At 47.7% G+C, this 70,822-nt stretch overlaps 5 protein-coding genes, 1 long non-coding RNA gene and 1 other non-coding gene across 7 annotated transcripts in view; 4 read left to right on the top strand and 3 right to left on the bottom strand.

Annotated features, from left to right (window-relative positions):
* Positions 1–18,649: 18,649 nt before the first annotated feature.
* Positions 18,650–41,249, bottom strand: LOC149125974 (uncharacterized). The gene is made up of 3 exons (XR_016235016.1): positions 40,664–41,249; positions 27,394–27,511; positions 18,650–19,287 (listed from the first exon to the last, which is right to left on the bottom strand). It is a non-coding gene; the product is annotated as an uncharacterized LOC149125974 (long non-coding RNA).
* Positions 21,540–23,075, top strand: LOC100354157 (olfactory receptor 2V1-like). The gene has a single exon (XM_002723750.6). It carries the CDS (start codon positions 21,783–21,785, stop codon positions 22,749–22,751), a length of 969 nt encoding a protein of 322 aa, XP_002723796.5. The 5' UTR covers positions 21,540–21,782; the 3' UTR covers positions 22,752–23,075.
* LOC149125975 (olfactory receptor 2L2-like) lies at positions 35,051–36,407 on the top strand. Its single transcript, XM_089335075.1, has one exon. The coding sequence runs from the start codon at positions 35,412–35,414 to the stop codon at positions 36,405–36,407; it is 996 nt and encodes a 331-aa protein (XP_089191201.1). The 5' UTR covers positions 35,051–35,411.
* A 757-nt stretch (positions 41,250–42,006) lies between the features above and the next one.
* On the top strand, positions 42,007–45,581 carry LOC149125973 (olfactory receptor 2M4-like). Its single transcript, XM_089334767.1, has 2 exons — positions 42,007–42,306; positions 42,861–45,581. The coding sequence occupies exons 1-2, from the start codon at positions 42,259–42,261 to the stop codon at positions 43,740–43,742; spliced, it is 930 nt and encodes a 309-aa protein (XP_089190893.1). The 5' UTR covers positions 42,007–42,258; the 3' UTR covers positions 43,743–45,581.
* A 6,696-nt stretch (positions 45,582–52,277) lies between these two features.
* LOC100343881 (olfactory receptor 2AG2) overlaps positions 52,278–70,822 on the bottom strand; it is a 22,003-nt gene continuing 3,458 nt past the window's right edge. The window contains exons 2-3 of the mRNA XM_070075966.2: positions 54,675–54,828; positions 52,278–53,673 (exon numbers count right to left, since the gene is read on the bottom strand). Of these exons, the coding sequence (XP_069932067.1) occupies positions 52,708–53,646 (939 nt within the window). The 5' untranslated portion in view covers positions 53,647–53,673; positions 54,675–54,828 and the 3' untranslated portion in view covers positions 52,278–52,707. The remainder of the gene's footprint in view (positions 53,674–54,674; positions 54,829–70,822) is intronic.
* LOC149125972 (U6 spliceosomal RNA) lies at positions 65,702–65,804 on the bottom strand. The gene has a single exon (XR_016236679.1). It is a non-coding gene; the product is annotated as a U6 spliceosomal RNA (small nuclear RNA).
* Positions 68,743–69,681, top strand: LOC127485500 (olfactory receptor 2T27). The gene has a single exon (XM_089335827.1). It carries the CDS (start codon positions 68,743–68,745, stop codon positions 69,679–69,681), a length of 939 nt encoding a protein of 312 aa, XP_089191953.1.

Genomic DNA, 70,822 nt, shown 5'->3' with positions numbered 1-70,822 from the left:
TTTCTGCAAATGCCCGCCGTGTCCACGGTTCTGAACACTCGGAAGAGGGGAGGCTGGTGTGTATTTCAGCTGAGCTCTGCCCGGCAGAGCTGTAATTTGTCATCAGGTCTGGGGCTGAGACCTTCACAGGGAACAGCCCCGGGAGCAGAGTCCCCAGACTCCAATTAACTTGGATCTCAGACCAAAACAATGAACCTCAGAAATTAGGAAAAACGGTGTGAAACAGATTTTCCTCACCATGGAAAATATTCCAGTGCTTCCAGCCCCACAGTGAATGCAAGGCAGCATGAGGACAGGTGGGGCCCGGGCACTGTGGACTTCACGTGAGGAGGGTCGGCTTGCACTATCCTCACCCTCTCTCTCACACTCTGAGAACTCCCCCGTATGTCTTATAACGTAGTTCTTTCTGAAGCAGCTGGAGAATCCCATAGCTTCTTTTCAGTGTATAAATAATATTAATACTGGGGATCAAACAAATCTAAATGAAAAGACCATGTCTCCCACTTGGTGACTATCATTTGTTCAGATAACTTGATTATCTGAGCATTATATATGGTATCTGTAATGGCCTCACCAGGGTACGTCTCTTATAATTCTATAAGATGTGCTGTACCTCGGCTGGCGCCGTCTCTCTCTAGGCTAATCCTCCACCTGCTGCGCTGGCACCCCAGGTTCTAGTCCCAGTTGAGGCACCAGATTCTGTCCTGGTTGCTCCTCTTCAAGTCCAGCTCTCTGCTGTGTCCCGGGAAGGCAGTGGAGGGTGGCCCAGGTGTTTGGGCCCTGCACCTGCATGGGAGACCAGGAGGAGCACCTCCTCCTGGCTTCGGATCAGTGCAGCACTGGCCATAGCAGCCATTTAGGGGGTGAACCAACGGAAGGAAGACCTTTCTCTCTTTCTCTCTAACTCTCCCTGTCAAAATAATAAAAGACATGCTGTACCGTCCTCTAGAATGTTCCCCAGCCAGTGAGCGTGACGAACATCGCAGCCACCCACAGCCGGGTCTCTTCTCCCCACCTGAGGTCCCACACATCCTCTGAAGTCCCAAAACTTCCTTTCTCTAGGAACAGTCTGAGGGCCTGGGACTCATTCAGACATAGGCACAAGAAAAACAACAACAAAAAATTATTGGGTGGGGCTGGTGCCATGGCACAGTAGGTTAATCCTCTACCTGTGGTGCCAGCAACCATCTGGGCACCGGTTCTCCTCCCAGCTGCCCCTATTTCAATCCAGCTCTCTGCTATGACCTGGAAAAGTAGTGGAAGATGGCCCAAGTCCTTCAGCCCCCGGACCTATGTGGGAGACTCAGATGAAGCTCCTGGCTCCTGGCTTTGGATGTGTGCAGCTCAAGCCATTGTGGCCATTTGGGGAGTGAACCAATGGACAGAAGACCTTGCTTTCTCTGTCTCTCCCTCTCACTGTCTGTAACTCTAGCTCTCAAATAAATAAACAAAATATTTTTTAAAAATTATTGGAAAATAATCAGTAAACACACATATCCACTGAATTCCTTTGGCACCAACGGGGAATTGTCAGCTCAAAGTGAATGGAGAGAAAGGGAGGCAAACAGGTGTTTTCCATGAGCTGGAGACAAAAGCATCAGAGTGAAACTTGTATCTCCACGTGTTAGAAAGGTCCACACCTGCAGCTGTCAGGAGGCTTCTAAGGACCAGGACAACTTCCCTGGGCTGTGCAGTAGAGCACTAGACAAACCGCTGTTTAGGCTGAATGTGGACGTTATCAAATACATGAAGTTTATATACCTTAAATAAAAGGTGTCTAGGTTAAAAAAATTAAAAAGAATATAGCTCCTTAAGGACAAAGACAACACTGATTTATTTGCTTGTTTTTGCGTTAATTATACATAATTATCTTTATATATTTATGTATGCATGTATGTATATCACATCTGATTTATCTTTATATCACCTGCACTAGTGGCTAGCAAAATACTACCAAATCCGGCTGGCTGCCTGTTTTGGGCTGGCCTGTGAGGTAAGAAATTTATGGAAGGGGCCAGCATTGTGGCATAACGGGTAAAACTGTAGCCTATGATATAGGCATCCCATGTGGGCACCAGTTCATGTTCTGGCTGCTCCACTCCCAGTCTAGCTCCCTGCTACAGACCTGGGAAAAGCAGCAGCAGATGGTCTAAGAACTTGGGCCCTGCCACCCAGATGGGAGACCCAGATGAAGCTCCTGGCTCCTGGCTTCAGCCTGGCCCAGCCTTGGCTTTTGCGGACATCTGGGGTTTGAACCAGCAGGTGGAAGATCTCCTTCCCTGTCTCTCCCTCACTCTCTGCAGCTCTGACTTTCAAATAAATAAATCTTTTTTTAAAAAAAGAAAATCATGTACGATTCCAATTTCAGGGCCTCTAAACACAGTTTATTGGAATATGTCAGGCTCATTCTGGCACACACTGGCCGCAGCAGTGTCCACACCTGCAGAGCTGAGAGCTGTGACAAAGCCTGGACCATTTACCATCTGCTCTTTACAAAGGTGTGTCAGCCTGTGGCTTCCACTACCTCTCTGCTTTGTGGACATCATGAGGGGATGATACCGCCTTCAGTGGAGTCGCCTTTCAGAGAGAGGAGTTGATACCGTATGCATACGATGGTGGATGAGGGGACACCGTTAATTCTCGTTCATTACAGATGAAACAAACCTGCACTTGACAGCATCCTCTTTTTATGATAAAAGGGATGCTATGGTGCTTAACGCAACCTACTTTTCAGGGAAAATCTACAAGAGCTCAGTGATAGCCCCTGTGTGCTGTTGGTCTAAAGCTGGTATCTTTTCTACGAGAAATAACCACAGCACCTAGGACTGGTATGTCTCCATGACTGCTGTGAAAGTCTTCTGTAAACTCATCAATGAAAGCATCACACACTGTTCCCTCTATGTGGGAAGTCCAGGCTTAACTCAGAGGTGCTGCAGGTCTGGTTCCAGACCACTGGGATAAGTAAACACCACAACAGACTCACAGACCTCCTGGCTTCCTGGCCCGTGTAACAGCTGTGTCTGTGCAACGCTGTAGTCTGTGAAGTACAGGGTTGCATTACGTACACACCGTCATGGGCACAGGAGCACAGGGAATTCTAACAGTCCTCAGCCCAGTAGGTCAATTACGGTTGACAACAGTTAATTCATTTTTCAAAACAAGTAGGACAGAGAATTTTGAGTGTTCCCAAATTGAAGACATTCTGCAAGTTTGAGGTGCTGGATACCAAGTTACCCTTATCTGGTCATTACGCACTCTGTATGTGTGTTGACATGACACACTTTACCCCTGTACTGTCATGTGTTGATGAAAAATTACACCTGTGTTTTAAAACACACTTTATTGCCTTAAAAATGCTAATGATCACCTAAGCCTTGAGCAATGCCTAACCTCTGCTGGTGCAGGGTCCCACCTTGAGGATGGCTAGGAATGGTAGGGGCATGGCAGTCTCCCAACGTAAGACATCCATGGGGTTTGCCTCATCAGCTCTGTCCCTGTAGCACACCATGCTGGAAAAGATGATGGCATTTTATGCCCCAGGTTCTTTCAGATTTGGGCTCAGTCCCCTCGAACGGTGCCACCGGCTGCCCGCTGAGTTTCCATCATTTTCTAGATGCTGTGGTGTCACTGCAGCCATGGGCACAGCCTCTTCACCTCGATGGGTTCTCCCTTCAGCACCTGCTCCTGCGCACCAGCTCCACCTCGGGTAATGCTGAATCCTGAGACCGCGTCACCTCCAGCCCTGGCTCTCACTGCTTACACCACATCTGCACTCACCTCCTCCCCTGAGCCCTTGCAGTCACCTGTGGGGATCGCAGTGGACGTCTTCCAGACTCCTGCACGTGCAGGAAAGTTCTCCATGAGCGATAATGGGGCATTGCTTCCAGAACCTTCCAATTCATTGTGCCCACCTCCAACAGAGGAATCATCGTCAATGGGGTGGAAGCCATGCAAAAAGCAAGTCTGAACGCGACTGCAGGGTCAAAATCTCTCCTCAGCTCATGGGATGCAGAATGGACACTGGTTAGCAGGCAGGGAGCTCTCACGAGAATACGGTTTTCTAGGATAAATTTTATTGTGTGCATATTTAAAATATACAGAAGATATTATAGAGAATGATGTTATGAGATATATAGAGAGAGACAGAGACAAAGAGAGTACAATGATCACTCTAGTGAAGCAAATCCACACACACACACACACACACACACACACACATCTCATACAGCTGCCTGTTTCCCCCACGCGGCAAGAGCAGCGGTACTGTATGCCTTTAGCAGAAGTCCTGAACACGACGCACTGGGACGATGCTTCCCGCCCACCTGAGCAGACCCCACGGCCAGGCGAGGGTCCTGGGCCTGTGTGCGCTTCCCCGTGGTGATGCTTCCCGGAGGACTTGCTAAGGGACAACTCTCCCAGCATCTGGGGTAAAGCTCTCCCTGCAGCCACACCCAAGTCGCTCCAGTCTGTGCAGCCACCTGGGCATGCGGGGCCTCTCATGCAGAGTTATCGAGAATTCAAGAAAGCAACAGGAGCATGAAACCAGGCCTGCGCCCTTCTCCCCTTCTCCTCGGAGCTGTGCCTGGCTGAGAGACAGCTGTGGTCAGGGCGTGGTCCACGCCACTCCCCGGCCAGCTGAGCGCAGCACCACTGCTTGGTCAGCGTTCAGATACTCAGCAAGTTTGTCGCTACTTCCCTGGCTGAGTTTTAAGGAATCTTTTTGCACAAAAATACGAGTTTTCTTCCTGACAGCTTGCACTGCCATCCTCACACATTTGCCTTCCCAGTTCCCATCCATTTGAGACCAACTCCCTCCAGCACAGCCTTCATAAATCCTCACCATCATCTAACTTCTTGAACCCATGACAGCATTCTTCTTGTTTTCCCCCAAATAAACCATTTATTTAAGGAACACAAACTTCATGCATTTCAGAAATACAACTTTAGGAACACAGTGATTCTTCCCACCGTACCTGCCCTCCCACTCACTCTCACCCCTCCCCTTCCCTCTCCCATTCCCAGGCTTATTTCTACTAAGATCTATTTTCAACTAACTTTATACACAGAAAATTAACTCTACACTAGCTAAAGAGTTCAACAAATTGTATGAAAAAAAAACTTCCTCAACAGTCAAGACAAGGGCTGTTCAAAGTTACTGCATCTTGAAGTTAATTTCACTTTTTTAAGCATTTTTTGAGAAAGTTAATTAGCTTTAAAGAACCCAAGAATGATACATTATTTTGTGAGCACTTAGACATAACTGTAACTTAGAGACATAAGAATATCCTCCACTTAATACATAAAATGAAGTAAATCTTTGAGAACAAGTTTTACTGTTAACTCTCATAACACAACTCTTTGAGGACAGAGGTCCTGTATGGGAAGTTCGTGCACAGTGACTCCTGTTGTTAATTTAACAATTAACACTTTTATGTATGATGTCAGTGATCACCTGAGGCTCTTGACATGAGCTGTCTGGGCTACGGAAACCTTTTGAATCCATGATGTCCTTCTGTATTTAGACAAGGCCATAAGCAAAGTGGAAGTTCTTTCCTCATTTCAGAGAAAAGTACCTCCTTCTCGCTCTCTCCACTGGGGTCTTACCCACCGAGGTCCTTCATGTAGGACATACTTTGCCACAGTGTCTTGGCTTTCCATGCCTGAAATGCTCTCATGGGCTTTTCAGCCAGACCAGGAAGCCTTCAGGGCTGATTCTGAGGTCAGAGTGTCAGCAATCTTCTGAAGCCTTCCCCAAACCCTCTCTGTTTTCTGTCAAACCAAAAAGGGATTTATCCTTTCTCTGAATTCTTTTTTTTTTATTTGACAGATAGAGTTAGGTAGTGAGAGAGAGAGACAGAGAGAAAGATCTTCCTCCCGTTGGTTCACCCCACAAATGGCTGCTGAGGTCTCCCATGTGGGTGCAGGGGCCCAAGCACCTGGGCCATCCTCCACTGCACTCCCGGGCCACAGCAGAGAGCTGGACTGGAAGAGAAGCAACCGGGACAGAATCAGTGCCCATATGGGATGCCGGCGCCGCAGGCGGAGGATGACCCAAGTGAGCCACACAGACAGCGCACGTTGCTCCGGCCTGCCACAGCACATGGGATTTTACCTCCTCCCTTAAGGACTTCATTCCCCTTGAACTGCAACTCCTGCAGGCAGCTTTGAAACACTGACTCAAGTTTCTCTCCCCACGCTCACTTAGTACAGCACTATCAGGCAGTAGTAGTGAGTGCATTAGAAGGTGCTGGAATGTAGACATCTCAGTATTATGTCCCTGCTGTTCTTTGCTTTTGTGAACACAATGTGTCACTGTGAAACATTTCTTCACTTCAACTTTCAGGGACACGCTGTGATGCTGTCACAGCTAATCCAAGCCTGCAGTTAAATAACGCTAACGAGAGACAAAGGTGAAGGCTTCACGACGCTGTGAGGGAGACGTTGCAATCTCCACTTCTCAGATTAGGAAGCTGATGCTGAAAATCCTCGACTTGGCGGAGTTTTCACACCTGTATAACAAGCCCGGGTCCCACTCCACGCCAGGCTCAGCACACAGGGAATGGGGACATCGATGCCCACTGTCAGCTGACCTCAGGACTCACGTGCCACTCCACTGTGAGAGGCAGCAGGGTGGGGCGTGCACTGGGTGTCTCTCCTGAGTCTTGGGAGCTTTCATTCTGAACAGACTCCTACTGTGACAAGAAGCAGCAGGGATATTTGCAAAGGGGATTGATTCCACCCAGAGGAGAGACTGAATGTGATGTGCAGGTGGATGATTACTGTCCCAGCCATCACACATCCCTGCCACTACCCCCGAGCCCCTCTCAGCCAACTGCACCCAAGATTGGAATCTCACGCATCACAGAGTGATTAGATTCCAGGAAAAGCACAAACCTCGCATGGTGGGTCCAGCAAGGCGCCCATCACCGCTCAGTGTCATTCAAGCTCAGACAAGTTCTTTTCCTGCAAATGCCTGTTTTCAGAGCTCGGTGACTGTTCTCACAAGATCAGCAACTGCCTGCAAGGAATGGCATGCTTGGATCTAGTGCGACATTGACCGGGTTTGTCGGCCAGGCCCTGGGGCCGGCACATCACCACAATAATCGGAGAGTTAAATATGAGCGAGTGAGATATGTCATTAAAGGAGGAGAGCCTGCTCGTGCCAGCAGCTTTGGTGGTGACTCCGGAGCTCATCTGCATGCCCTGTGGGAACTCTTACTTGAACTACGGGATCTCCCTCTTGTCTGAACTTCCTGGATGTCCTCTGAGGAGCCTGGAAAGGAAAACAGCCACTTCCTCCCCAGGGCAGTGCCAGAGGCCAACCATTCAGCCTCCCTGGGGTTCTGAGCCTGTAGTCATCTTGGAGATTTCTCTGGGGTCTAGTTCCCTGTTGATGAGCGGAGGTCTGTGAATTCTTAGCACACCATGAAAATAACTGTGTGAAAAACGGACAGCCTCTCCTGATAAAATCATTGGTCAGTATGATGGACGTGGACACCACAACTGTGCACCAAGAATGAAGCTGAGTACTGAGGTGCTCCGGGGAAGACAGAACAGTGACTCTGAAATCTAATTTTCCAGGAAAGATTTGGCGTCTATATGCAAAAACTACCGAAAGCTGCATTTGGAAAACATGTCAGTGCTAACTCCAATGGGTTCAAAGCCAAGCTAATGGCCCCTCTCTTTAAACTTGCTCCTCTGTTTACACTTGCATCTGTGACCACTCTCAGAGTAGCTGTTCAAAAACTCCAACTGGAAGTCAGCGCTGCTGCAAGTCTCATCCCCATGACTGTCACAATGTGTGGGCCAGCAAAGTGTGTCCCAGGCACTGCTTGTCCTCTGGTGTGGGCGCCAGGCTCCCCACCTCCACCCCGCTGCTTCCTTCCAGCCCACCTGTGGTCCCTGTCTATAACTACAGACCTACAGACCAGACTCCAGACCACAAGATTTGAAATACACACTGCTCCTCTTACTCTGTGTACTCTGTTCCGTGAGTCTGCTTCATAGGTTCCATGGTGTATCTCTGATTTGTGACTTCCCTTCCTTTGGGTACACGCGCAGTATGGGGTAGCTGGATCTTACTGTAGTTTGATTTCAGTTTCTGCTCTCCACACAGCTGTACTAATCAACATCCTCACCAGCAGTGTGTCAGGGTCTGTTTCTCTCCGTATCCTTGCGGCATTTGTGACTTGCCTTTGTGACGGTGGGGGCAGTGTGATACCTCATCCCCGACGATGAGTGACGCTAGGCGTGTTTTATAGACCTGATGGCCATTTGTGTGTCTTCTTTTGCAAAATGTCTGTTCATACCATTTGCCCATTTTTAGGTCACGGTGTTCGTTTTCTTGCTGTGGAGTTGCTGGGTTTCCTGCGTATCCTGGGTGTTGATCCCTCACAGATGAAGAGTTTACGCATTTTCCTCCTTTGATTTGGGTTGTCTTTGCACCCTATGGATTGTTCCCTTTGCTGTGCAGATGTTCCTTCCTTTGATGCAATCACATTTATCTAGTTTTGCTTCTGCTGCTTCTACTCTTGGGGCATTAGCCAAAGGAATCATTGCCTATGCTGAAGTCCTGAAGTGGTCCCCATGTTTTCTTCTAGTGGTGTCACAGTGTTGGGTCGTACTGAGTTGGGTTTTGTGTATGATGTGAGGCAGGGGGCTGGTTTCAGTCTTGGTGCATGGGCTTTTCAAGTGTGACTTATTGAAGAGACTGTCTCCTATGAGGTGTTGATCCTTCTTTCTGGGATCCCGGCTATATTCCCCTGGCCGCTGAGTCTGGCTTTCTGACAGTGCCACACTGTGTGTCGATGACTCTGGTGTATTTTGAAGTCAGGTAATGTCATGCCTCCAGCGTTGTTCTTTTTGCTCAGGACAGAATTGTCTGTTCAGAGTCTTTTATCATTCCATATGAATTTTAGGATTTTTTTCAGTTTCTGTGAAGAATGTCACTGACATTTTGATGAGAACTGCAATGAATCTGTGCATCACTTTAGCTAGTATGGACATTTTCACAATGTTGTTTCATCCAATCCAGGAACATGGAATGTCTTTCCAGTTTTTTTTTTTTCTGTTCTATTCCATTTGATTTATCAGTGTTTTGTAACTTTCACTATATAGATCAATTACTTCCTTGATGAAATTTCTAGAATTTTATGGTTTTTTAAAATATTTATTTGTTTGAAAGTGTGACAAAGACAGGAATGGAGTGGGGGCAGAGAGAGAGATCAATCTTCCATCTGCAAGTCCAGGGCCCAAATGGCCACAACACCCAGGACTGCCACGTGGGTGGCAGGGGCCCAAGCACTTGGGCCATCATCCACTGCCTTCCCAGGTGCTTTAGAGGAAGTTGGATCAGAAGCAGTGCAGCAAGCACTTGAATCGGTGCTGCGACATGGGGTGCTGGCATCACAAGTGTTGGCTTAACCCAAAGCTCCGTAACAGCAGACCAAGAATTTTGGTTGTTTACAGCTATTATGATGGGGTTGCTTCCTCGGTTTCCTTCTCCACAAGTTCATTATTGGTGGATAAAAAATGCTACTGATTTTTATGCATTGATTTTGCAGTTTGCTGAGTTAGTTTATCAGCCCTGATGGTTTTTGGGAGGATTAGGAAGGTTACTATACTGAGAATCATCTCATCTACAAGCAGGGTGACTTTACTTCCTCCTTCCCTACGCAGAGACCTCTTATTTCTTTCTCTTGCTTAGTGGCTCCAGCTAGCACTTCCAGTGTTATATTAAAAAAGACCAGTGAGAGTGGACAACTCTGTCTTGTTCTGGATCTTAGAGGAAATTATTTCAACTTTATTCATTGATTTTAGCTATGGGTATACAATATACTTCAAAAAGTTCATAGAAAATGGAATTAAGAGATAAGTTTGGTAGAAAAACAACTTAAAAACTATGCAAACAAGGATCTTCAAAAATTAATGGGTATATATTATTTTTAAATATATCTCTTTTCATTTTTTGCACAAATAATCAACTTATACTTTAATTCCATGTTTTTCATGAATTTCTGAAGTGCTTTCATACACAACAGTGAGTGACACATGGGACCCCATCTAAGACACAGTCTGGCGCCTGAACAGGGACCCTTGGCACAATGCGCAAGGGACAACTCACCATGCCGCAAGGGTTACAGACGCATCATTTCATCTCTTCAAGAGCCTGGTGAGTGATCAGCATGAGGAAGTTCCTGTCCCCGGCACAACGGAAACATAAGGCGGAACTGCTTTATCTCCTTAAGAAAGTAGGACAGTCTTTATCAGAAAAGGCAATTGGATGCTTGCTGCAAAAAATTAATAGTTGCTGCCCTTGGTACCTTGATGAAGGCACTTTTCAGGAAAAGAGTTCCTGTGTCCTGTCTCTCCTTTTGCTTATGTACCCCAACTGTGCAGAACTGTAATGTTCTGTAACTAAGAGAAGACCTAGGCTACAGTCATCAAAACACACAGACACTATCATAGCTGGCAAATAGTCATCGAATGCGTAAGTACACATTTATCATACATTGTGTACTATACATTAGCATTATACATCTTATTATATAAATAGGTAGTTTTGCACTCTTAAAACAATAAATTATAATACTTGAACACAAAGGAATCTCTACATGCAAAGGGAAAATGTTAAACATGCAGCCTTATGGAAAGCCAAGACACTGGCAAAATATGTCCTTCATGGAGGATCTCGAAGGGTGAGACCCCAGTGGAAAGAAGTGCTCATCAAAGAAGGAGGTACTTTTCTCTGAAGGGAGGAGAAAATGTCCACTTTGCTTATGGCCTTGTCTAAATACCGATGGAGTTTGTGGATTCAAAAGGCTTCCATAGCCTTGGCAACTCATATCAAGAGCCTCAGGTGATCACTGACATCATACATAAAAGTGTTAATTGCTAAATTAAAAACAGGAGACACTGTGCACTAACTTCCCATGCACAACCTCTGTTTTCAAAGAGTTGTATTATGTCTAAGTGCTCGCAAAAGATGTATCATGTTTGGGTGCTTCTTTAAAGTTAATTAAGTTTCTAAAAAAAAAGAAGTGAAATTAACTTCAAGATGAAATGACTTTGAACTCAACTGCTGAGGAGCAGTTTTTTGTGTGTGCAAATTGTTGAACTCTTTACTTAGTATAGAGTTGGTCTTCTGTGTATAAAGTTCATTGAAAATGGATCTTAGTGGAGAATGGGACTGGGAATGGGAGAGGGAGGAAGACGTGTGGTGGGAGGGAGGGCATGGTGGGAAGAATCACCATATTCCTAAAGTTGTACTTATGAAATGTGTACTCATTAAATAAAAGGTTTCTTTGGGGAAAAAAAACATGCAGCCTTGTAAACAATGGATTACTTATGTCCACAACATAAAGCAATAAGCTTGGCCTGTATTATGTTTTACTGAATTGTTTTGTTGAGCTGATTAGCAGTTTTGACACTGAGAAGATAAAAGGAGTTCAGTGACTCACAGGCTCACTCAGAGAGTTACACTTCTGAAGAAACCAAAATCAGAAGTCGTCATTGACCTAAAACATGTGTGCAATTCTCCCCATTCAAAATAAAGCTTTTAATTTGTTGCAATATGATTAAGAGACAAGGATTGTGTCAATGTTGATTTCCTGGTTGCAACTTGGAAAATTGTGATATATTTATGACATCACTCCACTATTTCCCATAACTACTTGTGAGTTCACGATTGATTCAGAATCAGAATTAAAAGGGAGTTGAGGCAGTACAGGCCAGGTTTTTCCAGGGGTGAGTGAGTGAGTGTGTGTGTGTGTGTGTGTGAAAGAGAGAGAGAGAGAGAGAGAGAGAGAGAGAGAGAGAAGGGGGCAGGGAGGGAGGGAGGGAAGAAGAGAGGAGGAGAAGAAAGAATGAGAGGAAAGAGGGAAGAGGGAAGGAGGGGGAGAGAGCAGCGCGCTGTCCAGATTCCATGCAGTCTATGTGGCTATCTTACCCTTAAGAAGAGCTCAACCCTGCTCCCCTTGACTGGGGCTGCACTCACTGTCTTGCCCCCAAGCAGCAGGATATAGGATAAGGGATAAGGGAGAAAATGAGCTTTCTGGTAGAGAACGCTGGCAAGTGCTGCCTGAGGCAAGTGGCCAGGGGGAACACCATAGGCAGTAAGTCAGGGGTACCCTTGATACCCCTCAGAAGTCAGCTTCCGCCCCTGCATCTTCTACCCCAACACCTACAGCTCTGGCTAAAAAGAAAATGTCAAACACACACAAATCAAGGGATATTCTGTAACGCACCTGACCAGTACTCCTCCAACTGACAAAGCCATTAATAGCAAAACAGGACTGAGAAGCTCACAGCCCAGAGCCCAAGGAGACAAGGGAACGTATGTGGACCCTGAATGGGATCCTGGAAAAAGGGAGTAAGAGGAGACAGTGAAATCAGCAAGGGGCAGTGTTCATGTCACGGTTGACTCCGCGGTGACTTACGTGTTAACCACTTGGGAAACCAGGGGAGGGCGTTGGGAAATCTCTGCACTCTCTCTGCAATTTCTCTGCAAACCTGGAACTTTTCTCAAATTAGAATTTCCCTTAAAGATATCACTGGTCTTGTGAAGGATCTAGTTTAAGGAGCCATTCAATTTCTTTGGAATCAGGGATCAACTTGGCTCCATATTTTGGAGGAAAATGTCCACAATGAAGCCTAATAGTGTTTGGCAGTGAGAAGAACTTGACTGGAACCCATGAAACAACTGTGCGGAGAAGGAGGGGCATGGTGTAGGAAAGGGTGAGGGCTCTGTGGACGCGAGGCATCCCCACACTGCCTCTCACTCTCCCTGCTCCTTGCTGCGTCAGGCTGCACTAACGTGACCAATGTAAGATGCTGCCTATTCCAGTACCTTCACCTGTTTCACACACTAGTGGGTTTTTTTTTTCATTTTAAAATATGGATAAGATGAGCAAGTGCCACATGTTTCATAGACACAGCTTTAAGAGCGTAATGATAATTCCCATCCTACCCTCCTTCTGCCTTCCTTTCTTTTTATTTTTTACAATGACATACCTTCAATTTACTTTATAATCAAAAGCTTAACCCTCTACGAAATAAAGAATCCAGCAAGTAGTAAGCAGAAAACCCACTGTTCCTCAAGAGTAAAGGGCTGTAAACAGTAATCAGATCTCAAAATGTCAATTTCACTCACATATATTACTTGTTTTATACTCTGGATATTAGTTAGCCACAAATCTGGGAAAACATGATATTTGTCCTATGGAGCTGGCTTATTTCACTAAGCATAATGGCATCTAGTTACATCAATTTAGTTGCAAATGAGAATTTCATTCTTTTTATGGCTGAGTGGTACTCCATAGTGTATATATACCACATTTTCTTTATCTAGTTCTCATCTGATGGACATCTGGGTTGATTCCATATCTTACCTATCGTGAATTGAGCTGCAATAAATATAGGGGTACAGGTAACTCTCATATGCTGATTTCATTTCCTGTGGATAAATTCCCAGGAGTGGGATGGCTGGGTCATTTGGTAGATATATTGTAAGATTTCTGAAGAATCTCCATACTTTCACAATGGTTGTACCAGTTTACATTCCCACCAATAGTGTGTTAGGGTACCCTTTTCTCCATAGTCTCACCAGCATTTATTATTTTCGGATTTTTTGATGATAGTCATTCTAATTGGAATAAGTTGAAACCTCATTGTGGTTTTTATTTGTGTTTCCCTGATGGCTAGTGATCTTGAGCATCTTTTCATATGTCAGTTGGCCATTTTTACTTCTTCCTTTGAAAAATGCTGTTTATATCCTTAACCCATTTCTTTTTTAGAAAGATTTATTTATTTATTTATTTGAAAGGCAGAGTTACAGAGAGAGGAGAGAAGAGACAGGGGAGAGAAGAGACAGCAGAGAGAGAGGAGGGGAGACGGAGAGAGAGGGAGAGAGGAAGAGAGAGAGAGAGAGAGAGAGAGAGAAGGAGAGAGGGGGAGAGAGAGAGAGAGATGTTGCATCTGCTGGTTCACTCCCCCAAATGGCTGTAATGGCCAGAGCAGGGCCAATCTGAAGCCTTGATCCAGGTCTCCCATGTGGATGCAGGGGCCCAAGCACTTTGACATCTTCTGCTGCTTTCCCAGGTGCATTAACCGGTGCTAGATTGGAAGTGGAGCAATCGGAACATAAACCAACACCCACATGGGATGCTAGCACTGCAGGTGGCAGCTTTATCCACTATGTCACAGTACTGGCCCCATAGCCCATTTCTTAACTGGATTGTTTGTGTTGTTGAATTTCTTGAGCTCCTTATATACCCTAGCTATTAATCCTTTATCAGATGTGTAGTTTGCAATATTTTTTCCCATTCTGTCAACTGCCTCTTCACTTTGTTGAGTGTTTCCTTTGCTGTGCAGAAGTTTGTTAGCTTGATGTAATCCCATCTACTTTTGCTTTTATTGCCTGTGCTTCTGGGGTCTTATCTGAGAAGTCTTTGCCTATGCCAATGTCTAGAAGTAATTTGATGGTTTCAGGTCTTAGGTTTAGATCCCTGCTCCACTGTGAGTTGATCTTTTTATAGGGTTTAAGGTAGGAGTCTTATTTCTTCTGCATGTGGACACCAAATTTTCCTAACACCTTTTATTGAAGCGACTCTCCTTTCTCCAGGGAGTGACTTTTGGTTCATTTGTCAAAGACTAGATGGTTGTTGATGTGTGGATTTATTTCTGGGGCTGTTCCACTGCTCCACATGTTTACTATGGGGTCTAAATCAAGCTGTTTTGATTATAACTGCCCTGTAAGGTGTCATGAAACCGGTATTGTGATGCCTCCAGCTTTATTTTTATTGTTTAGGATTTCTTCAACTATTCAGGATCTCTTGTGAGTCCATATAAATGTTAGGGCTGTTTATTCCAGATCTGAGAAGAACATCTTTGGATTTTTGATTGAGATTGCATTGAATCTGTAAATTGTTTTGGGTAGTATGGGCATTTTATGATATTAATTCTTCAAGTCCATGAACATGGAAACTTTTTTCCATTTTTCCTGTCTTCTTCTATTTCTTTCCTCAATGTTATAAATTTTCATTGTAGAAATCTTTTACATCCTTGGTTAAATTTATACCAAGGTATTTAAATTTTTTGTAGCTATTGTGAATGGGACTGATATTACAAGTTCTTTCTCAGCCATAGCATTGTTTGTGTATACACAAGGCTATTGACTTTTGTCTGTTGATTTTATAACCTGTAACTTTACCAAGCTTTCTTATAAGTTCCAATAATCTCTTAGTGGAGTCATTTGGTTTGCCTATATTCAGGATCATATCATCTGTAAACAGGGATAATCTGACTTCCAACGTGGTCACAAAAGACACGTGGTACAATTTCAATTCCTTTTTGGATTTGTTGAGATGTGTTATGGCTAGCATATGTTCTATCCTAGAGAAAGTTCCACACACTAATGAAAGGAATGTGTATTCTGCACCTGGGGGATGAAATGTCCTGTAGGTATCAATTAGGTCCACTTGGTGCACAGTGTGGGTTAGTTCTGTTGGGGTTTTTTGTCTAGTTGATCTATACATTGATAACAGTGGTGTGTTGAAGTCCCCCCATTATTATTATATTGAAGCCTGAGTCTCCCTTTAGATCTATTAACATTTGTGTTAAACAGTCAGGCACCCTGGCATTGGATGCATATATATTTACTGTAGTCACATCTTCCTGTTGAGTGATCCCTTAATCATTACATAATGCCCTTATTTGTCTCTTTTAACAAAGTCTAAAAGTCTATTTTGTCTGCTGTTAGGATGGCTATTCCTGCTCAGTTTGGCTTTCCATTAGCATGGAATATCTGTTTCCATCATTTCACTTTTAACCTGTACATATCTTTGTTGGTGAGATATATTTCTTTTAGGCAGCTAATAGATAAATCTTATTTTTTAATCCACTCAGCCAGTCTGTATCTTTTTTTTTTATTTGACAGGTAGAGTCATAGACAGTGAGAGAGAGAGAGAGAGAAAAAGGTCTTCCCTTCATTGGTTCACTCTCCAAATGGCTGTCATGGCCAGTGCTGCGCTGATCCGAAGCCAGGAGCCAGGTGCTTCTCCTGGTCTCCCATGTGGGTGCAGGGCCCAAGGACTTAAGCCATCCTCCACTGCACTCCCAGACCACAGCAGAGAGCCAGACTGGAAGAGGAGCAACCGGGACTAGAACCCAGTGCCCATACGGGATGCCAGCACCACAGGCGGAGGACTCACCAAGTGAGCCATGGCACCAGCCCCAGTCTGGACCTTTTATTGGAGAATTTAGGCCATTTACAGTCAAAGTTATTATTGATAAGTAACTTCTTGGTCTTGCCATTTTTCCATAAATATTATGATTTCCCTAAATATTCCTACTGTTTGCTTTGGATTTCCTTTGCACTCTGCAAGATCTTCTGCCTTCACATTCTTTCATGACGCTGACCCTCTTTCCGTTGCTGTGTGTAGCACATCCCTAAGTATCATTCATCAGGCTGAATGATTGGTGAGAAATTCTTTCAATTTCTGTCTGTTTTGGAAGGTCTTTATTTCACCTTCATTTATAAATGAGAGCTTTGCTGGGTACAGTATTCTGTGTTGAAAATGTTTCTCCTTTTAGGACTTGGACAATGTCTATCTACTCTCTCATAGCCTTTAGGGTTTCTGATAAGAAATCAGCTGTCAATCTAACTGGAGATCATTTGAAGGTGATCTGGCATTTCTCTTGTGCATAAACATCTTTATGTTTTACTTTTGAAGGCTTGGGCATCATGTGTTGTGGTGGAGATCTTTTCTGATTATTCCTATTAGGAGTGGTATGTCCATAAGTTTTCTGCTATTATTTTCCATATACTTGTTAATCATAGTACTCACATGCAATGACATCATTACACCACTGATACTCTGCCACAGCCACATCACATCTACACACACATCTGCATCTTCCTGCTACTCATCACCACTACGGTGACACCTGCACACACACATCATCACCACTATAGTGAAACCTACACACACACGTCTTCACACCACTCATCCTTGCTACAGCAGTATCTACACATGTCTATACCATCCTGCCACTCATCACTATTATCGCAACACCTGCACACACGTCTACCTCATCACACCAGTCATCCTCTCCGTAGCAGCATCTACAAACACACATAAACATCATTACACCACTCACCACTGCTACAGCAGCATCTACACACACATCTACACCCTCCTGCCACTCATCACCACTATGGCGACACCTGCACACACACATCATCCCTGCTATGGCGACACCTGCACACATACATCATCACCACCATAGCGACACCTACACACACACATCATCACACCATTCATCCTTGCTACAGCAGCATCTACACACACATCTACACCATCCTGCCACTCATCACCACTATGGCAACACCTGCACACACATCATCATCACTGCTATGGCGACACATGCACACACATGTCCACCTCTTCACACCACTCATCACTGCTAAGGTGACACCTGAACACACACACATCACTGCTATGGCAACACCGTCACATACACATCGTCCCTGCTATGGAGACACTTGCACACACACGTCTACCTCGTCACACCACTCCCCATCACTGCTAACACCTGCACACACACACATCACTGCTATGGTGACACCTACACACACACATCATCACACCACTCATCCTCTGCTACAGTAGCATCTTCTCACATCTACATCACTGCACTACACATTTGCTTTTACAGCAGCATCTATATATATTATATATATATACATATATATATACATATACACATCATTGTACCATTTATCTCCTGTATCATGGTTTTTTCCCTTAAATAAGTTCCCCTACATTATGCCAAGTTTTAATGAATTAATATATTTAACTAGAAACAGCACTGTTGATTTTATTGACAGGCTAGTTAATATTGTTAAGTGGGTACATGATGATAATAACACAATCTATCATGAATGAGGAACACAGGGAGGATTAGAACAAAACCCAAGGCTTCCTTAGTGTAAGGTCCCATTGCCAACCTGCAGAGGGTGGGAACAGATCAGTAAGGGCACACGTGGGTGTGAGAAGCAGAGAGAGACAGACAGAGAAGCCATAACTAAGAAAACTGTATTCACCATGGAAACAGCAGGAGAGAGGGGCAACACTTTATTCTGATCTTGAAGTAAGGGGAGAATTTAGGTAAGAACTGAGCATAAAATGCATAATTTAGAGGGGAGGTATAGTCTGGTGGGTGCTTCCTGGGAAGAGAGAGGACAGCAAGAAGCAAGATGTTGGACAGAAAATATCAGTAACTTAATGGACGAGTGCATGAGATTAGGGATAAAAAGTCCATGAAAATTCCAATTGGGCTCTTGGAAAATGGCAGCAGCACTGACCAAAAACTAACCAAAACAAACTTCCGAGACTGGCTGGAGGCTGGTTTGAAAACCCCTAATTATGTCCTAGGGAGAGGATTCCTCTAGGACACCGCGCCTGGGCACCTCTGCCCTTAATGAGCAGCTGCAAGGCTGAGCTGGGAGTTGGAGGTGGTGGGGCTCAGGCTGGCTGGCCCCTGGCTCCCAGCCCACCAGCTCAGGGACACAGGCTGGCCAGCCCCCAGCTCCCAGCCCAGCCCACCAGCTCAGGGAGCCAAGGCATTCAGTGCACTTCAATGATTTCTGTATGGCTCATCTGCTACTGAAACCATTTACTATCTTTCTGTCACGAGCACCCATGGGCAGAAGGAACTCTGAGCATTCCGCACTTTCTGAGAAGCAGTGATGGCTGCACACACACGATAAGGTAAGCACCTAGAGAGGAACGGGAAGGCCCCAAGGTTTCCAGTTTGTGAAAATGCATCGCACAGCGCTGCTAATCATTTGTCAGTCCCATACAGCATGCTCAGTCTAGGCAGAGAGCACCACCAGGAGCAGGAATGCTGTCAGCTGTGTGATCAGACTAAGCTGCACACCACTACTCAGATGGGGGTACAAGAGGGCCGACCCCTCCCTCACCCCCTGAGACGAGACACTGCGAAGCGCTGGGAAGCCCACAGGAACCACAGGGCAAAGTAACCGTTGCCTTTAGTTAGAAGCACAACTTCTATGGTACAAGTCTCTCGCTCTGTCCAGCCACTACCCGGAGTCTGAGGGCCTAGAGTCCATTGAATGGATCTCAGCTTCACAGATTTCACTGACGATTCTGCTGGTCGGGCACACGACAGATCTGGAAGGAGAGGTGGAACACAGCCAGCACGATTCCTCTGTGACCATCATAGACCTCAGGGCTTGGCAGATGAGATGGAGGGGAACACCTACAACTGCAAATGAAGGGGAAATTCAGGCTTCAACCCAGGCTACGATGAATAGTCTAGAAGGAGAGCTTATGAAATTAGAACCTGGCCAAGTCCAGGAGTGCGAAAATCGTGGGAAGCAGCACTTGATGGGAAATGAGGCCAGACTAGGAAGCCATGTAGGGCAGCTGCTAGCCTCCCGAGCCCCCGGGGCTGCTCTGAAGTACACAGCTTCCCCAGATCTGACGTCTCAGCATCTCAACAGTTAATAGCTCCAGGTCAGGCACAGACCAGTCACTGACCACACCAAGATGCACTTGAAGGCAGATAAGAATAAGACGTGTGCTGGACAATCTGCTCATTAGAAGTGTCAGTTGTTAAAGTCGATACACATTGCACATGTGTTTATATTATATATATGAAGTTATGTACAGAAATGCATATTCTGAGGTACGGTATGATGATTCAGCACAGGTACACATGGTGTGATGATGAAATTGGGGAACTGCTGTGTCCATCACCTTTAACATTTATTAACCTTTCTTCAAGCTATCTGAAAATAAACAGTTACTATCATTATGACCCTACTGTTTTCTGTAAGGATCTAGAACACAAGAATTCAATTCTCCTGGAACATGGTCTTTGTGTCCCCTAACCATGAGAATTCATTTGTCCTGTAATGTGGTCACTTTGTACCCTAACCAGCCTCTCCCTATGTCTTCTGTTCCCCTACCTTCCCTAACCACAATTCCACTCTTGGCTTCCGTGACATCACTTATTTTTCAATCCTAAATTTATATCCACCTGCAAACTCAAAATTCATCATCTCTCAAATACCCATAAACACATAGACAATGGACCATGATGAGTAATAATCCCTCAACTTGAAGGTGATGGCCAGAGAACGCTTCAGCGAAAGCTGGCTCTGGAGACGGAGACTGGTGGCTACTCAGGCAGTGCCAGACCCCAGAGGGCTGCTAGCTATTCACAGGAAGTGAATGTGCAAGGGAGAACAGCTGCTGGATTCCAGACTGATCACTGAGTACGTTAAATAATGTGTAGCACAGGAGCAGGGCAAGGAGCCCACTGCACCAGGCTCCGCTCTCACTCATCGGAGAGGGTGGGGGAGGGCACAGATTCTGCAGGATCAAAGGGAACCAGGACTTCTTGTGAACCTCACTGACATGCACATCAACACACCTTCCAGCAGGCAGCCTGGGGAGAAGCCCAACCATTCAGAAAGTACGTTTTCAGTGATGTCACGGAGACGTGATGTCAGAGACTGTCAAGGAGATAACAGAAGAATCTACTGCAGTATTTAATTCTGCTATTGGCTTACTAGGGTTGTTCTAATGTTTGATGATTAACTGTATCAGTTTCATGTAACTAACAGACATATTGGTCTTTAGTGTGTTCTAATGAGTTGAGCTGTTAAACATTCTAAGATTAATATTCCCTTATGTTAAGTTTACAGTTGTAATGCTTTTAACTATAGATTGCTAGAATAAATTTGCTCTTATTCAGAATTTTGGCAGCTATCTTTGTGGCTACTTTTTGTTTACAATTATCCTTTCTTCTTTGTGATGAGGTCATAGGAGCCTGAGGGAAGAAGGCTGAGTTCTCTCCTATTAAAAACTAGCCAGAGTCTGTGCAGAGTTTGAGGGTTGAACACGTGCCGGTGCAGGGCAGAGCGGGCTAAGCAAGCTGGAAAGGAAGCCGTCAGCCAGCCTGGGGAAGAAACCCTCCAGCTTCCCTGTGCCGCTGAGTGTTTACAGCTAGCGTGAGATTCAACTGCCTGAACTACGACATTCACTGCAGACCACGTAACTATCAGGGGCTTCAAAAAGCTTTTGGAAATGGAATTGAAAGATAAATATGTCTTGGTGCAAAAAAATTTGAAATCCATGCACAGTTGTTCTGTAACACATTTTCCTGGAAGTTTTTGAAGACCTCTCAAATGGGTAGATTTCAAAACATTTTGCATCCAGTCAAGTTATATTTAAATTTAATTTTAAACAAACTTTTTGAAGCACCCTCACAGAATGAATCTTTTCTTGGATAGCAAATTGGGCCAATTAGGTTAAAAACTGAAATAACCATGTGTACAGCACAGTGCACAGCCCCACAGACTACTCTTCCCTCAAACTGTTTTGGCCAGAATCAGATTTCTAGTACAGCATGAATATTTTTAAAATCCTCTATAAGTTAAATTAGCAATGTCAGTCCTTGTCCTTGGTGAAGCCAAGCATATCATTTTTTAAACCTGGAAATAAGCATAAATCTTTGCTGAAACATTTTACTGACAGAAGCACTGAACTCTCACAGAGCAATGGGAAACTAATGGGACACATCTTCACAGGTGTACTCTGGTCTCTAAAGAAAGTAACACAAGGACTAGAAAAAGCAGGAAAAACATTAAGAATTGCCTCATTCAAGGTCAAGGTCATGGGGGAAATTGTCTGAACTGGTCACAGTCACAACATTGCTCTTTAACAAACTTGAATGACTAACACTTCACTTTGATGACATCTCTCATAACTCCACAGAGCACCATGGGCAGAGTGAACGAGACAGGCACCACTGGCTTCATCCTGCTGGGTTTCTTCCCCGAGCTCGGGCACATCACCGCCGTGGTGGCCCTCATCCTTCTGGTCTACGTGGCTGCCCTCACAGGCAACACCCTTCTCATCCTGCTCATCTGGCTGGACAGCCAGCTCCACACACCCATGTACTTCCTGCTCAGCCAGCTCTCGCTCATGGACCTGACCTTGACGTCCAGCGTCATCCCCAAGATGGCTGCCAACTTCTTCTCTGGTTGGCGGGACATCTCGTTCCTGGCGTGCGGGACCCAGATCTTCTTCTCCCTGACCGTGGCCATTGCGGAATGCATCCTCATAACACTCATGTGCTTCGACCGCTACGTGGCCATCTGTAATCCGCTGCGGTACCCCATCATCGTCAGCCCCAGGGTCTGCTTGCAGATGGCTGCCATATCGTGGACTGGGGGGGCACTTACTTCCCTGGGCCACACGGTGTTCACCTTGCATTTTCAGATCTGCAGCCCCCGCGAGATCCCCCACTTCTTCTGCGAAGTCATGGCCGTGCTTAGGATTGTGTGTGAGGACATCTCTGCCTACGAGAAGGCAGTGGTAGTAACCAGCATCCTCGTCCTGCTGCTGCCTTTGTCACTCATCCTGTCCTCCTACGTGCTCATCTTCCTGGCCGTCCTCCGAATGAACTCCTCCGAAGGCAGGAGCAAGGCTCTGGCCACCTGCTCCTCTCACCTCTGTGTGGTGAGTCTCTATTTCGGTCCAGGGATGTTTATCTACATGAGACCTGGTGCTGCCAAGACCCCGAGGCTGAACCAGGGTCTCTTTCTGTTTGGAACGGTCCTGACTCCTCTCCTGAACCCTCTCGCCTATAGTTTCAGGAACAAGGATGTTCTGGGCGCACTGAAGAGGTTGATGGGGAGGTGTCTGTCCTCCACGTAGAGGGGAAACACCATGGTAGCTGAAGGAAGATGCTCGGGGCACCAGCAAAGGGCCATTTCTCAGTTCAGTAAGAACCCTTGTGAGATCTTGGAAAAGTCAGCTGACTACTGAGTGGCACTGTTTCTTCCTCTGCAGAAAATGTGCGTAGACCCACTTCCTCCCTCCATACTGGAACCACTGCCCATTTGTCTTGGATGACACTGTGGCGAGGGGCGGGACTCTGCCCCGTAGTCCTCTCGGCAGTTCCTGTCTGACAGCCTCATGCTCCGTTCTTCACAGACGCGTGCAGCATCCACGAGGAGAGGACAGTCAGAGCCCAGCACGCTGTCCAGAGTACAGACACTGCCTTGGAAGCGTCAGGTTCAGAGAACAGGAAAGACAAGGAGATGGCTGAGCGTCTGCAGTGTTTCATTCAGCCCCAGCACGGCTCATTTCCTTCATCTTCTGACTGTGCAGTCTGCAGTTGGCATCTAAGCTTCCAAACAGCACTCTCTGCTCACCTGCAGTCTTGGCTGCCAGCGTCAGTTCTGTGCTGGTCTGAGGCCTACGAGATTAGAATCTGTGACTTGGGCCCAGGAATCTCACAGTGAAACCTTCAGTGACTTCTGCATGCATCCGTGGATGGGAGCCGCTGTGGCTTGTTGACCAAGTTACCTCTTTAGACTAGCTTAGCAGACAACTTATCAGACGCGAAGTTTCCCCATCTCTTTAAAATGTGCCTGCAGGATGTGATGGGGTCGTTAATAAAACTAGCATTATTATTCTCATAAATGATAGGGAATAAACTTTTCCCTGTACTTGGAACAGTTCGTACTTTTAAAGTTTTAAGCACATAAAATGGAGTAAGTAGAGTAGTAAAAAGAAAAAAGCTAAGTGTTTATTCAAAATAAGATTTAAATATTTATAACAGAATATAATTTTAAGCAGGATATATTGCAGATGATTGCAAAATGTTGACATATTCTGTATATGCTTTAAAAAAGTGAATACTTTATGTGGGTAAAAGGAACATTAAGACTAATTACATGTGTTTTTAATAGGCGTGTGAAGCAACAAAATAGAAGCTACATTTTCAGTGAAGACCAAACATTCAGAAGGAATTACCAATTTCTAGAACCTTCCCCTCTAATATACCACAATCACTCCCTTGGAGATCTTATTATGGAAATGCAAAAACAGAGCTTTAGGAAATTAAAAATATTTTTTAATTGAGAAGTAAAAAATATATGTGTTTATAATATACAATATGTGATGTTGAAATATACATTTTAGGATGGTTACATCAAAATAATCAACATATGTATTACCTCAGATCTGTAATTTTTCTCATGGTGAGAACACTTAAAATCTACTCCCTTAGCAAATTTATAGAATACAATATGTTGTTATTGGTTATAATCATCACCCTTGAAATTATTTTTCCATTTAATGGAAATTTTCTGCCCTTTATCTAATATCTTCCCAACTCCCTCCTCCCCGCCCCTGGTCGCCACCATTCTATCTGCTTCTGTGAGTTCAATTTTTGGTTTCACAGATGTTTGAGACCATGTGGTGTTTATATTTCTGTGCCTGGCTTATCTCGCCTAATATAACCTACCCTAGGTCTATCCCTGCTGTCTCAGTGATGGGTTTTCCTTCCTTGTTAAGGCTGCACAGTTTTCCATTGCATACACACACACACACACACACACACACACATCACGTTTTCTTTACCCATTCACCCGTTCACAGTAAGCAGTTAATTCCATGCCTTGGCTATGGTAAATAATGCCGGAATGAACATGGGAGTGCAGATAGCACTTTGATATACTGATTCTGTGTCCCGTGGACAGGCCCAGTATGGAATTATTGGATCATATGGCATATCTGGTTTTTTTTCTATTTGAGGGGCCATTTTCCATAATGGCTTTACTAATTTACATTCTATTAGCAGTGTGTAAGTGTTCCCTTTTTTCTATATCCTGTCCAACACTTCTCAAATTTTATCTTTTTTTAAATACCAGGTCTAAGGAGCTATCACCTTGTGTCATCGCTGTACAGTTAATGACTTTGAGCACATTTCATGTCCATGTTGGCCGCTTGTACAGAATGTTTTCAAAGTCCTGAGTAATGTGGTTCCTTGTGTGTTTTGGATACTGACTGCTTATCAGATGTGTGGCTGCAAATAGGTGTCTCCCACTCTCTTACTTATCTTTTCACCTGTAAATTGCTTCCTTTGTTAGGTAGATTCCTTGTTTCATGCACACTCATTTCTCTGTTTTGGCTTTTGTTGCCTGAGCTTTGGGGCTAATATCCCAACATCAATGTCTACACCAATGTCAAAGAACTTTGCTCCTGTGTTTCATAGCGTTTTCACAGCTTCACATTTTGTAGTTCAGAATTCAATCCAGTTTGTGTTGGCTGTGTCTTACGATGTGGCAAGAGGGTCTGGTTTCATTTTTCTGTGTGGTTATCCCGTTGTCCCAGCTCTGATTTGTTGAATAGTCGTCTCCCTGTTGTGTGTTATTGGCATCTCTGTTGAACGTCAATTGACAGTCAACGTGTGTGTTTATTTCTGGGTTCTTTGCTCCAGTGAATTCTATGTCCTTTTAATGGCAGTACTATGCTTTTTTGGTAACTTATGGTTCTGCAGTGTGTTTTCAAGTGTGATGTCTCTAGCTTTATTGTCTATTGCTCCATATTACTTTGGCTATTTGAGATATTTTGTGGTTCCATACAAATATAGGACTGTTTTTCACTATCTGTGAAAAAGGTCACAGGAAGTTTGATAGAGAGTGCACTGAATCTATAAATCACTTTAATATACACATTTTAAAAACAGTAACTCTTCTAATCCAAGAACACAGTATATCATCTTATTTATAAGTTTCTTCTTTAATTCCTTACATCAGTGATTTATAGTTTTCAGCATGGAAGTTTTTTGCATCTTTGATTAAATTAATTCTTAAGTGACTTTTTTTTGCTATTATAGATTGGGTTATTTTTTGGAGAGTTTGTTATGAGTTCATTAAAAAAAGCTATTGATTTTTGTATGTTGTTTTATATCATGCAAATTTAATTTGTTAATTAGTTCTACAGTTTTTTGGTGGAGTGGTTAGTGTTTTCTATGTGTAATATAATAAGTTTCCCTGCAAACAGTGAAATTTCATTTCTTCCTTTCCAATTCGTATGTCACCTATTTCTTTCTCTTGCCTGCTTGTCTTGGCTAGACTTCCAGCACTATACTGAACAGAAGTGATGAGAGAGAGAATCCTTGTCTTTGTTTCTTTGTTTCTTTGAGCTGAAACTTTTCCCCACTAAGTAAGATACCAGCTGTGGATTTGCTATGCGTGGCCTTTACTGTGTTTGAGTATATTCCTTTCATACCTGATTTGGTGAGAGCTTTTATCCTGGAAGGATGCTGAGTTGTTGGGTTTCTCAAACACTGTTTGCATTTATTGAGATAAATTGTGTTTGCCACTCATTCTGTTAGCATGGTGCTTCATATCCAGAGATCTGCGTACATTGAACCATCCTTGCACTACTGTGAGGAATCCCATTTGATCATGGCTACTGTTCCCTCCAATGTTCTGTTCCATTTGATGCACTAGTAATTAATTAAGAATATTTGTATCTTATTTCATCAAAGATACTGGCCTGAGGTTTCTTTTTCTTTTCTTTCTTTTTTTTTTTTTGTAACATTGTTGTCCAGCTTGATCAAGAAAATGCCATCTTCATGAAATGAGTATCAAAGTGTTTGTCCTCCACTTTGGGGGAAGATGTTGAAAGGGATGGTGTGAGTTTCTCTTTAACTGTTTCACAGAATTCAGCAGGAAGGCATGTGCTTCCCTTTGTGGAAAGATTGTATTGCAGGCTCAGCATCCTCCCGTGTTCAGGTTTTCTCTTTCTCCATGGTTCAGTCACAGTGGGCTGTGTGTGTCTAGGAACTCATCCATTTCTTTGTGGCTATCCCGTTTTTCGGATATAAGTTTTTCATAGCAGTCTCATATGATTCTTTGTATTTCTTGGTATCCATTGTAATGCTTCCCTTTTAATTTCTAATTTTACTTATTTGAGTCGTCTTTTTCCTTAGCCAAAGTTTCATCAGTTTTATCTTTTCAAAAAACAAAACAGGTTTTCTGTTGTTTATCTAAAATTTAAAGAATTTGACATCAAATTTCAAACCATGGCAACAATATCAAAAATGGCTCCTTCAATTTTTTTCAGAAGAATGAGTCATGTTTTGGGAATCGGATTCAATGAGGGGACCAGAGAACTTCCCTTAAAACCTTGCTGTCACAAAATAATCATGCTTACAAAGGGAAAAAATTAAATTTAAGAATTTCAGAACAAAGTAATGCTGAGGAAGTGTGACTCTGTCTTAGTGGAATAAAAATCCCTGTCCTTCTACCCGTTCTCTTGTTCATGCTTTTTATTTTCTGTCTCTGACAGTTCTCCCACGTGCATTTTGTTGTTGCTGTAGGAAAACTCATGTCTATTCCATAAATAAGTAAAATGCAAAACAGCAAAAACAGCCTAATAAACACATTCTCAGTGGAAAATCTTGTTACTGAATAAATAAGGTTTTGAGATGGGGACTGGGGTGTCTGGGACAGGAGGGTAAAATTTATTTTTTTTCTGAAGGAAAATATAAGATAACCACCTTTCAGGAGCTAGAGATGCTACAAGTGGGACATGGACACGGCACATGGGCACGCAGGGGAGAGACAACCGAACACAGGGCCCTCTGGCTGCCAACGTTTCCCAGAACCCAGGGACAACTGGAAATAAAGAACATTAGGGTGATTATTTCCACCCAAGAAACTGAGGCCTTTTGCACAAATCAGCATGTTGATATCACAACGCCCACCAGCCACAAGGATAGAAAATCCTTTAATATCTTAAAAGTTAAAAATCCTCTAAACATGAGACTGAAAAGTGAAAGGTCTTCTCCTTCCAGTGGTCCTGAGTCTGCCTGCGGAGCTCTGAACTCAGTGGGGAGAGCCACAGTGGAGCAGGGTGGCCATTCAATGGCAGTGAAAGGACGGACTGCGAGCTATGAGCACTGACACAGCCCAGGCTGCCAGCCCTGCCCAGGGAACCAACACAGCCCAGACTCCCATCCTGATCCAGGGAACCAACACAGCCCAGGCTCCCATCCTGATCCAGGGAACCAACACAGCCCAGGCTCCCATACTGATCCAGGGAACCATCACAGACCAGGCTCCGAGCCCTGCCCAGGGAACCAACACAGCCCAGGCTCCCATCCTGATCCAGGGAACCAACACAGCCCAGGATCCCAGCCCTGCCCAGGGAACCAACACAGCCCAGACTCCCATCCTGATCCAGGGAACCATCACAGCCCAGGCTGCCAGTCCTGCCCAGGGAGCCATCATAGCCCAGGCTCCCAGCCCTGCCCAGGGAACCATCACAGCCCAGGCTCCGAGCCCTGCCCAGGGAACCAACACAGCCCAGACTCCCATCCTGATCCAGGGAACCAACACAGCCCAGGCTCCCATACTGATCCAGGGAACCATCACAGCCCAGGCTCCCAGCCCTGCCCAGGGAACCAACACAGCCCAGGCTCCCACCCTGATCCAAGGAACCAACACAGCCCAGGCTGCCAGCCCTGCCCAGAGAACCAACACAGCCCAGGCTCCCATCCTGATCCAGGGAACCAACACAGCCCAGGTTCCCATCCTGATCCAAGGAACCAACACAGCCCAGGCTCCCAGCCCTGCCCAGGGAACCATCACAGCCCAGGCTCCCAGCCCTGCCCAGGGAACCAACACAGCCCAGGCTCCCAGCCCTGCCCAGGGAACCAACACAGCCCAGGCTCCCAGCCCTGCCCAGGGAACCAACACAGCCCAGGCTCCCATCCTGATCCAGGGAACCATCACAGCCCAGGCTGCCAGCCCTGCCCAGGGAGCCATCACAGCCCAGGCTCCCAGCCCTGCCCAGGGAACCATCACAGCCCAGGCTCCCATCCTGATCCAGGGAACCAACACAGCCCAGGCTCCCATCCTGATCCAGGGAACCATCACAGCCCAGGCTGCCAGTCCTGCCCAGGGAGCCATCATAGCCCAGGCTCCCAGCCCTGCCCAGGGAACCAACACAGCCCAGGCTCCCAGCCCTGCCCAGGGAACCAACACAGCCCAGGCTCCCAGCCCTGCCCAGGGAACCAACACAGCCCAGGCTGCCAGCCCTGCCCAGGGAACCAACACAGCCCAGGCTCCCATCCTGATCCCAGGGAACCAACACAGCCAGGCTCCCAGCCCTGCCCAGGGAACCAACACAGCCCAGGCTCCCATCCTGATCCAGGGAACCAACACAGCCCAGGCTGCCAGTCCTGGCCCCTGACTCTGACACAGCACCGAACTGTACTCCTGGCCCCCAACATTGGTACATTCCGGGCTGCCAGTCCTGGCACAGGCAGGAGGCTGAACTGTCCCAGCTGTGCCTCAGCTGAAGCAAGGTTTCTTCACGCGTGCTCATGGTTAGGGCAGGAGAAACCCATGTGCTTCATCCACACAATCAGTGTTCCTGGCAGGCCACTCTACTGCCTGTGCCGCGTACACGGCACGGAACATGATGTGAAGAAGAGAAACCCACAGCTTTCATGAAGCTTCCGTTCTAGTGGGGAGCAGCAGCTAGAACGATGAAAACTCGGGAGACGTTCCAGTAGGCCGAGGTAGACTCACTGACAGATACCCCGATAATGTGTGCTTGTGCGTGTGTGCGTGCGTGTGTGCATGTGTGTGCATGTGTGCGTGTGTGTGCACGCGCGTGTGTGGCATGGTGCTCATGCTTCTGCTTCCACAGGACAGGGTGGTTCCACTGAATAGCGTGGACCACGTGGCTTATCTCGTGGCTCTGCCATTTGTGCAGGCTGGTATGTGTGTTGAAACGCATGTCGTCAGGCTGCTTTCCCGAAAGGCTGTGACAGGAGCCCTCCCGCCAGGTCTGTGAGATGGCACACTTTCGCTGGACACTGACCAGCATGGACAGATACCACGACACATGCATGTAGCCCGTGAAGCTTTATACACGCAATGAAGTGTGGCTAAAATGGTTTTCACCTTGGACTTTGCCACTAGCAACACAATAATCCCTATAAAGCTACCCAGGCAGCTGCCCGTGGAGCCCAGAGCATGGAGGCTGATGACTGGTGACAGGTTGCCAGCACGCGGAGATGAAATGCGCCCTCTCCAGTACCTGCTGTCAGCCCTCATCCCTCATTCATGCTCTGGGTAATGGATATTCTGTCAGCTTCATGGACAAGGCACTGCAAACTCAACTCCCAGGGAAGTGGCCCCAGGCCCTGTCCTCCTCTTGCTACCTCAGGGAGCACAGGGTGGGGCAGGGGAAGGCGGAGCCAAGGAAAGCTGCCAGGCAGCCCTGTGGCAGCCCGGGGCCAGAAGGCCCTGTGCGGGGCGCTGCTTCTCTTTGGAGAATGACTGCGGAGTTCGGACCAAGGACACAATGTCGCACTAATTGAAGTCTGGGGACAAGACGCTTCCAGGACACCCCCTGGAGGCAGGCACTTAGCCAAGGTCTGAACCACATCAGACACGCCGGCCCTGACCGCACCCTCGGCCTCTGTTCGCTCCTCCTGTTCATGGTAAGGGTCTTTGGACAGACCCGGAGCGGGGAAGCGAGCCCCAGTTCTCCGGAGAAGGAGCTCCCGCTGCAGCTGACCAGAGCACAGCCGGCCGCGAGGTAGCCAGCACGATCTGCAAGCCCTAAGGTACAGCACAGGTGCGGGAGGTTTTCCTGACTTCCTAAAAGGAAAGCAACCATTTTAATACTGAACAACTGGTGACTCACTTTAAGCATGACAGAATTTCAGTCACCCCTGGGTATGAACTCTGGTGGGCCCACCAGGTGTGCGCGGCTGGAGCAGGGCTGTGTGCTCGGTCGATGCAAGTGCCTGATGCTCTTCAGGTTCTGGACGAGGGTCTGCACTACCAGCGCTTAGGCTAGGATCAGTTTCGGCTCTCTGCTTTGCCCTCCCAGCTCAGGACCTGGAGGACATCACTGTGTCCCCCACAGAAAATCTCACAGTGAGGTTGGCTCTGGAGAAGTTAGGGGCTCAACCCCACCGCTCCTGTGCTCTGAGGCCTCAGGCCAAGACCTGACCTCTCTGGACTTGCACTTTGACACCTGGATGTGCGGGAGCACCCACCCCTGCGGAGCAACACTGGGACCAATGTGGCCATGCGTGCGGACTGAGCACCCGCCTGCTGTAATGAGGAGCTCAGAGGGGGAGACTGCACAGCCCACGGCTCGGCTTCCTCAGTTAATGAAGGGTGATGGGGCAGGGTCTGTGCGGCCTCCTCTGGGATTACCCCAGCTCTGCTTGGTTTGCACAGGGAGGAAAGCACCACACATAGAGCCCATTACAGTCATGTGCAATAAAAATGAAGTGCTAGCTAAACATGAGCCAGAATAGATAAGCAATACGTAATTCAGGGCAATTGACAAAGGCAGATGGTGGAGGAAAGTCCAGGTACGTAACTACCACCACATTAGCCAGGACCACCTGGTCCCACCGGTCCCTCCTGACAGAAAGCGCTGGGAAAGGAGGGTGCATCCAGAGCCACGGGTGGCTGTGGCCGTGGCCGTGGCCGGATCTGAGGTTACCACTGCCGTTTGGTGGAGGGTGAGGATGTGGCAGGCATCCCTCGCCCGGCCCCAGGGCAGGGAGGAGTTGTGCTTCTGCCTTAACACTTTCAGAGCTGCTCCAAAGCTGAGCACAGCCCCAGATGCTGTGTAAGGGCAAGAGCTGAGGGTCAGACAGCCCTGCAGGGTGCTGGGGCACCCGGACTCCGCCACAGGCAGCATGTTCCCTGAAGGCAGGCCAAAGGGTGCCAGGTCTCTTTTTCACTCCTAGGCAGGTGGTAGAATGGAGTCTGATTCTATCTGATCTCAGGGACGACAGAAAGCAGAAGGAAGCGCGGATGCACGTGGAGGTTTGTGGTGTGACAAGGCACGGGCAGTGAATGGTGTCACTTTGCTTTCAATGTAGTAGACAACTGCAGTATCTAAATGCTTTCAGCTCTGAGGAACCAGATATTCTTTCTTGACTACCCCCAAGGTGTCTGTTCTGGCTGTAAGTTGATTATGTTTAAATACTTACATTGACCAAGAACAAGAGACAATAGACATTCCGAGAGCTCCCGGGAGTGAACTCTGTAGAAATGGGCCCCCCTGTGTACGCTGCCCCTCTGGGCTGCAGGACCGTCCTTTTCCTAAGTGGACAACACGGTCCAGTCCCCGTGTCAGGCAGAATCTCCAGGAGGCCAAGGAAAAACGGGGGATTGCAGGCTGGGATAGAGGGGAGGGTTCATCCCTGGGTGAAGGCACTGAAAGAAAGACGGCAGAAAGCTAAACGGATAAAAGAGGGCGAGCAGAAGACAGGCAAACAGTGTGGGCACAGGGTCCCCGAAAATCTCCCTGCCGAGTGTCAGGGCGGCTGCCGGAACACAGCTCAGCGGGGCAAGGCCAAGGTGGCCCAGGCTTTCCCCGTGCACTGGCTCCGCGGCTCAGCCTGCTGACGTTACAGAGCCCGGTTTTTCCTTGACCACCTAGACGGCAGGTGAAATGGACAGGATGTGTAGTGCGAGTGATGCTCTGGGGGCCCTGGGCTCATGAGATGGGCCAGGGAAACTGGGAGGAAGAAAGAATCTAATGGAGAAGTCAGCTTTGGATCCTGAAATCAGGACCATGACCGAGAACAGTGGTGCGCTCGCGGTCCAGACAAGCATGCGCGTGCCCGGGCAGCATTGGAACAGAAACTGCCCTTCCTCTGCTCTGTGCCTCCTAGAGACGGCCAAGGAAGCTGCCCCACAGCAAGGACTGCAGCGCTGAGCACCACATGCTGCTGCTTACATTTTTTGCCTCCGGGTTGCATGAACCCCATCTGACTCTGACGAACCGAGCCCTCGGCCAGCCTTTGTGACTCGCCTAGGGAGGGCACTGCATCCTCACTAGTGACACAGCACATGACCGTGCCTGCCGCTTAGTCAGACTACAGCCAGAGCTCAGGGCATGGGCACCGGGCACCCACAGAGTCCGGGTGCTGCCTGCTCCCCTGTCCCGGGAACTCCCTTCCCAGTGTGATCGTGTTGGTGCCATCGCCGCCTTGCCCAGCCACCAACAGGCAAGCTCTTGCCCACGCCTCATCCCTGTCCCTCCCTGGCCTGAGCAGCCTGGAACCCTGTCCTCTGCTCCCCGCACCGGGAATGCCCTGTCCAAGAGTAACCCTTCCTGAGGAGCCCCTTACTTCTCTGTAGCCCTCGGCCCGTGTGGTTCCGCAGGATTTTAGCGTGATCGCAGCACGTCTATTCCCCTGGGGCTCCCTGAGGCTGGAGCTGAGGGCCTTCCCACACTCGACTGCTGATAGCCTAGGCTAGAGTTTGTCCAGCATGGACACTGGCCCAGTAGACACCCACAGAGTGAGGGAGTGACCAAGCGAATGAATGAGAGAAGTGAGGGGGAAAGATGCGGAATTAATTTCCAGATCTGTTAACACAGAAGACGCTGAATGCATGCATCTGCCGTTTACCTAATAGATCATAAATATGGCTTAAGTCAAGCAAATGACTACCTGGAACTCATCTGAGATCATCCTGTTAAAAAGGGGGAACTGACGGGAAGACCAGGACTCATTCTGCTCTGGCAGCCTGATGTTGCTGGAAGACCCGGCGGGTGGAGCCCAGGTCCTCCCTGACCCTGTGTGGGCTCTGACTGCACAACGGACGCGTCTCTCGGCCAAGTGGCTCAGCCTCCACAGGCTTCTTCCCTTATTATTCAGGGCACAGGCTACACCTCGCTGGTGCCCCTCGGCCCGGCCTCATGGGCAGAATCGTCCAGAGGGTGTCCTCTGGCCCTCTGGGGAAGGCGCAGTGGCAGGCGTTTTCTTATTACTGGCGAACACCGGGTTAGTTTTTTTATCCATCAAATTTAATTTCCTAATGGTCGATTGTTATGACTTACATGAAACTCTGAGGATCAAATTAGTAATTTCTCAGAAGCTCTTAATCAGAAGGCATGCAAATAAAATTAAATTTTTTGCACCATCGTTGAGCACCTATCTCTTCAAGTCACAAGGCCAGGAAGTCTTGGAGGTTCAAAGTATTTAAGCAGGAAGAAAAGCAGAGCTCTGCTTCTGGGAAGATTGCAACGCAGAGAGGTGAGAGAGAGGCGGTCCGTCCACAGGCAGCCGTGCCAGGAGGTACACTGCCACCTGCACTGGCACAGGCTGAGGACAGCAGGGCACAGAGGCATGGAAGCAAACACCTCCTAGGAGGGCTGGGGCGGAGGGAGCGTGGAGGGGGCCTTGGAAGAGGTCCTAGGGCTCCAGCCACTAAAACAAAGCTGACTTTCAATGCCTCCAGCCCGCAAACTGCTTACTGCCCTGACCCCCACCACTCCTACACCAGTGACAAGTTCTTGGGCAAAATATTGCATTTTAGTTGCCCCTCTGGGTATGGGTGTAACCGCAAGACACACAGTAGAGGCTCGGCCTGTGGAGCGCAGGTGTAGACAGCTGAGTGAGTCATCTGGAGCCTGAGGCACCGATCTTGCCCCTTCCGAGAGGCCACCTTCCAGCTGTGCCTGGCATGGACGAGCACTGTTGACCAGGCTGTGTTCTAAATGCCTACAACCCATGGCCACTGCTGACCATGGCCTCACCCTCGTGTGGCTGGGACATGTCTGCACCGTGGTCCAGGGATGCGAGGCAGACACGGCTGACAGCCCAACCTGACCAAGGCTGCAGAGAGCGGGGCCATTCGGGGAAGGTGGCTTCTACCTCGGTACCAGCCCCTAGCCCCTGCACCCTCCTTGGCCCGCAAGCCTGCCTCTAATTCTGACCAAGCTGGTGCTAAACAAGAGAGGCTACGCTTCAGGCAAATCATCTTTTCGCAAGCCAGAGCCTAACCGCGTTCTTCACCACGTCCTGTGAACTCCCCTTGGCGGCCTCAGCTCCCATCGTGGCTGAGCCTGGTGATGGATTCAAAGGGCATTCAAGGTGGGCAGCGGGTGTGACTGGCAGCGGTCGCAGGTAGGAAGCCACTCCCTGCGCTAGGGCCCAGCAGGCCTTCTGTTCTTGTTCAGACCAGAGCAGGAAGGGTTCACGGGGGGCAGGGCAGGGGGGGGGGCTCCTGCAGTGGGAGGCACACGGTGCGCACAGCCCACACTCAGTTCTGCAGGCATTTTTCCCCCCAGGTCTCGCCTCTCCCTTCTGTCAAGACAAACTCCATCGCCATGACACTTGGCAAGACCACGTCTTACGTGACCCTAACTCCTCTCTGTGTCTGCAAAGGACCTCGAGCTGGTGATGCAATGGCTTACTGAAGAAAGCACGTGGCAAACACTCATCAAATGATTGCCTTTTGTTGATAGGACATTAGAAGGGACCTGTGTTCTTATTTGGTTACCATCAGTGATTACAGTTTCTAATCACAGGTAAATAAACTTACCAAGCAACCCACAAGAAAAAACAAAATCCTGCATGTTGAGAAGTGGCTCACGGTGCTGAAGAGACCACAGCCAGGAAAGCAGCGGTCACAAGCCTATTTGGAGGAGGCCTGGGGGATGAGGAGGTAGACCAGTTGCACGGTATCCTAGGAAGCAATTCTCCTCCCTGGGATCTCAGGGCACTGGTGACGGCCGGCCATGGAGGCCAACAAGACTGTCACCACGGACTTCGTTCTCCTGGGGCTCTGGCCCGAGTTCAGCCACCTCATCGTCCTCATGGGCCTCGTTCTTCTGGTCTACGCCGTGGCTGTCATGGCCAACGCCGCCCTCGTCGTCCTCATCTGGCTGGACACGCGGCTCCACGTCCCCATGTATTTCCTGCTCAGCCAGCTCTCCCTTATCGACTTGGCGTTAATTTCAACTTCTGTCCCCAAAATGGTCGCAAACTTCTTCTCGGGGAAGAGAACCATATCGCAGGTGGGCTGTGGAGCGCAGATCTTCTTCAGCTTAACTCTGGGGATCGCGGAGTGCCTCCTGCTGACCTTCATGGCCTTGGACCGCTACGTGGCCATCTGTAAGCCGCTGAGGTACTCGACCATTGTCAGCCACGCCACCTGCACGCACATGGTCACTGGCTCCTGGGCGGGAGGGGCCACGACGTCCCTGGCTCACACGGCCTACGCCATGCACTTCCCCGTCTGTGGTCGCCGGGAGATCCCACACTTCCTGTGCGAGGTCATGGCCCTGCTCAAGCTCACCTGCGAGGACATCTCCGCCTACGTAAAGTCAGTGGTGGTCTCCAGCTTCCTGGTGGTCCTCATCCCCCTGGGCCTCATCCTGGCCTCCTACGCCCTCATCTTCCTCACTGTCCTCCGTATGAACTCCCCTGAGGGCAGGAGCAAGGCTCTGGCCACCTGCTCCTCCCACCTATGCGTGGTCAGTCTCTACTTTGGCCCTGCAATCTTGGTGTACATGAGGCCTGGCTCCTCTAAGACCCCCAGATTAAACCAGTCTCTCTTCATGTTCAACGCCATCCTCACGCCGATGCTGAACCCCCTCATCTACAGCCTGAGAAACAAGGACGTGCTCGCGGCTCTGAAGAGCACCGTGGCTAGTGCACGCCCGCTGCGGAAGCTGGAAGACTCCTTCCGACGGCTTTCCAGGGCCTGGAGGATGGGACGTGTTCTAGGATGAGATCCTCGACGCCCTGGCTGTGTGTAAAGAGTTAAAACAACCTGGCCATGGCTCCAGACATGGTCCAAAGCAGTTCTTCTGACCGCAGATCTGAAGCCACAGAACTCTCTCAATGGCACCAAGCACCAGCTTTGCCCACAGAGGCCCAGGACACACGTGCACTCATTGGCTCAAACACCCTGTGCTGAGGAAGACACGAGCTGTCCTCAGGGCACTGGAGAGCTCACAGTTTGGGGGGGGGTGTCAGGAAGCAGAACCTCTGAAAACAGTGTCACCTGCCCTGACTGACTGCAGGCAGCCGTCACCCAGCTCGCCCACCTGCAGCCCAACGGTGGCCACAGGCTTCGCAAGGAACCCGGAGCAAAACTCCCTCCCTCCCTGAGTGCCTGCACGTCCTCCTGTTCTCCGCACTGCTCCCGAGGTCAACCCATCGTCCAGTGCAAATGCAGCCTGCAGGAGCTGGAGGCTCTCTTTCCAGCGATCTGGAAAACTGGAATGAAATAACGGCTCCCGCCCCCGCACTGCCGAGGGAACTAGCAAGCTCACACACCATGCACTTGGAGTGCGGCAGGCGGGCAGGCTGTGCCGTGCCACACAGGTGCACATGCCTGGAACCCAGGCTGCACGGCCAGACCTGTTGCTCAGCTGAGACTTGCTTCTGAGTGTGCAATGGGCTCTGTACTGGTCTTGAAATCTACACTATTTGCTTTAGGCTGAACGTCCAGTGGCTGAGTATTAAAACCAGCCTCAGTCAGGGCTGAGACAAAACCAAAAATGAATGAACAACCAAAACACCCACACCACACTTTCTTCTAGAACACAAAATAAGCTTACTGTATTCAAGGAATCTGTAAGAATGCAAAGTTACCACCTCATTAATAAAAATTCAGTAGTGTCCTCTAAAGAACTGGAATTATTACAGAGCTCAGGAGTGTCCCGGTGCTGCCAGCATCCATGAGCCCCTTCTGTCACTCCAGGGAGACGCGGCGTTGGAGTGGACACGTCCTCTTCAGCTGAGGCGAGTGAGGAGCAGGCCGTCCCAGAGCTGCCGGGACGTAGGCTCCTCCACGGGACTGGGCCCCTCCCACAGGAACGCCCTCCCCGAGGCTCGCTCCTCCCTGTCCTGGCTGGGACTGGGTGGACGCAGGCTCCGCCACGGGACTGGGCCCCTCCCACAGGAACGCCCTCCCCGAGGCTTGCACCTCCCTGTCCTGGCTGGGACTGGTTTGGTTTGCAGAGTTTGCCTTCCTGAAGAATTCCTCTTTCTTAGTATTTCGGTAATGGACTTAGCACTGCTGCCCACGCTTATTTCTAACGTTTCTTCATATGCTGCTGTTTGTCCACACACTGGGGGAATGCGTGACTTGAGATCTGCACAAGACGTGTGCCCTGGAACGAGCAGGCTGGCTCTGCGCAGGCTGTCCCTGCAGCCCCTCTCAAGAACCTCCACGAATGAGACACGTTTTAAACATAAAACAAAGCACGCACCCACCCCAGTTTTGTACTGTTAACAGCAGGCTGCTGCCATGTGTCATCGTAGGGGTGATAGCACAGGTGCAGCAGGCACTCACTGGGTCCCCTCCCCCACAGAAATCCACGCACCTGTCCCCAGGCGGCACTGCCTGGAATGTCCCTGAGCGCAGAAGTGAGGTGGGGACGTCCCGGGGCCGCAGAACGAAGGAAAGTCTTGATCCAGGACGGATGATTCTTTTGGGCCCCATCTCCCTTCCCCACCCTGGTGCACAGCCCTGTCGAGAATTCTCCCAGGATGCAGTTCCTGCCATGACACCAGCTCTGGCCATTCAGCTTCCCCAGCACTCTGGGACCCTCCACAGGAGGCCCACGCTCAGCTAACCCACGGGCAGCATCGGCAGCATCGGCAGCATCGGCAGGGCTGGCCTGCCTGGGATCACTGGGAAGCTACACGTGCAGACCTCAGGGTTGCCCTCCTCTGGCCAGCGGAGTCAGACCAGGGAGACCGGCCAGCACTCTTGCCTGCAAGAAACAGGGGCCATGGTCTGCAGGCTCGGATCACTGCTCAGCTTCCCACACAGCCCAGGCTTTCTAGTCAAATTTTCCTCAGATTGGGAAGTAGCCGGTGACTGCCCACAGAGGCTGTAGCTGTCCCTGCCCACTGCAGGTATCGAGCAGGGACCTCACTAACCCCCCATGCCCTGCTCAAGCCTACGCTGGGCATGGAGGCAAGCCCATGACCACGCACATCTGTGAGCTCAGCCCCTGGCCATGCCCACTACATGTGTCTGAGCAAGCCCATGACCACGCATCTGTGAACATAGCCTCTGGCCATGCCCACTACATGTGTCAGCAAGCCCATGACCATGCACATCTGTGAGCTCATCCTCTGGCCATGCCCACCACATGTGTCTGAGCAAGCCCATGACCATGCATCTGTGAACATAGCCTCTGGCCATGCCCGCCAGAGGGGGTCCTGCTACCCCTGCCTGGTGACCACAGAGGCTCTAGCGAGCTTTCGGGAGCACAGAGGCCAACAACTTTGTGGGAGAATGGAACTAGACGTCTATTGTGATGCAAACATTTTGAAATCTGTGCTTTCTCAGAATATCCCATTTCCAAGAACATTTTGCAGACCTCTTTTCTGCACAGATGACAAAACTTTCTGCACCAAGACAAGCTTATGGCTGACTTCCCGTTCCCAGAAACTTTGTGAAATGCTCTTATGGCACCTGCATTCTAAAGAAATGAATACACGGTCTGCGCCTGCGTGCAATGAGCCTTCCTCAGCCCACTGCGCTGACGTTCATGCCGTCAGTCACCCCTTTTCCATATTTACACGTAGGAAGCAAACTGTTGTGCTAGGGGAGAAAATAAAGAATTGTCTGCACCACAAGCTCTCCTAGCTTTCTGTGACACTAAACCCCCAGAGGAAACGCAGACTAATGCCAGGTCTCTCAGCAGAGCAAACACAGCGAGAGCAAGCGCGTCCAGGAGCCATGTCCCCTGCACCGGCAGAACATGCGGAGCAGCATTTGTAACCCCCTCAGACACGCACACACCTCACCTTCTCCCCGTCATTCCTCCTGCCCTGGCACCTCTGCCCCTGTCCTGGGCCATGGCTACATCACAATCCACCCCTGCGCCTGTAAGCGTGGTTCCTGGGTGCCACACCTGCCTTCACCTGCTCATCATTCATCTGGGCTCTCCCACAGCTTGCAGGGTGCACCATCAATTCTGTACCCAGCAGCAATGTGGCCTGGCCAACATGGCCCAGTGCTGCCATCGCTCTGAGCTCCAGCAATGCCTGGCGCCATGCACAAGGTTCCCTCTCCCTGGAAGGCTCCTCCCCCACCCCATCCCCCAACACACACACTCCCAGGTCCCTGTCCTCTACCTGGACCTCACAGCTCTCACTCACATCTTGTTTCAGTGCCTCCCACTCTGCACAGCCTCCCACCCCGTGCACTCGTGAGGTCGGCTCCTCAGGACAATGTCTGGCAAAGCACACACCTGTTCCTGCTCAGTAGTCTCAGCCATGTGCGCGATTGGCAGCACCAGTGAATCCTGTTACCCTTCCCATGCTGATCCAGGGGAGTGGGTGCCTCCCGGGCCACCTCCTGCGGCTCTGCTTCCTTGGCCAAAGCCTTTCGGAAATGCTCACAGCTGATGCCGCCTCTCCATCTGCTGTGCAGGTCAGGAAGTGGAGGCCCCAGCTGGCGACTCTCCCAGGTGGACAGTACTAAACAGCTCAAAGCAGCACCAGGCAGGCCGCCTGCAGGCTCACTCAGCTAAGGGCCAACCATAATGAAGGGTCTGTGTCTGAGACCTGAGGCCTTGAGAGCCTGCGGGTGCCTCCTCCTCAGACACGGCCCCTCCAAGATGTATCTCCATGGACGCTGCCCTGGGCCTCAGCCCTGAGGGTGCAGCTACACTGGTGGTGTCCACGTGGAGCCACAGAGGTGGCCACCTCTGCTGACACTCACAGGAAACACTCATAGGCTCTCCACCCACTGCCTTATTCCATCTACACTGGCTGGTGCTTCCTGCCTCGAGCCCCATGCTGGACACATGGAGCCCACGGCAGGGCTGGCCATGGAGAAGCTTGCCAGCCATGGACATTCCACCCTGATAAGAGGGACTGCAAGGAAGAGGCCACAAGCATGCTGGGAAACACAGAATGCAATTAATCTGAGAATCACAACGTGTCTCTCTATGCTCCCAGCAAAGCCAAAATCTTGCACCAGGCATTCAAGTCCCTCGCAATGAAAGGACGCTCTTACCTGTGCAGTCTTCCATTAAGCAAGCTCTGCGGCGGCTTTTCCAGGCCTGGCCCTCTCTCCCTGGCACATCCCATCGGGGCTGGGCTGGCCAAGGGCACTGGTGAACCTGCAGCTCAGCACGGAGTCACCCTCGAACATGGGGGTGTGAGTGAGTGAGTGAGTGAGTGAGTGCAGCCGCAGGACCCACGGCTGACCAGAGCGGTGGGGAACTCCCAGCATTCTGAGCTGTTTCCTGTGGGCGTCCCAGCTCCACCTGCTGGGGTGGAGGCCGCTAGCTCCTGTTGAGGAGCCAGCATGGCCACCAGCAGGGAGCCTGCTCAGGCAGTGGGGTGGAGTCCCTGCAGACAGATTTCCTGGGCCCAGGGCCCCACCCTCATCAGCTGTCACATGTGCTGACACCGCTGAACACCTCTAGCTTCAGTCAGCATCCTATGGTTCAGAGGTGAGGGTGCAGAACCCACCACGGCCAAGTGTGCCCAGACTGGAGTGAGCTCACATTTGCAAAGTCCTAGGAAGAGTGCAGGCTCATAGCAGTTGCCCTGCAAGTGACTGTCACTTCAGAAAACAAGTTGAAAGCATTTGTACGAGAAGCGCTATTACCTATTAGCAAGCCCCTCATTCCTTTGATACTGAGATGAATAAAACACATTTATCAAGCGCCTCACTTAACATCAAGATGAATAAAAAGAATTCCCACCAAGCTCTTAGAAATTTCCAGGAACGTTGCTGGGTTTTGCCTCAAAGTATTTCTTAATCACTTGGAGGAACGGGAAGGGGCACAGACTCCTGCGTGCACTGGAACCTGTACAAACGCGAGGCCGAGGAGTGAGACCCAACCCGGTGCCAGTGCCGGGCGACTCCTCTCAGCAGCTGGAAGTTTTCCGTGGGGTGGGAGAGGGTGAGGCCACAGCTGCTGGTGTGTCCGGCTGTGCTGACACCACTCCACACAGCACCCCTAAGGCAGACCCTTCCCCAGCATTATCCAAGCCCCCCGCTCATGAGTCTGGCTCTGCCTTAAGGTAGGACTGGGGGCATTTTTGGTTGACTTGCATGCACTGACAGCAGCCATGCTCAGTGACACCACAGCGAATGCAGGTCCCGTGCATGGCAGCCATGCTGAACCACACTTTCCCTCATGGGTCCCCTTAACAGACTGGCGACCAGGCCAGGATCGTCCACCTGTCCATGTGAGTCCTTCCAGCCCATCCTTACACAACCTGTGGGTATCTCCACGTTGTAGAGGACACAACAGAAGCCTGGTAGGTGACAGGACCTCCCCAGATACACAGCTGTAGAGAGTGAAACTGGGTTCAAACGCAGCTGACCCTGTAACCTCCATCCTCCCAAGCCTCCCTGGGGGTTGCAGTCCGGCTCTCTGACACCTGCGCTCATTAACTACCTGGGCTTAAGGAGCCAACACGGTCCCCAAAGGGCTGGCTGCATCCTCCCCAGTCCACCGTCCTGCTTTTAGCCCAGACGCTCGGGGTTTGGCCTGGGTGCTGGCTTCAACGGGATCCACAGCTGTGGAGTAGATCGTCCACAGAGCTTCATGTCTCAATGGACGGGCAGAAAGATACAAAGAGGGATGGAGAAGAATGCAGACTCCCGGAGGGCACAGGGACCGCCACACACCTGATGACGAGGTAACACCACCAGAGTACTGGTGGGGGTGAATCTAGAAGCACGAATTAGGCAGAGACCCCATGTCCCACGGTGCTGCGCACGGGCAGATGAGCAGCCAGGTCCACTGTGGGGAATGTTGGGTGCCGTCTGGATGTGACGCCTGCACACGTACGGGGCTTTTCCTATCGACTAGAATCCACCCTGGTAGTCCTCACGGGATGACGGCCGCACTGTGCCGCGGAATGCAGAAATGTGCTGATGACAGAGGGCTTCATTCCTGTCATTCAGCATTCCTGTCTGTGCTGGATCACACGGCTCCACAGCAACAGGCATCAGACCACCGATCGGCCCCACTGAAACACATTGCAACATATTTGTTTTCACTTGGTAAAAGCAGGAGTTGCAGAAATTGATTCACATCAGCAACAGTTTGACAGTTTCGTGGGCAGAGTGACTCCCGGTGTGTTTTTCTGCCATGGTCCTCCAGCCCTAGATGGCAGACTAAGACATGGGGCGAGGAAATGGTTCTTCCGCCACTGACTTCATTCTCCTGGGCCTCTTCTCTGCCTCCCAGCATCCCGGCCTCTTCGTCAGCATCATCCTCCTGTTTCTCGGGGTGGCCGTCATGGGAAACTCTGTCCTGGCCCTGCTGATCTGGGGCAGTGCCCGCCTGCACACCCCCATGTACTTCCTGCTCAGCCAGCTCGCCCTCATGGACCTGACCCTAATCTGCACCACCGTGCCCAAGATGGCCTCAGACTTCTTCTCGGGACACGGGAGCATTTCCCGTAGCGGCTGTGGAGTTCAAATCTTCCTCTACTTGATGCTAGGGGTGGCCGAGTGTGTTCTTCTGACTTTCATGGCCTTTGACCGCTACTTGGCCATCTGCAGCCCCCTCAGATACCCAGTCATCATGACCCCGAGTGTCTGTGTGCAAATGGCCGTGGGTTCGTGGGCTGGGGGTGTGCTCATCTCCCTCATGCACACAACCTATGCCATGCACCTCTCCACCTGTGGCTCCAGGAGAATCCACCATTTCTTCTGTGAGGTCATGGCCCTGCTGAGGCTCTCCTGTGAGGACACCTCTGCCTACGAGAAGATGGTGCTGGCCTCCGGCATCGTTTTCCTGCTCATCCCTTTTGGACTCATCCTCACCTCCTATGTGCTCATCTTCCTCACCGTGCTCTGCATGAACTCCCCCGACGGCAGGAACAAAGCTCTGGCCACCTGCTCGTCCCACCTGGCTGTGGTCAGCCTCTACTTTGGCCCAGCCATGATCATCTACATGACCCCGGGGTCCTCCCTGCCCCCCGAGGTGGACCAGCGTCTGTTTGTGGTTGACGTTGTCATCACGCCCATGCTGAACCCTCTCATCTACAGCTTGAGGAACAAGGATGTGCTGTGGGCCCTGCAGAACGTTCTAGGGAGCAGGATGATGCTTACACAGAAAAGGTGATGCTGCTTTTCATTCAGACGCCCAGATTCTCAACGCTTCTCCCACAGAACGCTGGTTCTGAATTCTGGATTTCCATTTTCAGCCACACTGGGGAAAGGACAGTGCCCCCTTTAATGTCACATTTGTAAGGGTGTGAACTATGCTGGAAAGAGGGGCGTGATCCTTGTGGGGCCTCTGATGTCCGTCAGAAGCTTCTGGTGAGCGGTGCAGCCGAATCAACCTTGGAAGGCAAATTTCCGGTTTCCATGAGCCTCGCGTATCAAAAACTTTTTCCAGAGGACCCTGGCATATGCATGGCAAAACATTTATGTGATTCAAGACACCCTGCGTGGTGACACGGTGCTAACACACCTGTCTGACCCCGTGTCTGCCACCCACCTCCAACACACTCCACACTGCAGCTGTTTGGGTCTTTCGGCCTGCACCCGCAGACAGGCTGACGAGTCGCCGCCTTTTATCATCGTCCCAGAGCGACGCGGCCGCCTGCAAGCTCCCGGTCAGTGGTGCTGTCCTGTGACGCCACTCTTAGCTCTCCCCTCGGTTTACTGGCTTCCTCCTTCTGGCTCCATCAGAGCTTCCCCTTTCTAAGGGAGTGTATCCTCTCCGCCTGGTAGAACCCCTTGTTCACGTGTCTGCCTCCTTCCTGGGACAGAGGCTCTGGCCTTACTATTTCTCAATGGTCCGTGTGGTTTTTGCACTGAGCCTCCCAGGAAACACGAGCTGAAATCCAATGGTTTCAGCTGTGCTCAGCGTCTTTTACTGGAGAACAGACCTCGGAGCTCTTGTTCTCGGTGTCTAACTACCTAGCAGGAACTCTTTGGACCAGACTAATCTCCCAGCCTAGGGCGAGACCCAACTCTAGCTCCATTTATGTGGCTTTGAACAAACTGAGTGTGATATCATTGTTACACTAGTGCTAATAACACAATACAAATACACTTGCTTGTTTATTATCCCTTGTCTCTGCCTATGTATTCAATTATTTAAATGTTAACATCTGATAGATTTAGGATGTTTACTGAATGGTGTTGCACAGTCAGCCAGTGAGGTCACTACTCTATGACTGACCTAAATGGAAACAGCATAATATCTGCAGATAATGGATCCCACAAGTTTGAAGTGGAATCGGAAATCAGACATTCCCATCAGAAAGTGACTCACAGGAAGGAATCTTCAAATTCGGCCCAGGATGCAAGGTCTCAGGCATGGACCTGATGAACTCATCTCTTTATTATTTCAGGAATAGGTCAGTTCTAAATGTCTCCACCTGCCAGTCACCTCCTCCATGTGTAGATGTCTCCTGTGGTCAATTTTACCTCTCAGTGCAACTCAAAAAATATTTATTTATTTATATCTCATAAATACAACATTAGGAACATAGTAATTCTTCCCATTGCCACCCACTCTCTCCTGTCCCTTCCCCCTCTCCTGTTTGGTTCAAGAAAGAAAAGGAAACAGAATGAAAGAAGAAGAAAACAAGAAAGAAAGAAAGAATGGAGGACAAAAACTAAGGGAGCTGTTCCCAATCGTCTGAACAAGGGCTGTCCTCCGTCAGTGCTTCCCAAAGACAGCTGTTCCCAACCGTCTGAACAAGGGCTGTCCTCCGTCAGTGCTTCCCAAAGACAGCTGTTCCCAACCGTCTGAACAAGGGCTGTCCTCCGTCAGTGCTTCCCAAAGACAGCTGTTCCCAACATTTTCTTTTTCATCTCTGATTTTGTTAATTTGGGTCTTCTCTCTCCTTTTTCTGGTTAGTTGGGCCAATGGTGTGTCAATTCTATTTATTTTTTAGAAAAACCAGTTTTTTGTTTTGCTGCTCTTTTGTGTTGTTTTATTGGTTTCAATTTTGTTGATTTCTTCCCTAATTTTAATTATTTCTTTTCTCCTATCAGTTTTGGATTTGGTTTGCTATTGTTTTTCTAGATCCTTGAGATGCGCTGATAGCTCATGTATTTGGTGCCTTTCCAGTTTCTTGATGTAGACTCCAATTGCTATAAACTTTCCTCTTAACACTGCTTTTGCTGTATCTCATAAGTTTTGATATGTTGTACTGTCATCATCATTTGTTTCCAGAAAGTTTTTGATTTCTCTTTTGATTCTTTGATGACCCACTGTTCATTCAGGAGAATGCTGTTCAGTCTCCATGTGTTTGCGTATGTTCTGGGGATTCCTGAGTTGCTGATTTCCAGCTTCATTCCATTGTGGTCAGAGAATATGCATGGTATGATTTTGATTTTTTTTAATTTGCTGCGATTTGCTTTATGGCCTAGTATGTGGTTAATCCCAAGAAAGTTCCATGCACTGGTGAGAAAAATGTGTATTCTTTGGCTGTAGGGTGGAAAGCTCTGTAGATATCTGTTAGGTCCACTTGGTCTATAGTGTCAATTAACTCGGCTGTTTCTTGGCTGATTTTCTGTCTGATTGCTCTGTCCATTTCCGAAAGTGGAGTATTGAAGTCCCCCATTACTATTGCATTAGAGTCTATGTCTCTCTTTAGATTCCTTAACATTTCTTTTAAATATCCAGGTACCCTGTAATTAGGTACATATACATTTTTAATAGTCACCTCTTCCTGTTGAACTGATCCCTTAATCATTACATAGTGCCCTTCTTTTGTGTCTTTTAACAGTTTTTGTGTTAAAATCTATTATGCCTAATATTATGATGGCTACATCAGCTCTTTTTTGGTTTTTGTTGGCTGGAATATCTTTTTCCAAACTTTCACTGTTAGTCTGCGTGCATCTTTGTTGATGAGATGTTCTTCTTGTAGATAGCAAATAGATGGGTTTTGTTTTGTACTCCATTCAGCCAGTCTGTGTTTTCAACTGGAGAGTTGAAGCTATTTACATTCAAGGTGTCTATTGATAAGTAACAACTTTGCTCTGCCATTAATAGTCCTATTTTTAACTTTGGGTTACCTTTGTATTTTTACTGGGCGATTTTCTGCCTTCCCCTTCTTTCACAGATGACCGTGTTTCTGTGTTTCTCTGTGTAGCACATCCTTGAGTATTTTTTGCAGGTCCGGGGGGTGGGGTGGGGTGGGGTGGTGGTGGTTAAAAATTCTTTCAATTTCCATTTGTCATGGAAGATCTTTATTTCACCTTCATTCATAAGTGAGAGCTTTGCAGAGTATAGTATTCTGGACTGACAGTATTTTTCTCCAAGGAGGACTTGGAATATATCTTGCCATTCTCTCCTAGCCTGTAGGGTTCCTGATGAGAAGTTAGCTATGAGTTTAATTGGGGATCCTCTGAATGTGATTTGGCATTTCTCTCATGCACATTTTAGAATCTTTTCTTTATGTTTTACTGTGGAGAGTTTGACTACAATGTGTCGCGAAATTGGGAGTTCTATGTGCTTCCTGTACTTGGATGTCCGTTTCCTTCTCCAAATTGGGAAAGTTTTCTGTTATTTCATTAAGAAGGCATTCTAATCCTTTCTCTCTTTCCATGCCTTCTGGAACCCTAGAACCTGTATTTTGGGTCATTTGATAGTATCTTATAGATCTCCAACAGTGTTTTTTAGTTTTCTAACTTTTTTTTTGGTCTGACCATAAAATTTCCAGAAATTTGTATTCTAGTTCTGATATTCTTTCTTCTGTCTCACTTACTCTGTTGCTAAGACTTTCCACTGCATTTTTATTTGATCTATAGAGTTCTGCATTTCTAGTATTTCATTCTGATTTCTCTTTAATATCTCAATGTAATGGGAAAATTTTTCATATAGTTTGTGAATTTGCTTTTGGTTCCTTCTAAGTAGTCTGATGATTACTTTTCTGAATTCCATTTCTGGCATATATTCAATCTATTCATCTTCACCTTCTACTATTGAGTGCTGCAGGGTTCCTTTGGGGGGGGTCTCATAGTATCATCCTCATTCTCATTTTTTCCTTTGTTTTTTCAGCATTTGTGTGGGTCAGGCTCAATGAGCTCCACAGGATACTCCGCTGGGTGTGGGAGTTTGAAAACTTAACATCTGGTATAAACCCTCAGGTTTGCACGTGAAAATAAAGCATGAGCAGGCGATATTGTGATTTGATTGAGGGGCTGGGCTGGGCATGAAAAAGCCAGAATTTCTCCCTGATGTACCAGGTCCCGAGACACCAAGCTTCCCCCAACACAGCCGCCCACCCACACTTAAGAGGCTTACCACAGACTTCAGGTTACCACTGTTTTTAATGACTTGACCCGGAACAGGCTGCAGGGAGGGAGAGCTCAATACCAGATAACAATAAGCCACGCAATGGCAGAAAAGAAAAAAGCACTATTTTCACAGGTATTGTTAAATGTAAAGCAATTTCCATGGAAAAAAATCTCATCTCACCCTATGGCACTAGGAAGCCTGTCGTAACTTGAGGCCTTCCACCCAAATCCATAAATGGGTCCTTTTCACTACTTAGGAGTGGACAGACAGAAGGACACAGAACATGAACAACACTCCACTGCCGCTATGATGGTTAAGATTCTGTGACCAGGCTGGCGCCGCGGCTCACTAGGCTAATCCTCCGCCTTGCAGCGCCGGCACACTGGGTTCTAGTCCCGGTTGGGGCACCGGATTCTGTCCCGGTTGCCCCTCTTCCAGGCCAGCCCTCTGATGTGGCCAGGGAGTGCAGTGGAGGATGGCCCAGGTGCTTGGGCCCTGCACCCCATGGGAGACCAGGAAAAGCACCTGGCTCCTGGCTCCTGCCATCGGATCAGCGCGGTGCGCCGGCCGCAGTGCACCGGCCACGGCGGCCATTGGAGGGTGAACCAACGGCAAAGGAAGACCTTTCTCTCTGTCTCTCTCTCTCACTGTCCACTCTGCCTGTCAAAAAAAAAAAAAAAAAAAAAGATTCTGTGACCAGAGACAACAATGTTGTTTACCTAAACTGTGAGCCTCAAAGGGGTGATGGCACCTGGGACTTGGGATTCCTCAGCCCTGGCTCAGCATAGTTCCCTTCCGTGTCTGCTTCTCCAATAGGGACGCTGGCCTCAAGAGCACCTGCCTTCTCTACTAGCAGAGAAACTTTGGGATTCAAACACTGGGACAGGGCTGCTGGGATCTGCACGGCGCCCCAGCAGAGTGTGGGAAAGAGGCAATCACTCATCCCCCTGGCTTCCCAAACAATCTGACCGTCTCTCAAATTGCAGGACATGAACACGCCACAGGGCACCCATCCATAATTCAGGTTTCAACCCATAGGAGAGCTTTCCTCTCTCTGGCCCAACATAACAAAATTCACACAGGGACAAGTAAAAGGAGGCATAAGAATGATGCAGTCCAGAGAATGGAATGGAAACTGTAGTAATTTAATACGTGTTTTACAGTAACTGATGACATGAGTTTTAGAGTAAACAAAGACAAGATTTTGCATAAAGTTGAAATAAATTTGTTTTACTTCAGTAATTTCAACTTTATAAAGTTTTCTAAACTCTAACACTTCTAGCGTTCCTACTAAAACAGCTGATGATACACCAGAGAGAAGCATTGGTCAGAGATTCAACAACAATAATTACAAAAGAACAGCCAGTGCCACGGCTCACTAGGCTAATCCTCTGCCTGCGGTGCCAGCACCCTGGGTTCTAGTCCCGGTCAGGGCGCCGGATTCTGTCCCGGTTGCTCCTCTTCCTGCCCAGCTCTCTGCTGTGGCCCAGGAGTGCAGTGGAGGATGGCCCAGGTCCTTGGGCCCTGCACCCACATGGGAGACCAGGAGAAGCACCTGGCTCCTGGCTTCGGATCAGTGCACAACGTGCCGGCCACAGCAGTCACTGGGGGGGTGAACCAACGGAAAAGGAAGACCTTTTTCTCTGTCTCTTTCACTGTCCACTCTGCCTGTCAAGGAAGAAGAAGAAGAAGAGGAAGAGGAAGAGGAGGAGGAAGAGGAGGAGGAAGAGGAGGAGGAAGAGGAGGAGGAAGAGGAGGAGGAGGAGGAGGAGGAGGAAGAGGAGGAAGAGGAGGAAGAGGAGGAAGAAGAGGAAGAAGAAAAAGAAAAGAAGAGGAAGAGGAAGAAGAGGAAGAGGAAGAGGAAGAAGAGGAAGAGGAAGAAGAGGAAGAGGAAGAAGAGGAAGAGGAAGAAGAGGAAGAGGAAGAGGAGGAAGAGGAAGAGGAGGAAGAGGAGGAAGAGGAAGAGGAGGAAGAAGAGGAAGAAGAAGAAGAGAAGTAAAACCACTTATCTTACATGAAAATATGTGCAACAGACATTCAGAACCTTGGGAGGACTTGGATTGATTATTTTATTCATCAAACATTTTAGGAAAAATGCAGTGTTTCTATGGAAGACCCACTATTTCCACAAAAGGTAAATGTTGAGAGGAATACGAGGTTGGGGAAAGCTGTATCTGCCTGGCCACCCCTTTCAGATGTACCCTGTCCCGTGTCAGTGGCTCCCAGACACACACCCTCCTGCCCCATGATGCAGCCCAGGCCTGCCATTCCCACAGGAACACGCCTGAAATGCCAAGATTGCTTTGCTAAAAACAACACCTTGAGGCTTAGGATTACATTTTGTAGTATGTGAGAGGAAACAAGCATTTGTAGGGCCTGCCCACGCAGGAACAAACAAGACAGAGAATTGACTCAAACCAAACCATGACACCTGCAAGAAGAAGGGTGCAGACTGTGCCTCCTCACACAGGACACCAAACCAAGAAAAAAGGGGGTGCAGAACAGAGGGGAGACAGGGTACAAACTTATGGCCAGACCACATTTACTCAAAGAAAACAAATCCGCAGAGGTGGGTGTACACAGACTGAACCCGTGGCAGAAGGCCCAGACCCCAGGGGCTTTTTTGTATCTTATGTGGGCTAGGAGTGGGGGTGTGGGGCAGCAGGCAGAGGTGAATTCCCACACCTGGGAAGAACGAGGGGCATGTGAAACCAAACTGAGATGCAGGGGACAAGGGATAGAACCCTACTTCATCTCTTGGGCAATGAGCTACAGTGGCTGAGGCTTATGTCTTTGTCCCATAAAACACATTTCACTCACACTTCAAACATCCTTGGGCTGTCACTTCTACCACACTTCCTGTTCAAGTTGTTTCCACTGAACGGCATGAACTCTGTGTGGCTCAAAACGGGCATCTCTGTATTTCAGGATTTTCCTCACACTGACAGCAAAGCAGAGCTTCCTGCCCATGCCTGAGACACTCCTGACTGACCTCATCTTCAGTCAGGGCTGGCCGAGCCAGCTGTTCCACAATCAGCCTGGTTTGCCATGTTCAAACAACCAGAACAGCAAACCCACACTTCTGCTTCTCAGCAAGATAGGCAACAGCATCCAGATGTGCCCTCGTGTGTGTGTGTGTGTGTGTGTGTGTGCCCACGCCAACAGGCTTCAGGACATCAGACACCAAGCGCCTGAACACATCAAGAGGAAGAAGCCTTGAGACACAGGAGGGGTGTGGAGGGGGCATGGTCATCAGTGCAGGGAGTAGAAAGGATTGCAAAGTTCCCAGCACACAGAATCGAGAATGTCTGCGGTGATGGATACGCCCTGTACCCTGATCTGATAACACACAAGGAACACAGGCTTTGAAATACCACATTTTCTCCCTCAACACGCACAATAATTATGTGCAGTTAAAAGATCAAGAGGCAAAACTGGGTCCGTAGCTCCTCTTTGAGTCTGGATTGAGGGGTGATTTCCCTCAAAATTAACTCTCAACGTGCCCCCAGAAAGCAGCTGGACTGCGTTTTAGTTGAGTTACACAGCAACTTGTTGAATTGCTCGCCCAACCTTCTTAAATGAGAAACTCTCAAACAAAACACTACCCAGATCTTCCCCATTTGCCAGATGTGAGCCTACAACATTCCTTTTAATTACACACAGCTGAGACGAGGCTCCAACGGGCTCACTGGAATTTTTCTAAGCCACCCACACTGTCTTTCTCACACCTCACATTCGCTATTTGCTTTCATGGCAAAACAAGTAAACAGCTATAAACTTGCTCAGAACCTCAACCCTTTCCTTTGGGTAACTACACTGTTAAAATGTGAAAAGTGAGTTCTTTCTATGAATACTGAAGCTGTTCTGACATTTAAAATGCAAACAGTGCAACAAGAGTCCAGCACAAGACCTGCCTCACGGTGCTGCCTGCACGTGGCACACAGCTAACACTGTTTGCCATGCTGCTGCTGTGTGCCTGGCCAAGGACTAACACTGCCTCCTGGGGGGACAGCAAAGCTACTGGACCCCAAGCACTCATATTTAGGAGACGACCTCTAGGGCTACAACCAGACCAAAGGCAGTATTAGACCAGGCAGTACTAGAACCAAGAAGGAAGTGGGCACTTAGCGCAGTTAGTAGCCGATGTCCTCGGCCTCCCAGATACAATGCAGGCATTGCTCTAGATCCTGGGAAAGAGCAGCAAACGCACAGAGACCAGGCCTGGCCTTCTCCGATGTTACTCTTCACGAGACAGAGCATGACAGCAGGAGTGTCAGGAAATGTATGTGCTGATCCATGAGGTGAAATAACAGCTCCTGGACGCCATGTACACACAGACACACACTCACATACACATGCTCCATAAAGCTCATGGAAAGTAGGAGTAAGACAAGCTTTTTGGTGAAAATTTTTTTTTTGAAATTAAAGCATAATATTTTGGGGGGATACACATTGTTCATGAAATTTTGAAGACCCATCTTGTGCCTGTATATATGCCAGGACCTCCCCAAAACCCCACAACCAAATAACATCACATCATTTAATATGAACTATGAGACAGTATAGCACATCCTGAACTATATCACATAACATCAGTTCCACACACTATAGAAACATACAGTGCAGAGACCCAGGTGTGGTGCAGCCACTATTAGTTTCAAAACTGACCATGTCACCTTCCTGCCATCTCAGCAGGGTCTCTAAGGTCATAGGTTCCCAACTGTTATCACACTCAGGGAAACAAACACACCTGATGCTAAGTGTACGCCCACGCAGTATTTGCCTTTTGGTCTAGGGACACGTGTGTTTGCCAAGTGTTCCCAGGCTATTTTGAAACGAGCTGTCTCCCCAGGGCCTTCTTCAGAGCCCTCACTACTTCCTTGTTGCGGAGACTGTAGATCAGAGGGTTCAACAGGGGCGTGATTACGGTATCAAGTACAAAGAGATGTCTGTCCAGCTCTGGGGAAAGAGTAGAACTCGGTGTCATGTAGATGACCATGGCTGGACCAAAGTAGAGACTCACCACAGTGAGGTGGGAGGAGCAGGTGGCCAGGGCTTTGTTCCTCCCTTTAGGGGAGTTCATGTGGAAGACAGTGAGGAAGATGAGGGCGTAGGAAGCCAGGATGAGGCTGAAAGGGATCAGGAGCAATACTGTGCCCGTGATGAGCACCACTTTCTCATAAACGGAGGTGTCCTCACAGCAGAGCTTCAGGAAGGCCATCACTTCACAGAAGAAGTGCTGAATCTCTATGGAGCCGCACGTGGGGAAGTGCATTACATAGATGGTATGGGATAAGGAAGCAAGAGAACTCCCCACCCAGGTCATGGCGACCATGAGCAGGCAGACCCTGGGACTCATGAGCGTGCAATATCTCAGTGGGTTACAGATGGCCACGTAGCGGTCATAGGCCATGAGGGTCAGGAGGACACTCTCTGCTGCTCCTAAGGTCAAGTAGAAGAACATCTGGGTCCCACAGCCGACCTTTGAGATTTGTCGCGTCCCGGAGAAGAAGTCAGCAGCCATCTTGGTGACGGTGGATAAAGTCAAAGTCAAGTCCATGAGTGACAGCTGGCTGAGCAGGACATACATGGGGGTGTGGAGCTGGGGTTCCAGCAGGATGAGGGTGATCAGGGTGGCATTTCCAGAAACAGCAGCAACATAAGTCAGAAGAACGATGGAGATGAGAAACTCGGGGTGCCTGGAGTTGGAGAAGAGCCCCAAGAGGACAAAGCTGACGCTGGCTGTCTTGTTCCTGTTCCCCATCCAGGGTTTTAATTACCTGAGCTGATTCTGATGAGAGTAGGAAAATAAAATGCACCTTAAGGCTTTGTGAACACCCTACATCTTATTCAACCTTTCTCTCTGATTGTTATGGAGATTTAAATAAAGCCAGAGGTCTGGATATAAGGAAATGTTTTCTGCATGTTTTTTCCTGTATTCAGTCATTTTCAAGTGACAACTGAGGGGGACAGATCATGGTACCCGGTTTACACAGCCAACACAGGAACTGGGGTGTTTGTGGACCACAGCATTGTTCCTGTGGAATGCATTTATCATTTCACGGAAAGTCATGGTTGTAGCTGCCTGGTGTTTGCTGGGACTGTGAGACTGCCAAGACCCCAGACATGCCGGCCACTCTATGCCGTGGCCAGGCCAGGAGTGGTGGAGGTGATGTGAGATGAGGAGTGAGATCAGACTGCACAGCTGAGTGTGCTGCGCCTCACCCTGTGCTTTGGAAGGAGGCTTCGCAAGGCAGTGAATGTCAGCGATGATGTTGCCTCGACTCCCAGAAACCTAAAGACACAGCAAAAAGAGCCCCAAAGTTCCAGATGCCTTGCAAAACAAGCTAGATTTCCTACACATAATGTATTGATCCTTCTCTCTGCATATGAAACACCCACCCTCTCCACAAGACTTCCAATTCTCCTCCCCGTGTTTTCCTCTGACTCGATCCTTACAGGATTCTCCCAAATCCTGCTCACTCCTGGGTCCTATCAGACTTGGATCAGATGTGTCACTTGACATCATCTTGCAGGGGTTACACACTCCAAGCAGCACTTGGGAAAGATAAGCCAAGGGAGGAGTGGGCGGAGACCATGATGCACTGCTGTGCCTGATTCATAATCACCGCCAGTGGAGGAGAGGTTTGAGCACTTCCCATGCCCTGCCCAGAATCCTCCCTAAGCAAGAACCTACTCACAAAGCACCTACTGAGGCCCCAAGCACCTACAGATCTTTCCACTTACCAAGCACTTACTGAGCACTTCCTCGTGCCAAGCATGGATACTCACTATTACTCCACCATGAGAGCAGGACCACCTCTGGGGAGACAGCATTCATCAGAATACCAGGCAGGGAGTAGGCAGGCAGGCACACAAAGAACTCCCTGCAGGTGTCATGAGCACGGCGACGGAGGAGCGGAGGTTCTGTAACTCCGTCATGTACCTGTTTCAGATGAGGTGCACGTCAGGGAAGGTAACTCTTAGAAAGCATCCACTCGGGACCCAAAGGAAGAAAAGGCACAAGCTGGCCACTATGAGGACCAGAGGGGAGGGAAGCTCCATGGCCCTGACCTGGGGCTTCTGTGGGTGGCACCTAGAAGAAAGTGGAGGACACGACTTGGTTGGGATTTTTGCTCACTTCCAAAATACCTTAATGAAGGTGCCTGGTGACCTGAAGCCCTGGTTTCCTCATTTGGGAAGCGCATACAACAAAACAATGCTAAAAGACAACAGATTCTGGCCACATGCTGGCTACCGGAATCCTCCACACTGGAGTCCTCCTTCATTGTTCACAAACAACTCTGAGTGGGGGCAAAAGCACAGAGGGCAGCCCACTCATCCCACAGCACACAGCTCCTGACCACCCAGGCAGGGTTCCAACCCATGCAGTCTGGTGGCAGAGCCCCTGCACTCAGCCACTCAAACACCTGCATGATGTGCGTTGCCAGCATGGGATGAGCAGGTGCTTACACAGCATGGGCCACAGAGCCTGGGCAGCAGTAGCGGTGATGGCCAACACTCTCACTGTTCTCTGTGAGTACACAAGAGGGTGTCCTGGCCACGTGCATCACAAGGCAAGGTTTGCTCTGTAGGCGTCAGCCTTGCCAGGAACACTCTGCCTCTCCCCTCGCTCAACCAGCCTATACCTGGATCCTAAGTAGTTTTTCCCATGTTCATCTGGGATAAAACAGCAAATCAAGAAAGGATTTTCTTTCCACTGCATTTCTGTCTCTTCTTCCTGAATCATAACTGCCAGGCCTGTGGTCATCAAAGCTGACTCACGTTAACCGGGAATGTGGTCCAGATGGCATCCGAACAGAGCAATGTACAGAGTCAGGACATGGCTGCCCACCTGGTATGCCGGACATGGCAGGTGGCAGGGAGACCAGAGCGAGGCTGTGAGGCTGAGATAAACACGCAGAGCGAGACTGCGGCTGGCAGCACCCTGCGTGGTGCCCACACGCTCTGAACGGCCCCTGCCTTGGTCAGCACTCCCACCACCCCTGAACAAGGGCTGCTCCCCCAGAGGAGAGACTGGCACTCTGGCACATGATCCGGCCATGCTGTCCCCAGGGAGCTGACCTCATACTTCTCACTCAAGCCCGCAGGGGCAGGCCCTGGGGAGGCGCAGAGACGCACTCTTCCCCTCTGGGCATGAGCTGAGGCTGGCGAGGCAGGAGAACTCGCAGTGCTGGGTGGGTGCCAGGCAGCACCTTCCTGCCTGACCATGCTGTGCCCATGCCCCAGGCACAGCAGGGAGCGCACGCAGGGGATGCCGATCGCAGAGCAGCTATCTCGGGGGAGCGTCCTGGCCCAACAAAACCCTCAGGCGTTAATTATTCCAAGTCCCCAGACCAAGCTGCCGCCATCAGGCAAAAAGTCACACACATGCCTGTGCTCGGGTCTGGACAGCCAGACAAGCGGTCATGGCCCTGCCCCGGCCCGTCCAGCACTGCTCCATGCCCGCCCTTCCCACCCTGGTCAGCCGTGGATGCCTAAGCAGAGACGCGGTGACTACAAACTGTCCTCCTCGAGAGTGTAAGGACAGTGTCAGGCACGTTGATTAGACAACCTGAGGTGGGTGCAGGGAGAGAGAGATGATCTCACTGATGCACTCTATACTTTTTCTAAAGGACATCTCCCTTACTCCCTGAAGTGTCTCTCTTCCTGTATTCAGCTCTGGGCTCTGCTCCAGTGGTTTCCATTTCTCTTTCACACACACACACCCCTAACCACCACCTCGCACATTTTCTGACTATTATCAAACATTGTAAACTCTTTAAAAAATACTTTTCATTTGGAAATATCTTAAAGGCACAGCCTGTTGTATAGAAACCATAACAGATGAACAAGAGATGGGCCCTGCAATGAACAGCCCCAGCAGGGAACGCTGTGGTGGAGTAAGTGGGTGAGGAAAGAGATCCAAGGAAAGCTACCTAACTTTTCTGAGAGCCCAAACCATGGACTGAGGCTACGAGTTATGAGACTCCTGAAAACAAACCCAGTGGCCCAGGAGGCTGAGGTGGCCCCTGGAAAGAAGAGCAACAGATGGAAATAAGGTTACACTGCTATAGACAACGACAGAGAGTCCCACAAGGTCACTGAAAATGTTGATTATTAAAAAACTATGGGGCTGGCACCGTGGCACACTTGGCTAATCCTCCACCTGCGGCACTGGCACCCCAGGTTCTAGTCCCGGTTGGGGCGCCGAATTCTGTCCTGGTTGCCCCTCTTCCAGTCCAGCTCTCTGCTGTGGCCCGGGAGTGCAGTGGAAGATGGCCTAAGTGCTTGGGCCCCTGCACCCACATGGGAGACCAGGACGAGGCACCTGGCTCCTGGCTTCAGATTGGCGTAGCTCCAGCCATAGTGGCCATTTGGGGGTGACTCAACGGAAGGAAGACCTTTCTCTCTGTCTCTCTTTCTGTCAAATAAATTTTAAAAAATTTTTAATTTTAAAAAAAAACTATGCATGGGTTTCCAACACTTTGTACCAAAGTGAACTTATATTTTAATTCTATTTTCTGCAGACTCTTTTTTTTTTTTAAAATGATGATGAAATCAGAGCAGACCTATTGTCATGTTTAATCCCAGTGAGAGTCAAGTTGGGAATTGATAATTTCTTTTTCTTTTTTTTACAGAGGATCAGTTTAGTATGCATTAAGTAAGGATTTCAACAGTTTGCACCCCCATAGAAACACAAAGTGAAATATATTGTTTGAGTACTCGTTATAGCATTAAATCTCAATGTACAGCACATTAAGGATAGAGATCCTACATGAGGAGTAAGTGCACAGTGACTCCTGTTGTTGACTTTACCAATTGACACTCCTGTCTATGGCACCAGTAATCTCCCTATGCTCCAGTCATGAGTTTCCAAGGCTATGGAAGCCCTCTGAGTTCTCCGACTCTTATCTTGTTTAGACAAGGTCATAGTCAAAGTGGAGGTTCTCTCCTCCCTTCAGAGAAAGGTACCTCCTTCTTTGATGACCTGTTCTTTCCACTGGGATCTCACTCACAGAGATCTTTTGCCAGAGTGTCTTGGCTTTCCATGCCTGAAATACTCTCATGAGCTTTTCAGCCAGCTCCGAATGCCTTTAGGGCTGATTCTGAGGCCAGAGTGCTATTTAGGACATCTGCCATTCTATGAGTCTGCTGAGTATCTCACTTCCCATGTTGGATCACTCTCCCCTTTATTTACTCCATCGGTTAGCGTTAGCAGGTACTAGACTTGTCTATGTGCTCCCTCTGACTCCCAGTCCCTCCACCATGACCAACTGTGAACTGAAATTGACCACCTTGAACAGTGAGATGGCATTGGTACATGCCACCTCGATGGGATTGAATTGGAATCCCCTGGTATGCTTCCAACTCCACCACTTGGGGCAAGTCAGCCTGAGCATGTCCCAAATTATACATCTCTTCCCTCTCCCATTCCCACTCCCATGTTCAACAGGGATCACATTTCAGTTAATTTTCAACACTTAAGAATAACTGTGTGATAATTACAGAACTAAACCAGTCATATTAAGTAGAACAGATAAAAAAACTACTAAGAGGGATAATGTATTAAGTTGTTCATTAACAGTCAGGGCTATGCTGATCAAGCCACCGTTTCCCATAGTGTCCACCTCACTCCATCAGGTTTCCCTCTTGGTGTTCAGTCAGTCGTCACCGATCAGGGAGAACATATGGTATTTGTCCCTTTGGGACTGGCTTATTTCACTCAGCATGACGTGTTCCAGATTCCTCCATTTTGTTGCAAATGACTGGATTTCATTGTTTCTTACTGCGGTATAGTATCCTAAAGAGTACATATCCCATAATTTCTTTATCCAGTCTATCGTTGATGGGCATTTAGGTTGGTTCCAGGTCTTAGCTATTGTGAATTGAGCTGCAATAAACATTAGGGTGCAGACCGCTTTTTTGTTTGCCAATTTAAATTCCTTTGGGTAAATTCCAAGGAGTGGGATGGCTGGGTCGAACGGTAGGGTTATCTTCAGGTTTCTGAGGAATCTCCAGACTGACTTCCATAGTGGCTTGACCAGTTTGCATTCCCACCAACAGTGGGTTAGTGTCCCTTTTTCCCCACATCCTCGCCAGCATCTGTTGTTGGTAGATTTCTGCATGTGAGCCATTCTAACCGGGGTGAGGTGAAACCTCATTGTGGTTTTGATTTGCATTTCCCTGATTGCTAATGACCTTGAACATTTTTTCATGTGCCTGTTGGCCATTTGGATTTCCTCTTTTGAAAAATGTCTATTGAGGTCCTTGGCCCATCTCTTAAGTGGGTTGTTGGTTTTGTTTTTGTGGAGTTTCTTGATCTCTTTGTAGATTCTGGTTATTAACCCTTTATCTGTTGCATAGTTTGCAAATATTTTTTCCCATTCTGTCGGTTGTCTCTTCACTCTCCTGACTGTTTCTTTTGCAGTACAGAAACTTCTCAGTTTGACGCAATCCCAATAGTTGATTTTGACTTTGACTGCCTGTGCCTCCCGGGTCTTTTCCAGAAACTCTTTGCCTGTGCCAATATCATGAAGGGTTTCTCCAATGTTCTCTAGTAACTTGATGGTGTCAGGTCGTAGATTTAGGTCTTTAATCCATGTTGAGTGGATTTTTGTGTAAGGTGTAAGGTAGGGGTCTTGCTTCATGATTCTGCACGTGGAAATCCAATTTTGCCAGCACCATTTATTGAATAGACTGCTCCAGGAATTAGTTTTAGATCCTTGATCAAATATAAGTTGGCTGTAGATGTTTGGGTTGATTTCTGGTGTTTCAATTCTGTTCCATTGGTCTATCCATCTGTTTCTGTACCAGTACCATGCTGTTTTGATTACAACTGCCCTGTAGTATGTCCTGAAATCTGGTATTGTGATGCCTCCGGCTTTGTTTTTGTTGTACAAGATTGCTTTAGCTATTCGAGGTCTCTTGTGCCTCCATATAAATTTCAGCACCATTTTTTCCAGATCTGAGAAGAAGGTCTTCGGTATCTTGATTGGTATTGCATTGAATCTGTAAATTGCTTTTGGGAGAATGGACATTTTGATGATGTTGATTCTTCCAATCCATGAGCATGGAAGATTTTTCCATTTCTTGGTATCCTCTTCTATTTCTTTCTTTAAGGTTTTGTAATTTTCATCGTAGAGATCTTTAACGTCTTTGGTTAAGTTTATTCCAAGGTATTTGATTGTTTTTGTAGCTATTGTGAATGGGATTGATCTTAGAAGTTCTTCCTCAGCCATGGCATTGTCTGTGTATACAAACGCTGTTGATTTTTGTGCATTGATTTTATACCCTGCTACTTTGCCAAACTCTTCTTTGAGTTCCAATAGTCTCTTAGTAGAGTTCTTTGGGTCCCCTAAATACAGAATCATGTCATCTGCAAAGAGGGATAGTTTGAGTTCTTCCTTCCCAATTTGTATCCCTTTAATTTCTTTTTCTTGCCTAATTGCTCTGGCTAGAACCTCCAGAACTATATTGAATAGCAGTGGTGAGAGTGGGCATCCCTGTCTGGTACCAGATCTCAGTAGAAATGCTTCCAACTTTTCCCCATTCAATAGGATGTTGGCTGTGGGTTTTTCATAGATTGCTTTGATTGTATTGAGGAATGTTCCTTCCAAACCCAGTTTGCTTAGAGTTTTCATCATGAAAGGGTGTTGTATTTTATCAAATGCTTTCTCGGCATCTATTGAGATAATCATATGGTTTTTCTTCTGCAGTCTGTTAATGTGGTGTATCACATTGATTGTCTTGTGCACATTAAACCATCCCTGCATACCAGGGATAAATCCCACTTGGTCTGGGTGGATGATCTTTCTGATGTGTTGTTGCATTCTATTGGCGAGAATTTTATTGAGGATTTTTGCATCTATGTTCATCAGGGATATTGGTCTGTAATTCTCTTTCAGTGCTGCATCTTTCTCTGGCTTAGGAATTAAGGTGATGCTGGCTTCATAGAAAGAATTTGGGAGGACTCCCTCTTCTTCGATTGTTCTGAATAGTTTGAGAAGAATTGGAGTTAGTTCTTCTTTAAACGTCTGGTAGAATTCAGCAGTGAATCCATCTGGTCCTGGGCTTTTCTTTGTTGGGAGGGCCTTTATTACTGTTTCAATTTCTGTCTCAGTTATGGGTCTGTTTAGGTTTTTGATGTCTTCCTGGTTCAATTTAGGCAGGTTGCATGTGTCCAGGAATCTATCCATTTCTGATAGGTTTCCCTGTTTGCTGGCATACAAGTCCTTGTAGTAATTTCTGATGATTCTTTTTATTTCTGTGGTGTCTGTTGTTACATTTCCTTTTTCATCTCTGATTTTATTGATTTGGGTCTTTTTCTCTTCTTTTTTTAGTTAGTTGGGCCAATGGGGTGTCAATTTTGTTTATTTTTTCAAAAAACCAGCTCTTCGTTTGGCTGATTTTTTGTAGTATTTTTCTTGATTCAATCCTGTTGATTTCTTCTCTGATTTTAATTATTTCTCTTCTCCTACTAGATTTGGGTCTGGTTTGCTGTAGGTTTTCTAGATCCTTGAGGTGAATTGAAAGCTCATCTATTTGGTGTCTTTCCAATTTCTTGATGTCGGCACCTATTGATATAAACTTTCCTCTTAACACTGCTTTTGCTGCGTCCCATAAGTTTTGGTATGTTGTGCTGTTATCCTCATTTACTTCCAGAAAGTTTTTGATTTCTCTTTTGATTTCTTCTATGACCCATTGTTCATTCAGGAGCATGTTGTTCAATCTCCATGTGTTTGCGTATGCTCTAGGGATTCCTGAGTTGCTAATTTCCAACTTCATTCCTTTATGGTCTGAGAAGCTGCATGGTATGATTCTAATTCTTTTGAATTTGCTGAGACTTGCTTTATCGCCTAGTATGTGGTCAATCCTAGAGAAGGTTCCATGTACTGCTGAGAAGAATGTAAAATCTTTAGCTGTAGGATTGAAAGTTCTGTATATATCTGTTAGATCCATTTGGGCTATAGTGTCGTTTAAATCTACTGTATCCTTGTTGATCTTCTGACTGGATGATCTGTCTATTTCTGAGAGTGGAGTATTGAAGTCCCCCAGTACTACTGTATTGGGGGTCTAAGTCTCCCTTTAAGTCCGTTAATAAATCTTTTAGATAAACTGGTGCCCTGTAGTTAGGTGCATATACATTGATAATTGTTATATCTTCCTGTTGAATTGATCCCTTAATCATGATATAGTGTCCCTCTTTGTCTCTCTTAACAGTTTTTGTGGTAAAGTTTATGTTGTCCGATATTAAGATGGCTACGCCCGCTCTTTTTCATTTCTGTTGGCATGGTATATCTTTTTCCAGCCTTTCACTTTCAGTCTGTATGGATCTTTGTTGGAAAGATGTGTTTCTTGTAAGCAGCAAATAGATGGGTTTTGTTCCTTAACCCAATCAGCCAATCGGTGTCTTTTAACTGGACAGTTCAGGCCATTCACGTTCAAAGTGACTAATGATAAGTGGTAACTTTGCCCTGCCATTTGCCAAAGATAAGTTCTAATATATGCTTTGAATTCCCTGTGATCTTTTGCTGTGAGGTTTCCTTCCTTGGTTTCCTTCCTTTACCTTCTTTCATATTGATGACCGTGTTTCTGTGTTTCTGTGTGTAACACATCTTTAAGCATCTTTTGCAGGGCTGGACGAGTGGCAACAAATTCTTTCAATTTCTGTTTGCAATGAAAAGTCTTTATTTCAACTTCATTCACAAATGATAGCTTTGCAGGATATAATATTCTGGGCTGGCAGTTTTTCTCTCTTAGTACCTGGGCTATATCTCGCCATTCCCTCCTAGCTTGTAGAGTTTCTGATGAGAAGTCAGCTGTGAGTCTGATTGGAGATCCTCTGAGAGTAATCTGACGTTTCTCTCTTGCACATTTTAGGATCTTTTCTTTATGTTTCACTGTGGAGAGTTTAATTACAACGTGTCGTGGTGAGGATCTCTTTTGGTCGTGTTTATTAGGGGTTCTGTGAGCTTCCTGTACTAGGATTTCTCTGTCCTTCTCCAAACCTGGGAAATTTTCTGCTAATATCTCACTAAAAAGGCCTTCTAATCCTTTCTCCCTCTCCATGCCTTCAGGAACTCCTAGAACCCAAATGTTGGGTTTTTTAATAGTATCCTGAAGATTCCCGACAATATGTTTTAGATTTCTAATTTCCTCTTCTTTTCTTTGGTCTGACTGTATCCTTTCCTGTTCTCTGTCTTCTAAGTCCGATATTCTCTCTTCTGCTTCACCCATTCTGTTTGTAAGGCTCTCTATTGTGTTTTTCATTTGATCTATTGAATTATTCACTTCAGTCACTATCACAGTTTCCTGCTGTACTAGTTGTTTCGTTTCATTTTGATTCCTCCTTAATATTTCATTTTCACGAGAGAGATTTTCTATCTTGTCCATTAAGGATTTGTGTAGTTCCAGAATTTGTTTTTGAGAACTTCTTAATGTTCTTATCAATTTTTTGAGATCTGCTTCTTGCATTTCTTCTATGTCATCATCTTCATAATCTTGAATTGGGGTGTCTTTTTCATTTGAGGGCGTCATGGTGACTTCCTTGTTTTTATTACCTCGGTTTTTGCATTTGTTATTTGGCATATTGGAGATATTTGGTTTCTTCACTGTGGTGCTTTTTCTTGTTATACTATGACTCTAGATTAAGTGGACTATCTGTTTTTGATGGAGCCTTAGGGCTTGAGATGGGTGTGGCCTGAGAGCTCTGTTTGGTGTGCCAAAGGTGACACTCCCAGGTTAGGCGTGGTAAATCTCTCTCTCTCTCTCTCTTTCTTTTTTTTTTGATTCAAAAGGGAGGTAATTCCGCACAGCTCGCGTTCCAGCACTGGTGTGTTGAGTCTGCCGCTGGTGTCCCGAACTGTGGGCTCCCACGCTCTCCACGCAGATCCGCTGTGAGTCACGCGTTCTGGAAGAGTTTCTTCTGCTGTTTCCTCCCCTACTCTTCCTTGAACCTGCAGTATCTCCACTTTTATTAAACTATCTCTCCCCAGACTATCAGTGTGCTCCCTTCCTATTCTGCCATCTTGCCTCCGGGAATTTTTCTGCAGACTCTTTGACTACCCTGGCATTCCCAAGAGCCAACTCCAGAGCTCCCAGTCACAGTTCAGTTCCCTGGGACATCTCAGGCCCCTCCATCAGAAATGGCTCTAATGCATGCCTTGGAGGCCCTGCCTTTGATCCTCTGCCCCGCACTCACTCCCCCAATTCCATGACAAACAATAAGCCACTGTCCATAGTGGGATGTCAATGTGTCTACCCGAATAACGTCCACAAAGCATACACTAATGTCATCTATGAACTGAGTTTCAACATCTCTCCTGTAAAGGAACTCCCAAAGTAACCACGGTTCAAACAGGCACTGTTAAACAAGCATTCCTGCAATCACTGACCCTCGGAGTATAGCCACAGGCCCTGAGATACAGACACTGAGGTACAGAGCTATGCACTGAGGTGCCGGCGAAGATGTTGTATAGGCCTCAGAGAAGTGCCTCTTGTTTTTAAATCAAGCATGCAGCTGTTTAAATCTTGAAAGTGATGGAAGAACTTGTGACGACCATTAATGATGACCTCACTGGGGTCTTGGGAGCACTGTGAGGATTCACTGAGACAACACAGAGACCTTACACGAGTTCCAAGTCTTAGAAAACGCATCATAAGTTAGTTATTATTATTTATGTTGTTGTTATCCCTGCCTTAAATAGAATAGACTGCATTGAAAGGCAGCTAAAATCAACAGAACAATTCGATCAAAACTAAAAACTGGGTATGCGAAGCGTGGTATGACTGTGAAGAGTGGAAATAAATCCCCTCCTCCAAAAAGGATTTGCATCCCTAGGACGTTCCTCACCTTATCTTATTTCCAGTCATGCCAGCGACATCATCCTATATTTGAAGACAATTACAATGCCTGGTTAACTTGCTATTGGGATTTCAGAGTTAAAGCTAATCCTTGAGTTTATTCAACAGATATCAGTGTTAACCTAGCACACATCCAAAGGTGTTTCTGATTGAAAGCATTTATTGGGGCCAGTGCCATGGTGCAGTAGGTTAATCCTTTGCCTGCGGTCCCAGCATCCCATATGGGCGCTGATTCTAGTTCTGGCTGCTCCTCTTCCAATCCAGCTCTCTAATGTGGCCTAGAAAAGCAGTAGAAGATGGCCCAAGCCCTTGTACCCCTGCACCCAGAAGAAGCTCCTGTCTCCTGACTTTGGATAGGCGTAGCTCCAGATGTTGCGGCAATTTGGGGAGTGAACCAGTAGATGGAAGACCTCTCTCTCTCTGTCTCTACCTCTCAAACAAATAAATAAATAATCTTTTTTTAAAAAAGAGCATTTATAAAATACACTGCATGTACCTGGCTACTTAATGCTTACACACACCCAAACAATCACTCCCACATGTACAATCTGGTGAACCAAAGAAATTACCTCTTTTTTTAAAAAAAAATATGCAATACTTCACGAATTTGCATGTCATCTTTCTTTTTTAAAAAAAAGTATTTATTTTTACTTGAAAGTAACAGTTACAGAGAGAGGAGATGCAGAGAGAGAGAGAGAGAGAGAGAGAGAGAGAGAGAGGTCTTCCATCCGTTGGTTCACTCCCCAGATGGCTGCAACGGGTGGAGCTGTGCCGATCCAAAGCCAGGAGCTAGGAGCTTCTTCTGGGTCTCCCACATGGGTGCAGGGGCCCAAGGACTTCAGCCATTTTCTACTGTTTTCCCAGGTCACAGCAGAGAGCTGGATCGGAAGCAGAGCAGCCTGGTCTTGAACCAGCACCCATATGGGATGCTAGCATTGCAGGAGGTGGCTTTACCCACTATGCCACAGCGCCGGCCCCATGCATGTCATCCTTCTGCAGACGCCATGCTAATCTGTATCATTCCAAGTTTAGTATATGTGCTGCCAAAGTGAGCAGGAAAGCACCTCTTAAAGATGAGTCTTTTCCAACTCGAGGTATACCTGAGGTTGAGGGCAGGTAGGAGGAAGGCAGGTGGAGGTTTCATTTTCCTATTGGTTATTTTGGAAACAAAACAAATTCAGGGGCCGGTGCTGTGGCATAAAGGGTAGAGCCGCCACCTGCAGTGCCAGCATCCCCTATGGGGGCCAGTCCAAGTCCCAGCTACTCCTCTTCTGATCCAGCTCTCTGCTATGGCCTGGGAAAGCAGTAGAAGATGGCCTAAGTCCTAGGGCCCCTGCACCTATGTGGGAGACCCAGAAGAAGCTCCTGGCTCCTGGCTTTGGATTGGCCCAGCTCCAGCTGCTATTGCAGCCATTTAGGGAATGAACCGGTGGATGGAAGACCTCTATGTCTCTGCCTCTGCCTCTCTGTAACTCTGCCTTTCAAATAAATAAATAAATAAATCTTTGAAAAAAAATTCAGTGGGAGCAGTTTGAACAAAAAATCCAGGGTTATCTGCAATTAGGAAAGAAGGTGTGGGTTACTGTCCTGAACCTCAGGAGCTACATGACTTTGAATATCGCTCTTTCTGAAATGTTGAGATGACAGAGCATAGTCTCCACCTCACATCATGCTCCTGAGCACACAACAGGAGGTACGTGAAAGCATGGCTCAACTGTACGTTCCAGAACAAATGCAACGTGTTTTCCAATCTCAAATCTCGACTGCAGCCCCACCACATTCCCATGTGCAACTGGCTCAGAGCAGACCTGGAGCAGGCACCCAGGACAATCAAAGGATCTACAGGGACCGGAGAGGGCTTCGAGTCCGTGTTCACTGTGTCTCTTGGGGAAACACAACATAGAAAGGCCAGCTAAAGGTCCTTGTCACTGCAGAGAACTGTGCGGAGAAATGAGTGCCTCCATCAGCTAGATGAAATCCCAAACTATGGAGAAAAGCTTTGCATAAAATCCCACCTAACAATACACAAATTTTCTCATATAGATGGCAAGAAGAAATCATAGCTTCTGTCTACCTGACTTGATGGCCCCCAAGAAAATGGACAAGAGCCAAGACATGCATAGGTTGTCAACCCACATATCCATAGATTTGCCCAGGAAACCAAGGTAAGATGAGGGGGAGGGGAGCCAGTCTCCTTGACCCAAAATCTGTCTTCATTGTATTCAACGTGTGTCATTAGCAGCCTTATTTCAGTGGAGTCAGAAGTCGGTTCTTTGGACTAAGATAAAAAACATTTCACAAACAAATCCAAAGTTTCAGATTAGCTTCTGTTCTGTAAGATGTTTTTACATCGCTGTGAGTTGCCCTTTAAATGACTGCCTTTGAACTAGAAAAAAGGAACAACCCTCATCCTCTTTCTCCCCACTGTTGAACTGACTCAAAAGTGATCCATTGAGGAAATTTCCCCAAAGTGATCAACTTTACAAAACAAATCTTTAAAAATAAGGAAAACTCCAGTAGTGGCCATGGATTATGGGCTCCTCTGGCCATGTGATGTCCATGAAGGGAAGCAGGCTCCACCTGTCATGTCACCCATCAGAAGCTGGGGAGACCCATTTCCCCAACATCAGTGACACACTTTCTGTTCAAATACATTTTCCTCTTTCTGAAAACGATCAGGAAAATCAGACTTTGCTTTTTCTCTGAAAGTGAAGGTGAAAGGAAAAGAAAATTACAGGAAACATGTAAAAGAGGTGACAGCTCACTGGGAAAGGGAAGCCAAAAGAAACAGAAGAACAGTAAAACACCAGGTCTAGCAAAAGAAAAGTGGGCCGGCATGCTGGATACTGAGGCTTACTTCAAGTCATAGATTCCACCCGAAATCAACTGCTGTCAACTGCTATCACCAAGCAGAACGTTGTTCTGCTCTTTCCAGCACCTTGCAGACCGACTGAAATGATCATTTTCCTGACAGTCCTGAAAACTGCTGATCTGCTGAGACACGGACACACCCAAAGCATATACTGACCACGTGCATATGTGCAGACCTGCTTTCAAGGCATAAAAGCTAAATGTATCTCTTTTAAATGGGTATACTTTTAAAGTTTCAAGGAAATTCATAAATATACAAAGCTGTAATACATGAATACTTCACGTATGCTGTAGATGCTAGAAATCTCTACATAATTTTAATAAACTAATAATGTAAAAGTTACACTCAGATTTCTAAATATCCATCCCTTCCTTGTGCAGGAAAGTGAATTACTGTATACTGACTTGCAGCATCTTGTTTGTCCCCTCAGTGATGTGCAAGTAGAAGAGTTAACGTGAACAAGCTGAACACAACTCAAGACATCATTTATAGGAGAGCTCTCACAGTAAGTTGAGGGAATGTGGGAGACCCAGGCCCTTCATGGGTACAGATTCGGGTGGTCCAGGACCAATCATTTAGAGCTTTTGTGACTCATAATTTCTTTATCACCAAGTAACAGGAAGATATCAATGACTGGGGATTAAGAGGGAAGCTGACTCTTAAGGCATCCTTTAAGCCTGAACTTTAAGGGTATGACAAAAATACAATTAATTTGGAGAAGCTTTGTATCAGGCAGGCCCAAGGAGAACCCCAATGATCCTGCCCACTGGTCCCCAAGCCTTTGTGCAATTTCTCCCCAAAGGCTGGACCCATTCATTCAACAATGCTGACCCTAGGTTCAAAAAGACCAGGACTTCCATCTTTCTCTCCCTTTCCCCTCTTTATCTTCCTATCTTTCCTGAAGGAAGCCATATTGTACATGGTGCCTTGTGCCACTCAAGTGCAGGGACTGAGAGACCTCCCGCTAACAGCCAGCCAAGAACTGAGGCTCCCACCCCAACAGTGCACAGGGCTTAACTGAACACTGATGGCAGGTAAGCTGGGTAGCAGCCACTGGAGCACTTCTGAACTCCCCCACTCTCACGTCTTTCCAGGCACGACTAATCTCCACTACAAGCAGTCATGGACAGCAGGAATAAGTCTTCAGACACCGACTTCATCCTCCTGGGCCTCTTCCCTGGCATGAACCACGTCACCCTCCTTGTCTCTGCCATCCTCCTGATCTACACGGTGGCTCTCACTGCAAACTCTGCACTAATTCTTCTGATCTGGGTGGACTCTCACCTCCACACACCCATGTACTTCCTGCTCAGCCAGCTGGCTCTCATGGACCTGACCCTAATCTCTAGCACCGTGCCCAAGATGGCAGCCGACTTCTTCTTGGGGCAGAGAAACATCTCACGGGTGGCCTGTGCAGCTCAGATCTTTTTCTTTCTGACTCTAGGCATTGCTGAGTGTATCCTCATCACCTTCATGTCCTATGACCGGTACGTGGCCATCTGCAACCCTCTGAGATATGCCCTCCTCATGAGCCAGAGGGTCTGCCTGCAGATGGCCGCCGTCTCCTGGGCTGGGGGTGCCTTTTTATCACTGGCACACACTGCCTACGCCATGCACTTCCCAATCTGTGGTTCCACAGAGATTTCTCATTTCCTTTGTGAGGTCATGGCCATCCTCAAGCTGGCCTGTGAGGACATCTCTGCCTACGAGAAGGCTGTGGTGGCGACCAGCATTGTGGTGCTCCTCATTCCCCTGTCCCTCATCTTGACTTCATACGTGCTCATCTTCCTTGCTGTTCTCCGCATGAACTCCCCTGAGGGCAGAAATAAAGCCCTGGCTACCTGTTCCTCTCACCTGGCTGTGGTGAGCCTCTACTTTGGCCCGGCCATGCTGGTCTACATGAGGCCAAGCTCCTACCACAGCCCCAAGCTGGACCAGGTCCTCTTCTTGTTTGGTGCCATCCTCACCCCCATGATGAACCCCCTCATCTACAGTCTGAGGAATAAGGAGGTGGTGGGGGCTCTGAAAAAGGCGCTGGGATGCTGTCCAACCTCACTCTAGACCACAAATATACGGCAAACCTTAGCCACGAGCTCTGTTTCAGCTCAGTCAGCCCTGTTGGACGTCGAGGCCTCTGGTCATGAGGTTGAAACTGCAATGGCACCACTGGCTCCATGGATTCAGGACACACAGACGTAAAACTGGTGGAATGTGCTGTGGCCATTCAGCCCGAGTATGCTAGGTTCACACTCTGGGACTATGATCCTCAAGGAGTGGGCATTCCAGAGTTGATGATGATGGTGACAGTAGTGGTGGTGGTGCCAACGGCATTGCTGTGGGTTTGAGGGGAGTCACTGTGGGAGGAGTAGTGATGGTGATGAGGTTTTGCCAAGAAAAGGATGTGAATCAGCGATGCTTTATTCAAGGAGATATGAATCAAGTCTGGTCGAGAAAGGTCAACCACGACAGAAAGTCCAGAAATGTTCGTTTCCAAACTCTCCTAAAGTGAAGGTGAAAGCTTAAGAGTGTAAAATGAAGGGGCTTTATTAGATGACATCTACGGCATTTCTAAACCTACCCAAAAAACTCATTTTATTTTTAAATACCATGCTGCCTCTTAAATTATTTTGTGTAATTGTCCTTGTTACCAAAAAAGAATATAAAGACCTTTTAAGTTTCTTTAGTTTTAAGAATGCAAAATTATATCAGGCTTGATGGAAATGGAAAGTTATATGCAGATTTACTACTCGTAGATTGCATCTGAGTTTTTTTTGTTTTGTTTTGTTTTTACATTTCTATCACCTCTCTGCCATGTAGTGAATTAACATTCACATTTCAGGAAAGGATAATAAGGTGAATGTGGCTGAATCTACACGTGTAGAAATATTACCATTCCAACACCTGGCAGTGTGAGCATAGACTGCAACTGAATTTAACAGTTCACTGCCGCACCCACCACTAGTTGACTTGGTTGAGTGACCGAATTAGAGAATGGAAAGCTATTTATATGTCATTAGAAATCCAGAAGATTCGCTGAGGAACATGGCTTGCTAAGAATATAACAAAGGACTGAGAATTAGAAAGAATACCCTTAAGTCATCCTGAAATTCCTCTCCAAGAGATGATTGTATTTAAATTCAAAATATGTTGGGCATGGTGGTGGGGGGGGGGTATGTGAAAGAAATATTTTGATCTAAAAATT

This window comes from Oryctolagus cuniculus, chromosome 6 (genome assembly GCF_051225735.1).
Source record: "Oryctolagus cuniculus isolate XC-2025 breed Fujian yellow rabbit chromosome 6, ASM5122573v1, whole genome shotgun sequence".
Classification (NCBI taxonomy): Eukaryota; Metazoa; Chordata; class Mammalia; order Lagomorpha; family Leporidae; genus Oryctolagus; species Oryctolagus cuniculus.
Note: the sequence above shows the minus strand (reverse complement) of the source record. Positions and strands in the feature narration are given on the sequence as shown.

What these genes read in the sequence shown, in the direction of transcription:
- LOC100354157 (XM_002723750.6), top strand. Translation starts at nt 21,783, where the DNA reads ATGACATCTCTCATAACTCCACAGAGCACCATGGGCAGAGTGAACGAG.
- LOC149125975 (XM_089335075.1), top strand. Translation starts at nt 35,412, where the DNA reads ATGGAGGCCAACAAGACTGTCACCACGGACTTCGTTCTCCTGGGGCTC.
- LOC149125973 (XM_089334767.1), top strand. Translation starts at nt 42,259, where the DNA reads ATGCAGACTCCCGGAGGGCACAGGGACCGCCACACACCTGATGACGAG. An exon ending in GCCACACACCTGATGACGAG is followed by an intron (nt 42,307 to 42,860) that starts GTAACACCACCA and finishes TCTGCCTCCCAG; the next exon opens with CATCCCGGCCTCTTCGTCAG.
- LOC127485500 (XM_089335827.1), top strand. Translation starts at nt 68,743, where the DNA reads ATGGACAGCAGGAATAAGTCTTCAGACACCGACTTCATCCTCCTGGGC.